The following is a 72,089-nucleotide window of genomic DNA, read 5'->3' as shown; positions in this document are numbered from 1 at the left end:
GCAGCATGAGCTTCAGGCTCTCATGAAAAAACATGAGAGTTTGGAGCTAGAGTCGAAGGCGCAAGCATTCGAGCTTGCAACGGCCCTAGAGGCTGCCAAGTCTGCCAAGGCCGAAGCCCAAAAGGCCCTCCAAGAGTTGGAGGAGATGACGAAGATAGCAGCGGGTAAGGCATTCTTTATGCAAAGCAGAAATATAAAAGTGAACTACCTGTTACTTACCCGAATCCGGAGCTCTCCAGGGGCATTCGCATATCTTCCCCGCAGCGTATCCGACGCCGCCGCATTCTACCGAGCTGAAGAGGGTAGCTCGACGGAGAAGGTGTTCTGGTCTCAGTATTCTAAGGCCGGACACCCTGTGCCCTTGAGCGACCAGCTGAAACAGCTGGTCGAGCTCCACAAGGCGGCCGAGCAAGCCATGAAGGGCTTCATAATTTGGCTGTGGCCCGGAGAGGCCCTTCCTAGGAGCTATTTCGGGCTGGTGCGGCGGCTGGTGGAGGCCTGTCCGAGGCATGAGGTCATCAAGCGCTCCGTCTGCATCGAAGGTGCCCGTCGGGCCCTTGCCCGTGCAAAGGTGCACTGGGGTAAGCTGGACGGTGAGAAGCTTGTGAAGGACGGGCCGCCGTCGGGGAAGGAGCATCGCAAGCCCGAGAACTACTACAAGGATGTTCTTGCAGGTGCCCGCCTTGTGGCAGATGAATGTACCAAGGATGTGATATTTGAATGAACTCGCTCGTGTTTATCCTGTGCGCTGAAAACTTGTTCATATGCGCTAAGCAATGCTTATTGAATTTAAAATATTACTTTCTGTGTGGCCATTTATCAAAAATTGAGAGATGGCCAGTCGTCGGCTTCTGCCCCATGCCACTAGTGCTGGGGTGTTCGGGATAAACCTGAGCGCTCTTTTTCCCATAGTTGGGTCCTTCGAGGGAGGCGCTCAGCACAACGAACCAGGCAATCGGACTATAATGCTTGAACACTCTCACTTAGCCATAGAACTCTATAATTTTAAATTTCGGCAAAGCCCCTAGTTCGGAAGACCGAGTTTGGGGCGCTATCCACGCCTTGGCCGGACAAAGCCAGCTCCTCGCTCGAAGCGGCATAAGCCTTTAAGGACTCGAAAAACCTCTCGAACATCGACGGTCTCTCGCCACATCATGACAGTCAGTTTTAGCTTTCTCCACTGAGGTGCTTAACCCAGCTGAACCGGGGCACAATCGCAGTGGTTCTCCTAGTGCTACCTTAGCCGATAAAGTGGAACGTAAGGCACCAAAACATAGGAGCCGGGCAAACCCAACTATTGACCCAAATCATGACTCGGTGCCAATGCATATAGTGCTATAAGTTCGGGGTGCCGCACTTGTGAAAGTGTACGGACTTCTCACACCATTATGAGGGGTACTGAAGCCCCTGGCGTGTTTGCCGTACCATGGTGTACGGGTGCAATCATGTCATTTAATGAACATAAATGTGAAAAGAAGATAATGCACAAAATAGACAAGAAGCTAAGCATTGTTTATAGAGAGGCTATTTATCAAAGCCGAACGATACAAATAGTGCGGTAAGCAAAAGATATTGGACTATTCAGTATGTCCTGACCAGGGGTAGGCCACGGAATTGTATTTAAAATAGGTATACCGCTCGTAACAGAGACCAGCTGGGAGTTCCATAATGCGGCATGGCTTGTCTGCCTCCCTGGGTCTTGCATCGTTTGTGCGACAGTCGAATTGCCGAACAGGTCGTCCGAAGTATGGAGTCCTGAAAGTAAGAAAAAATTAAAAAAAGAATCCGGCAGCCCCTAGTACGTTTTAGGCCGTATTTTGGGTGTGCCGTTATTGTGCCCCTTCCCCTGTGCCCATGGTATTTCAAGGGCGTAGTTATGTACGCGAGGTACTAGTTTCGCTATGTCGCGAAAGCTGGGGTTGGGGCCGCATTGCTACGCTTGCTCAGAGTGTGCCAGGCGGTCCTGCTGTGGGTTACTCCGGGCGCGCTTGGCAGTGTCTGGCTTTTTAATGGCCGGACTGGAGAATTGCCTGAGAAGGCTACTTTGTACCTCCGCTGCGAGAGCCGCCGTATGCTCCTCCATACGGAGGGAGCGTTCGGTGTTTCCGTTGACCGTAATTACTCCTCGAGGGCCTGACATCTTGAGCTTGAGATATGCGTAGTGCGGCACCGCATTGAACTTTGCGAATGCGGTTCGTCCGAGCAGGGCATGATAGCCACTGCGAAACGGGACTATATCAAAGATTAACTCTTCGCTTCGGAAATTGTCCGGGGATCCAAAGACCACGTCAAGTGTTATTGAGCCTGTACAGTTGGCTTCTACACCTGGTATAACGCCTTTAAAGGTCGTTCTTGTGGGCTTAATCCTTGAGGGATCTATGCCCATTTTCCGCACTATATCCTGATAAAGAAGGTTCAGGCTACTGCCACCGTCCATGAGGACTCTTGTGAGATGAAATTCGTTGATGATTGGGTCGAGAACCAATGCGGCGAAGCAGCCATAACGGATGCTAGTGGGATGGTCCCTTCGATCAAAAGTGATCGGGCAGGAGGACCATGGGTTGAACTTTGGGGCGACTGGCTCCATCGCGTATATGTCCCGTAGCGCACGCTTCTGCTCCCGCTTGGGAATGTGGGTTGCGTATATCATGTTCACCGTCCGCACTTGTGGGGGAAAGCCCTTCTGTCCATTATTGTTCTGCGGCTTGGGCTCCTCGTCGTCGCTGTGCAGCCCCTTGTCTCTGTTTTTGGCCCTTAACTTGCCTGCCTGCTTGAACACCAACAACCCCTGTTAGTGTGATTGGCTGGCCTTCCGGGGGTGCCATGTATCTGGCACAAGCGATCGAGTATTCGGTCCAAACTGGACGGGCCCTGAGTATTCTTTTTGAATGGCTTTTTCCACTGACCGGATTTATAGCCTTTGAATCCGGCATTGACTGCCGTGTCTTCATTGCTGTCGTTGCTAACGCGGCGTTTTTGCTTATTCTGATGTGTCCTGCCACTTTTGTCCTTAGTATCACCAGGGTTCTTTGATAAGTTTCTACTGCGAGCTAGCCAGCTGTCTTCTCCCGCGCAAAAGCGGGTCATGATTGTCGTGAGGGCTGCCATGGATTTCGGCTTTTCCTGTCCCAGGTGCCGGGCAAGCCACTCGTTGCGGATGTTATGCTTGAAGGCTGCTAGGGCCTCTGCGTCCGGACAGTCAACTATCTGGTTTTTCTTTGTTAGGAACCGTGTCCAGAATTGTCTGGCCGATTCCTCTGGCTACTGAATTATGTGTCTTAAGTCGTCGGCATCCGGTGGTCGCACGTAAGTGCCCTGGAAGTTGTCGAGGAATGCGGCTTCCAGGTCCTCCCAAGAACCGATTGAGTCTGCTGGCAAGCTGTTAAGCCAATGCCGGGCCGGTCCTTTAAGTTTGAGCGGGAGGTATTTGATGGCGTGTAGATCATCGCCGCGTGCCATGTGGATGTGAAGGAGATAATCCTCGATCCATACCGCCGGATCTGTTGTGCCATCGTATGATTCGATGTTTACGGGTTTGAAACCCTCTGGGATTTTATGATCCATTACTTCATTCGTGAAGCATAGCGGGTGTGCAGCGCCTCTGTACTGGGCTATATCATGACGCAGCTCGGAAGAGCTATGTTTGTTGTGTTCGGCCCGGCCGGATTTGTTGTATCCGGAGTGAAGATCATTGTCACATCCGTAGGGCGCCTGCGCGATCCGTAGATCGATCTTGTTTGTCTTGCCTTATCCTCCAGTATGTCTCGCAGGTCGGGCGCATTTTCCCGTGCCTTAGTTGAGCGGCGTTGGGGCATGGCTTGGGTGGAGGGCCGAGAGGCCTCTCTGTCGCGGCCGCGAGGTGGCCGGTCTGCCATGTCATGCGCTGGTGATGTAGGTGCTTCCTCCTCTAATCGGGGTAGCGGCCTGTGCTTCAGGTAACTCTTGGCGGGGCCTTCGAGTTCATACTCTTCGGCCGCAAGGACTTCAGTCCATCTGTCAGCTAGCAAATTTTGGGCAGCTCTAAGCTGTTGCTGCTTTTTCTTGAGGCTTCTTGCCGTGGCTAAAAGCCTGCGTTTAAAACGCTCTTGTTCGGCGGGGTCTGATGATATGACGAATTCGTCGTCATCGAGGCTTGCCTCGTCTTCGGAGGGAGGCGTATAGTTATCATCCTCGACCTCTCGGTCTGCCGCTCTCTCATGAGGGCTGGCTTCTCCATCTTCCTGTGGTGAATCTTGCTGAGGTGGGTGTTCTTCGGCGCTATCCGGGGTAGTATTATCTCCCTTGCCGGAATCACCGTTTTTGCTTTGGCGGGATTTAGAGCGGCGCCGCTGACGCCGGCGCTTTGGCTGTTTCTTGGGGGCGTCATCCCCCACTGTTCCATCGCCATCTCCATCTTTTGGAGTATCCACCATATATATGTCATATGACGAGGTGGCCTTCCAGCGCCCTACAGGTGCTGGTTCCTGTTCGTCTCCTACATCGTCGTCCATGCCGTCGATGTCTTCGGAGCTGAAGTTAAGCATGTCGGTTAGATCGTCGATAGTGGCTACAATGTGGGTGGTGGGTGGGCTTTGAATTTCCTTATCGTCCGTATCCCACCCTCACGGACTGTAGTCCGGCCAGGGCTCTCCTGATAAAGAGAGAGACTTAAGAGAATTCAGGATGTCGCCAAAGGGCGAATGCTGAAAGATGTCTGCGGCGGTGAACTCCATTATCGGCGCCCAATCTGATTCGATTGGCAGGGGCGCGGGGGGTTCGGAGTCCGGATCCTCGGAGTCACGGGTCGTGCAGAGTGCGGGGCTAGCGTTCGGATCGATCGCTTTCGGGATCGCAGCCCCTGAGGTGACGTCCAACCGCTCATCCTCGATTGGCGCAATAGGCTCCGAGTTAGGGGTCGGAACCGATGTGTGTGCGGCCTCCAGGACACTGTCCGGGGGCAGAGCTAGATCATGCCCCTCGAGATAGTGCGGCGCGCTTGGCCGTGGCTCGAACCCGTTGAAGATCAAGTCTCCGCGGATGTCAGCCATGTAGTTTAAGCTTCCAAACCTGACTTGATGGCCAGGGGCGTAGCGTTCGATCTGCTCCAGGTGGCCGAGCAAATTGGCCCGCAGAGCGAAGCCGCCGAAGACGAAGATCTGTCCGGGGAGAAAAGTCTCACCCTGGACGGCATCATTGTTGATGATCAAAGGAGCCATCGGGCCTAAAGGCGACGACACAGAGGAACTCTCAATGAAAGCACCAATGTCGGAGTCAAAACCGGCAGATCTCGGGTAGGGGGTCCCGAACTGTGCGTTAAGGCCGGATGGTAACAGGAGACAAGGGACACGATGTTTTTACCCAGGTTCGGGCCCTCTCGATGGAGGTAATACCCTACTCCTGCTTGATTAATATCGATGATATGGGTAGCACAAGAGTAGATCTACCCCGAGATCAAGGAGGCTAAACCCTAGAAGCTAGCCTATGGTATGATTGTTGTATATGGAGTTGATTGCCTACGGACTACAACCCTCCGGTTTATATAGACACCGGACAGGGTTAGGGTTACATAGAGTCGGTTACAATGGTAGGAGATCTTGAATATCCGCATCGCCAATCTTGCCGTCCACGCCAAGGAAAGTCCCATCCGGACACGGGACGAAGTCTTCAATCTTGTATCTTCATAGTCCAGGAGTCCGGCTGAAGGTATAGTCTGGCTACCCGAACACCCCCTAATCCAGGACTCCCTCACCCGCAATAAAAATACGCATAGAAGAAGGGATACGAGTCCGCTGGAACCTTGGATCCCTCAGGAATGACAACTGGTTCACCATGGCCCTTGGTTTTTCTACCCCACATATAGGTGTACCTATGGATCAGAGAGTTGCCATCCAAGTCCGACTATGAGAAAACTACATTCTCTTGCTGCCGCTGAACCAACGCTTGCGCCTCTTTCTTCTTTTCAGCCTTCGGGTCTTCCGGTTTGGCCACCTACTTTCCCTTCATGGCACTCTTCTTGCACCCCATTTTCTTTCAGTGGAGAGAAGGGAGGGATCTGGTATGTCATGGAGAAGGGTGGTGGTGGCAGAAGCAGTTTCCGTCGCAAGGAAGAAGACGAAGCAGGAGGGGCGATGGGTATGAATGAGCAGTGCTCCTTCGTGTTTGCCATGTTTTGTTGGAACCATGCGAGGGGGCTGGCTCTCCATCCCCCCCCCCCCCCCCCGCGCACAACCGCCTTTAATAGGCGCACTACCCAGTAGCCGCTGCAATAGCATGATTCCACAACTCATAGTAACTGCATGGAGTGGACGTGTGGTTGACAAATCAGTAAAGACATCATTGCATGGACAGCGGATTTTTGCCGCGTGTCTGTGCACTGTTTGAGCCTAACCCAACGACGCCCGCGGTGCATATGGCTTAGGCCCAGGGGCTAATGTCAGTGTACACAAATAGGGGTGTTTTTCCTCCTTGACTGGTGCACAGACCGGCATGGCCTCCCAGGGAAACTGGCCTTGCTAGGCGTATTAAGTTCAAGAAGATCAAGTGAGCAAGAAAGCACTTCAAGGAAGCCTCCGTTGCCGGTCAGGAGAGCCCGACCAGGTCGAGGCTGCACCTAAAAGAGCAAGACCAATTCCCCCTGTAAGGCTTGCCGAGGCCGCCAAGATCAGATCCTGCCGGACTCCCTGCTGGCAGGCCTTCGCCAAAATGCCACCGCCTCACATCATTGCACCCAAGTCATTAATCAGTGCGGTGTCAAGGTCTCAAATAACACGGTGGATCCCGTTGAGCACGTGGCAGCATGGCGGGAAGGAGATTAGCTTTATTGACACCCGTCTATATGGTGTGTTGCGCTATTAAGGAAAGGATGCATAAGCGGCACGATAGACTTGACGGGCTTCGACCTCAGCATGACACCTAGAAGTGCATTTAATGCACTTTGTCCTAATTTCCGGAGTTAGGTATGATAGCAATGCTAGCTATCTAATCACATCAAAATGAATGTTTTGCCACTATGGTCACCCCTTAAGCTATAAAAGGAGGCCCATGGCAACGTAGCAAAGGGTTGGATTTTTAGACCCCCTAACACTTGTACGTGCACGTTGCTCCCCCCGAGGCGACCTTGCCGGGCTGGGGCACGTCGTGCCTTCATGTTCCTCCAGATCAATCCACTAGAGGAGAAGTAGGGTTTTACACTACAAAGCGGGCTGCACTTGGGTAAAAGGGAGCTGTCCACCACCGTGCTGCCCCTGCTGTTTTCGCTCTTTGTGCAATGTGACCATCCCCTTGCCGAACCAGAAAGGGGCACCCCTGCCCCATAGGTGATCTTGCTTCCACGCCGACACATACCCGAAGGAATCTCATAATAAATATTTTTAGTAGGTGCAATAGTGAAGTAGTTTGAGGAATCCCATAATATTTGTGCTTCCGGTCTAGGTGAAGATACCCCAAACGAACCCCTCAAAGGATTGTTTTCCATAGTAACAAGTGACAGTAAATTTCAGCACGTAATATAAATGTTTCCTTACCAAATTTCACTCACCAAAGGCGCTTCACTCCCCGACAATGGTGCCAGAAAATAGTATCAATGACTCACAAGGATAGGGGATCAATCGTAGTCCTTTCCATAAGTAAGAGTGACGAACCCAACAAGGAGCATAAGGAAATGACAACCGGTTTTTAGGAAGGTATTATCTGCAAGCACTGAAATTATCGGTAACAGATAGTTTGATAGAAAGGTAATTTGTAAGGAGCAATATGTAGTAACGGTAACAAAGGTGAAGCTAGGTAGCCCAACCCTTTTTGTATCAAAGGACTGGTCGGAATGGTCTCTTATAATCAAAGTGTTCTTGAGGACACACGGGAACTCATCTAGTCACTTTCATCATGTTTGTTTGATTCACGTTTGTTACATTGATAATTTGATATGTGGGTGGATCTATGCTTGGGTGTTGTTCTTACTTGAACAAGCCTCCCACTTATGATTACCCCCTCTTGCAAGCATCCACAACTACGAAAGAAGAATTATGAAAAATCTAACCATAGCATGAAACATATGGATCCAAATCAGCCCCTTACGGAATAGCACATAAACCTGGGTTTAAGCTTCTATCACTCTAGCAACCCATCATCTAATAACTACTCCATAATGCCTTCCCTTAGGCACAAATATGGTGAAGTGTCATGTAGTCGATGTTCACATGACACCACTAAAGGAAGCAACAACATACATATCATCAGAATATCAAACGAATACCAAATTTTCACATGATTACTTATGACAAGACTTCTCCCATGTCCTCAAGAACAAAAGTAACTACTCACAAATCATGTTCATGATCAAGATCAGAGGGGTATTGAATAGCACCAAGGATCTTAACATATAATCTTCCACCAAATAAACCAACTAGCATAAACTACAAGATGTAATCAATACTACTAGCAACCAACAGGTACCAATCTGTGGTTTTGAGACAAAGAATGAATAACAAGAGATGAACTAGGGTTTGAGATGAGATGGTTCTGGTGAATATGTTGATGAAGATTAGTCCTCCCACATGAGAGGTTTGTTGGTGATGACGATGACTTTGATTTCCCTCTCCCGGAGAGATGTTGCCCCCGTAGAATCTCTTTGCCAGAGAGCAAAAGTCCTCCTGCCCAGCTTCTGCCTCAAGACGGCAACGCTTCATCCTGAAACCTTCCTTCTGATTTTTCCAGGTCAAATGGTACCACATAGGAGAAGATGTGGCCCGGAGGCAAGCCAGGGGCACCACAAGCTCGGGGGGGGGGGGCACCCCTTGGCTCGTGACTGCCTGGTGGGTCCCCTTCTGGAATTTCTTTCGCCAATAATTTTAATATATTCAAAAATAAATCTCCGTCAATTTTCAAATCATTTGGAATTGTTTAGAAAAAGTGCCTCCGATATAGTCCTTTCCGGTCCAGAATTCCAGCTGCCGCCAATCTCCCTTTTCATGTGTAACTTGCAATAAAGAGAGAAAATACGTAAGAATTGTATTATAAAGTGAAATAACATTCCATAATGCAATAAATATCAACATAAAACATGATGCAAAATGGAAGTATCATACACCATGGTAGAAACAATTAGTGTAGTCTTGTTCATAAGGATAAACATATTACTTTGCTTCCTATGTCTCACGAACACATTTTGAAAGATGCTCTTACTAGAGCTAGTAAACCAAAACAGGAGCAAGGCAAGAGTGAAAATCAGATTGTGGCAAAAGAATTTGAGCAACAAATGAAGCCTAATAACAAACCGTCATCTTATGTTGCCTCTGAAATTAAATTGAAAAGTGGATTATTACTTGCCACCAAATCTAATATTGATGATCTAGATTTCAGCAAATCTGTTTGCTATGCTTTTGTGTGCAAAGAGGCATTATTTTCATTTGAGGATGTGCCTTCCTCTTTGCCTCTTGATATCACTAACAATTTGTAGGAGTTCACTGGCTTGTTTCCACAAGACGTTCCACTGGGATTACCAACTATTTGAGGGATCGATCATCAGATTGACTTAACTCCCAGTGCATCACTGCCCAATCCAGAGGAAACGAATGAGATTATGTGTCAAGTGCAGGAGCTGCTCAACAAAGGTTATATACGTGAATCCCTTAGTCCTTGTGTTGTTCCTATTATTCTAGTGCCAAAAAGAATGGTACATCGCGTATCTGTGTCGATTGTAGATCCATTAATAATATTACTATTCGCTATTGTCATCCTATTCCTAGGCTATATGATATGCTTGATGAGTTAAGTGGATCTACAATATTGTCCAAAGTTGATTTGCATAGTGGATACCATCAAATTTACATGAAATTGGGAGATGAATGTAAAACAGCATTTAAAACTAAGTTTGGCTTATATTAGTGGTTAGTCATGCCTTTTGGGTTAACTAATGTACCTAGCACTTCCATGAGATTGGGTGAACGAAGTTTTATGTGCTTTCATTGGATGATTTGTGGTAGTCTATTTTGATGATATACTAATTTGTAGCAAATCTTTGGTGGAACATTTTGAACATTTACATGTTGTCTTTATTGCTCCACGTGATGCACGTTTGTTTGCTAACCTTGGGAAGTGCATCTTTAGCACCGCCCGATTATCTTTTCTTGGCTATGTTGTTACTCCACATGTAGTTAATGTTGATAAAGCCAAGATTGAAGTTATTGAGAGTCGGTCGCAACCCAAAATGGTCACACAAGTGAGGAGTTTACTTGGACTTGCTCGTTTTATTGGCGTTTGGTGAGAGATTTCAGCACCATTGCTACACCTCTCAATGAGCTTACAAAGAAAAATGTGCCTTTTGTTTGGGGTACTGCGCAGGAAGAAGCCTTCATGGTATTGAAAGATAAGTTAACACATGCTCCATTACTCCAACATCCTAAATTTAATAAGACTTTTGAGCTTGAATGTGATGCTAGTGGAATTTGTTTAGGAGGTGTGTTATTACAAGATGGTAAACCTGTTGCATACAGTACAAAAAACCCACTTCCATGATGATACGTGTTTGTCACGGTAGGTCACATTTTCTTTCATGCATGTACATCCATGATGATTTTATGACAGAATCAAGATAGTTATACCTGTGCTGTCGTAGAAGTGTTCCATGACAATAACAAAATTATCATCATGGAAGTGTCCACTTCCATGACGATAAATCGCGCATCATGGAAGTGTTTTCTTCAAGGGTAACTGACACATGGCATCCACCATAACGGGTCGCCGTTAAGCTATCGGGTTCCGGTTTGGATCCGATAACCGTTAACAACCCCGACCAATGGGGATTTTCCACGTGTAAAATTCTCATTCGCTAGAGGATCCGCATGTTGGCTCAGTGTTGGGACAGATGTCATCCACTCATTGTACAGGAGGCGCCTTTGATATGTTGGCACGTGGCAACGCCCAAGAGTGGCCCATTTAGGGCTACTTGTGTCTGGTCCATTTAAGCCCACGGTCCATATGAGATGTGCCAATTCGGCCTGTCAATGGCCATTAACTATTTGACACCATTGCAGCCCATCGCCAGTTCGAGCCCGTTAATAGCTCGCTATATATTTGGGATCAATATTGGCCCGATGTAGTTTCGACCTGTTAACGGCCCATTCAAGGGATGGGCCAATTTTTAGGATGTACGTCTTTCGGCCTTTTAGCGACCCATTTAAGTGTTGGGCCAATTTCCAGCCCAGTGTGTCTTTCAGCCTGTTAACTGCCCATAAATGAGTTGGGCCATTTGCAGTCCAACCTGAGTTTTGGCCTCTTAATGGCACATGCTCTTCATGGTCCAATACCAGCCCGATTTCTCTTTCGGCCTGCTAAAGGCCCACAACACAGTTGGGCCATATACAGTCCAACCTAACTTTCGGCCTCTTAGTAGCCCATGCTCTTCATGGTCCAGTACGAGCCCGCTGTATCTTTCGGCTTGCTAAAGTCCCACAGTATAGTTGGGCCATATATAGCCCGACCTCAGTATCACCTGTGAAATCGAATGGGCCCACTTATTGCTCGCATCGATGTCGGCCTATTAACGACCCGGGAGGTAACATGGTCGAGCATTAACTATTAGCTCATTTCAATTATAGCGGCCCAATAGAGCTTTCGGCCTGGTTATGACCCATTAACTTAATGGGCCCGCTAAAGTTCGAACATGTCTGTAGGCCCAATTAGATAACGTCGATTCCGGCCTAGCTATAATTTGAGCCCATTACGACGAGCAATTATGGGCATGACAAAAACCGATCAATCAAAGGCCTATGAGAATTTGGGCCCATGCGAGCCTGTTAGGGAAGCCCTTTAAAGGGAATGGGCCCGCTTCCTTCATATAGGGCCCACGACTATTCATGCTAACTAATAATTTCACTACTTTTTTGCTTCGTGACGACCAGTTAGCTGGAATGCGAGGCACACTAAGCAAACATACGGCATACAAGGAAAAACGTTGCACATCCAACATATATTATAGGAAATTACATCTGGGCAATCAAAGATTGATGCCAGTGCAAATAAATGAATAGAACTTAATGATCTTCAACCTCAAAATCTGCAACCTCAGCGCGGATGACACCCATAAGCATTCTTTGCTACTGTCTCTAAAAACATTGATCAGTTGTTGTTACACAAGAATGTTGTAATGCCCCGAGACCGACGTGCCAGGTGTCTTCAAGTTATTCGCTATCGTTGCCATGTCATTTGCTTGCGTGTTGCATCTTCCCATGTCATCATCCACATTGCATCATCATGTTTTATAAAAACTTGCATCCGTCCCGGTCTCCTCGTTCCGTCTGTTGTCCGTTCTGAGCCCATACACACTTGCACGCGCCCACGGCATGTCCGAAATATTATTTTATAAGTGGCCAGAAAATGTTCTTGGATTGGGTTGAAAGTTGGCGTCTGGTCTTATTATAGTGTAGATAGACCTCCTGTCAAGTTTCATCACATTCGGAGTTCGTTTGATGGCCCAACCGTTAAACTATAGCGGCATTATAGCCGGGCACACGTCGGACGTTTTCGGTCTCCGAAAATAGTTGTTGGGTCTCTCTCTTCTCTTCTCTCAGCCCAAGGCTTTCTGCACAGCCCACTGCCTACCGCCAGGCCCAAGCTAACCTCTCTCGTCAGCCCGCGGACCTCCCCTCGCGCGCGTACGAAAGTTGTCCCGAACCCCACTCGGACTGTCGCTACCGTTGTGTCCGGATCGTCCCCGAACATCTACAAAACATCTCCGTTTTCCCTTTTGGACTCCATAGCCTATTTTTTCTAACCGTCCAATTTTTATCGGAGGGTCCTAATAGCCCCTAACCAAATCCAGTGCTATATATAGACCAATCCCCTAGGAAGCAACCCTAAAATCTAGGTCTTTTGTCCCCCCCCTTAGCCGCCGCCACACTCCACCGAATCCACATCGGGATCCTCCCATTCATCCTCCCACCAACCAGAGCTCGAGCCCGAGCTCTTCGATTCGAAATCCAGCCAGATCGATCCATCCGCCATCCTACCACCTCGCCTCCTTGTTCCTGTGCCCGCAACAGTCGAGCCCCATTGACCCCGCCCGAGCCCTGCCTCGTCCTCAACCGTCGTCGCGTCACCGGCGTCCAAACCACCGGAGTGCAGCCGCCCTTCCGACGCCATCGCCGCTCTTCCCCTGTTTTCTTCCTTGTGCCTTTTCCCTCCCTCCTGTGCTCATCTACCTTCATGTCTCTCTCCTCTCACAACATTCAACAGGAACCCTGGCCGCCAAGCTTCGTAGCGCCGCCCTCAACTAGGAGCTCCGCCTGACTCCATGGCCGTCGTCCGGAACCTCTCCATCGCCCCACTACATCTCCGCCTCTAACCCGGCCGGATTGACGTAGTCCTGTAGTCCCGCCATGTCCTTGGAGCCGCTGCGCCTGCTCGTTCCTGCAGCGCCCGAGCTGCTCTTCCTCCCACTGGCCTCCTCTGTGCGCCAAGTCCCTCGCCGTCAGCCTCTGCCTACCCTGCTGCGAGCAGCAGTTCGAGATCGAGCCCGCTCACTCGCTCGTTGACCATGCCCATAGACCGCGCCACCACTGGAAGGCTTCGGCCTCACCTGGCAGCCCAGATCCGGCCCAGCCGCCTGCCTCATCTAGCCCAGCACCAACCGGGCCAAGCCCAATGTGAGAAGCCCCCCTCCAGCCCCTGTGCATTGTTGGGCTTGTCCCAGATTTCAGCCCAGTAGTGTTTTTTTCAGTGTGTGTGAATTTAGCTTTTATCCGCAGGATTGCAATTTTGCAGAAACCCCCCCAGCATCATGCATTTAATAACTGTTGAACCGTGCATCCAAATTAAACAAACTATATATGTAAAATGCTTAGAATTTTGTGTAGATTAATAATATGCCACTTTCAGACATGTTAAAAATGTTAAAAATGTTGTTTGTTTAATTTTGCTCATATTGCCATGTTAAAATGATTTAATTCATAACAAAATAACCATAGTTCCGCACCTAACAAACTTTATATGTAAATGGGGAAGAAAAATTCCTAGTTTAACATGGTGCATTCATCTTGCATGTTTAACAACTCTAAAGTATGCTTTAGGACAGAACAATACCAAATCCCTAATTTGCATATGAGGATTTTCCGGAATTGTTGTTTGTTTATTTCGGCTTAATTTAAACTTGACTAGATAGTTATTTTAACTATGCTTCACCTCTTGCCATGTTAATCAACATTTAATATTGTTGGGTACATAAACGAGATCGAACTAAATAACTTGAATGTGGTGTTCCGTCAATATGCAACTCGTTGCATATTGAGCTCCACTTAACTTGTAGTATTGTTTGTGCACTTTGCCATGCCATGCCTCATTAAGCCGGACATGCATCATGCTTGGTTGTGCATCATGCCTTGTTCTTGTGTTGGTTGTTTACTATGTTGCTTGCTTCTTTCCAGGTTGCTACTCCCGTTAGCTTCAGTTTCGTTTCGGAGTTATGAGGATCCGTCCGACTTCGTCCGTTTGTCTTCTTCATGGACTCGTTCTTCTTCCTTGCGGGATCTCAGGCAAGATGACCATACCCACGAAATCACTTCTATCTTAGCTTGCTAGATGCTCGCTCTTTTGCTATGCCTATGCTATGATACCTACCACTTGCTATATCATGCCTCCCATATTGCCATGAGCCTCTAACCCACCTTGTCATAGCAAACCGTTGTTTGGCTATGTTCCCGCTTTGCTCAGCCCCTCTTATAGCGTTGTTAGTTGCAGGTGAAGATTGGAGTTTGTTACTTGTTGGAACATGACTATTGTTGGGATATTACAATATCTCTTATTTAATTAACGCATCTATATACTTGGTAAAGGGTGGAAGGCTCGGCCTTATGCCTGGTGTTTTGTTCCACTCTTGCCGCCCTAGTTTCCGTCATACCGGTGTTATGTTCCTTGATTTTGCGTTCCTTACACGGTTGGGTTATAATGGGAACCCCTTGATAGTTCGCCTTGAATAAAACTCCTCCAGCAAGGCCAAACCTTGGTTTTACCATTCGCCACCTAGCCTCTTTTTCCCTTGGGTCGGCCAGCCCAAGGGTCATCTTTATTTAAACCCCCGGGCTAGTGCTTCTCTAAGTGTTGGTCCAACCCAGAGCACCGTGCGGGGCCGTCCCTTGGCAACTTGGGTTACGTTGGCTCCCGTACGCTTAGCTTATCTGGTGTGCCTTGAGAACGAGATATGTGAAGCTCCTATTGGGATTTGTCGGCACAGCGGGTGGTCTTGCTGGACTTGTTCTACCATTGTCAAGATGTCTTGTAACCGGGATTCCGAGTCTGATCGGATTGTCTTGGGAGAAGGAATTTCCTTCGTTGACCATGAGAGCTTGTGATGGGCTAAGTTGGGACACCCCTGCAGGGTTTTGAACTTTCGAAAGCCGTGCCCGCGGTTATGGGCTGATGGGAATTTGTTAATGTCCGGTTGTAGAAAACCTGAAACCTTAACTTAATTATAATGGATCAACCCCGTGTGTAGCCGTGATGGTCTCTTTCCGGCGGAGTCCGGGAAGTGAACACGGTGTTGGAGTTATGCTTGAACGTAAGTAGTCTAGGATCACTTCTTGATCATAGATTCTTGAACGTGCTTTGGCTTCTCTTCTCACTCTCTTTTGCGTATGTTAGCCACCATATATGCAAGTGCTTGCTGTAGCTCCACCTCATACCTTTTACCCCTACCTATAAGCTTAAATAGTCTTGATCGCGAGGGTGTGAGATTGCTGAGTCCCCGTGACTCACAGATTACTTCCAAAACCAGTTGCAGGTGCCGATGTTACCCGTGCAGGTGATGCAACCGAGCTCAAGGAGGAGCTCGATGAAGGTCGTGCTCGTTATATTTGTTCCGTTTCCAGTCGATCAGTAGTGGAGCCCAGTTGGGGCGATTAGGGAATTTGTTGCTTTTGGGGTTGTCTTTATTTTGGTTCCGTAGTCGGACCTTGATTGTCTCTGGATGATTGTAATGTTATATTTATGCATTCTGTGACGTGGCGATTGTAAGCCAACTATGTACCTCTTTTCTTATTCATTACATGGGTTGTGTGAAGATTACCCCACTTGCGACATTGCTTATAATGCGGTTATGCCTCTAAGTCGTGCTTCGACACGTGGGAGATATAGCCGCATCGTGGGCATTACAAGTTGGTAATCAGAGCCTTCCCCGACTTTAGGAGCCCCCTGCTTGATCGAATCGCTGGCGTTGTTGTGTCTAGAAAAATATTTTGAGTCCTTTAGGATTATATATCGGAGAGTAGGATTCTTTTTACTCCTCAGTCCCTTCATCGCTCTGGTGAGGCATCGTGACGTAGAGTTTTGAATCTTCTCTCCTTAAATTTCAGTAAAAAAAATTTAGGATCACGCGGGTATCTTGGACTCGTTCCGATGGTTTTGTGACGAGAACATTGTTCTAGGTGCCTCCTGACATTTAGGGGTTGTGGCAGTGTCCCGGGGAGTTGAGCTCCGAGGTGTTGTCGTCACAATTTTATCGTTGCAGTTCTGGAATACCTGAGTTTCGCCGACATCGAATATCTCTTTTATGCAGTAGTTGGTGAGATAACCTCGACGCCACCCAGTACTGGGGCGGGAGTTCGGGAGTATTTCCATAACTCGTATAACAGATGCTTTTCGAAGGTCGAGGTAAATGATTTCCGAAGGTTTCTTGGTTATGTGTTGAAGGATGGATACAACTGGATGTAGGATTTGTTAGTTTTGGGTGAGATATTATGCTTCGCCTGTATCCCCAACACCTGATTGCATAACCAGAAAGTTTTGGGAGTTTATAAGTGGGAATTCAAGTAGCTCTTAGGATATCTTTCTGACAGATGTATGATATGAAATTGGGGTTCGACGTCTGGTGGTCCTCCTATCCACGGTTGGTTTTACAGTGGTCTCGTTGTGTCTTAAAGAGCCCTTGGCTATGCTGACTCGGGGGTGCTTCGTATGTCATGTGCACTGCCTCGTACATGATGGTGCTGTACGATCGATCCCGTGTAGGCCCCACCATGAAAACTTCGGACGAAATCTCTATCATATGTTTGTTCCGGCTTATTCTGCAAGCCAATCCTTTGTTTTGTTTTCAGTTGTGGTATTCGAGTTGCTTCGAAGTTAAATGTTGATTCCATACCTTTCCTAAGTGGTGTTCTCATATTTCTATGTGAATACTAATCCTTCTTGGTCATCAAGATTGTGTTGTCAATCCTTTTCAACCGGTGTGTTTCTCTTCAAGTGGATCCGATCATTTCAACATCAGCAAGATCAATTATCATTTCTTCTCAGCGGTGTTTGTTTCATCCGTCCCAAGTTGCCTTTGTTTTTCCCACCCTCCCAACCCTTTTTCTTCAAGGACTCGGATTTGTTAATTCGTTATCCATTTTATGGATGTGAAGTCTCTCCATTCTTTTCAATCAACGTTCTTCCCCGGTGGTTCTCTTGAAGATGTTCTACTAGTTCATGATTCTTCGTTCTTTTTCTTCTCCAGTGGTTTTAATTCAAGCTTTTGGTGTTAATCATATCCCTTTTTCCTCGTTTCAAATGCTTTCTCATGCCGGTGCACCTCTCAACTATCCTCTTCTCGCTATTCATTTGTTCCGGAGTGCTGAAGACATCTCGAAGAGTGTTTCCACTTGTATTCGTTCAAGCTCTTTCGAGATTGTTATCTTATTCAAGCCATTTAATTCAACCGGCACACTCTTTCTTTTAAATCATTTCAACAGTGTATCTTTTGAGTGGGCCCTAACCCACAGATCTTTTCCCAGGATCTTACCTGACTCTTCTAATTTTCCCGGAGTTACTCTCAAATTCTTTTCGAAGTTTGACGTAAGAATGAGTTATCATCAGTCAAACGTCTTTCACCAAGGTCTTCCAAATTCTTCACCGTTGGCTCAACCTTTAAATTTGTCATCCTGAAGTATCTCAACAATTCATGGTGGTGTTTCTCATCGTCATTCTCAACATTTGAAGACCGAAGAAGAGTTTTTCCTCCATATCTTGCTCCATTCTCTTCAAGATTCATGGTGCTAGACTTATGACATCCTCTCATAATTGTTTTGATTGTGAGAATTCTTTTCACCCATCCGGAGCATTTCATGATTTGTTTTCCTTTTCTTTCCTCTGAAGGCCATCTTTTCAAATATTATTCATTCCAGCTTTCATCCCTCGTTCTTCAATCTTACCGGTGCATCATTCAAATATTCTCTAATAAGTTCGCGATCTATTCGTCCTCATGTATCAAATCCCCTCAAGTATCGTCATTCGTTTTTCCAATTCTTTCCGGTGATTTGTGTCTTTGCCACTTTCATTTCTAATTCTTACGGTGGTTCGTTCAAGATTTCTCTTCCTTCTTTATCATATCAATTCATTCATTGTTTCGATTCTACCGGTGGATCGTTGAAGACCTTCTCAAGTTGGCGCTATATCTATCTTAATCCTTTTTCAATGAGAATAAGTAGTATGCCAAATCTGTTGTTTGTCATCAATCTAATTGGTGAAGGATAACCATAATGTAATTCTTATTCTTGTTTCATCGAGTAAATTCAACTCCTTACTCCGGAGGCTCATCAAATTCTCAGTTTCGCTTGATTCATCTTTCTTTTCCAAGAGTTCCAAGCTTTCGTAATTATATCACCACGGAGATTCATCTAAATCATTACAAGGATTCACCTTGTGTTTTCAACTTCTCCTTCCTTTCATTTGATCATTCCTTTATTACCGGCGTTTTTCATGGAGGTTCTACATGATGGTTCATAAAGGATTTAATTCCTTCTCGAAGTGTTCATCAAGATTCTTTTCAGAGGAGCTCAAGGAGGTGGTGTTATGTCATTATTGATATTTTCCATTCGTGTTTCATGGATCACAAGGTTTTCAAGAGTGACATATCTAAATCCATCATTTTCTCTTTGCTCAAGACATCCTTTCCAATCCATTAACCTCTTCGTTGTGGTTATGTTGTGTCATTTATCACCTAAAGTCTTCCCTGTCGGCGTTCTGGGAACGGGGGTCCCCAGACTTGCCTGCCTGCGGCCTGCGGTGTGGCTCAAAGGGGGGCCCAGCATGGCCCGTCTTCATCAACACAGACCCAAGACCCTCGCGAGGGGCCAAGCCTCGCGGGGCGGACGACATGGAGCTTCCTCAGGCATGGCCTCATCAGGCTGGCTCGCGAGGAGGCGGAGAGATCAAGGCGGGGTACCTCACGACGTGCCCGTGACGCAAGCCATGACGACCAAAGGCGCCAGGCGGGCGCCATCCGTGCAGTGTCCTCCTTTCCTCTTTGGTGCAAAGGGAGCAAGCGCAGGCGAGAGCATGAAGCAAAGGCACCCGTTTTGGTGCAACGAGACCAAGACCAGTCCAACGGCAGGGAGGAAGTCATTGTGGAGCCCCAGCCAGCGTCACCACCAGAGCCTTTGGCAGGCGAGGACCAACTTTAGTAAGGATAAGTATACCAGATGTTTCCCTTCAAAGTGGCCAATTGTTGGCACCCTTCTCGCTCAATATTTGGGAAGAGGCCCAGGGCCATTGCCTATAAATAGGACTAGCCACCCACAGGGTAAAAAAGATCGGATCGCAATCGAGAAGAGAGAGAGAGAAGGGTGACTGAACTCCTCCTAGCAGTTCGTCGCTCCAGCCAAGAACAGACCCTCGCGAGGCTGTTCTTCCTTGTATTGCTCATCATCATCAGCCCAAGAGGCAATCCACCACACCACACACTGGAGTAGGGTATTACACCACAACGGTGGCCCGAACCAGTATAAACCCTGTGTCTCTTGTGCTGTTCTTTCCATAGCTTAGATCTTAGCGAGGCGGAGGGGTGCAGGTAGGTAGAAGGCGAAATCTCCGCGCGCACCCCAGTGTTCGAACCTCAAGGGTCTGCCGGAACCCGAAATCCGACATTTGGCGCGCCAGGTAGGGGTGCGCCGGAATTCGTCTTCCACCACCCCATTCTCCTCCGACCATCGCGTCCATGTCTGACGCTCGTCGGGCCTGCGCCGAGCGCCGGGCCACTCTCGCCTCCCGCGTCGCCCAGACGGCTCCTGTCGGCAGGCGTCCTCGCCGTTCCCCGTCACCTGCCGTCAACGCCGCCATCGGCCCGGCGGGGGATGAGCAGCAAGCATCGTCTCAGCATCCGTCCGTGTGGCAAGACGGCCGCACCGCTACTCCCTCGCTCACCCTAGTTGGTTCTTCGTCCCGCGCGCTCCACGCACCCATGGAGGCTCGAGCTGCGCTCATCGCGGCAAACGAGCTCCTGTGTTACCGTCCCGTCGATGACGTCTACGAAGAATGGCTCGACCGCGTCGCCGAGCTCGTCCGCGCCGCAGGGGGCTCTCCTGCGCCGTCCGTTCCGCTGCACCACACCCCGCCCCGCGCGGGTGATGAAGCTCCGGGGGCGCCCCAGCCGCCTCCTCATCAAGAAGGCGCCATGGCTCCAAGGTGCGTGGCCCCTGGGTGGAACCCGCTCTGTCAGGTGCCGGCGCGGCAAGAGCAGAGCTGCCAAGAAGTCCCTCGCCCGCAAGAAGCTGCCCGGGCGCTCCCTGCTCCAGCACGCCGCGACCATGCTCCTGCTCCCGCACGTCAAGACCCTGCGCTGCTCCCCAGCGCGGCGCGTGGGGACATGCAAGACCAAGCTCTCCGTCACCCAAGGCCTCCCGTGGCCACAGCAGGCTACCGTGCCTTCACCACCGAGCTACGCAGCGTCGCGTGGCCCGGCAAGTTCAAGCCAGACCTGCCTCCTCGTTACGACGGCACGGCCGACCCTGCGGAGTTCCTCCAGCTCTATGAGCTGGGCATCGAAGCTGCCAACGGAGACGAGAAGGTCATGGCGAACTGGTTTCCCATGGTGCTCAAGGACGGGGCCCGCACCTGGCTCCTGAACCTGGCTCCAGGCACGATCTCCTCCTGGGACGAGATGCGCACCCGCTTCATCGCCAACTTCCAAGGTACTCGCGACCGGCCACCCGCCGTGAGCGACATACGCCGCATCAAGCAACAACCCGGAGAGACCCTGCAGAAGTACATCCAGTGCTTCAACAACGCACGCCTCAAGATTCCCAAGGTGACCGAGGAGGCCATCATCTCAGCCTTCTCCGACAGCGTGCGCGATGTCAAGATGAAGGAGGAGCTGGCGATGCATGAAGACCTGTGCACTTCCTTGGAGTTGTTCAACTTGGCAACCAAGTGCGCCAGGGCTGAAGAAGGGCGTCTCTCCCTCCTCCAGCTGCCTGCCGCAGACCCAGAAGAGAAGAAGCCCAAGGACAAGGATGTGAAGCGCAAGGGGGCTGCCGTGCTCGCGGCAGAACCAGACACCAAGCGGGGCAGAGATAAGCCCGAATCTTCCAAGGGCAGTCGGTACTGTGTGTACCACGACCTCCACACCCACAACACCAACGAATGTCAAGAGCTCCGAGCCGTGCGAGAAGGAAGGATCGGCCGTCGCCCCGACCGCGGTGACCGGGGCTATGGTCGAGGAGGAGGAAGGAACGCAGGACGCTGGGAAGACCGCTGCCCGCGCCAAGGGTGGCGCGATCGACCTCGCGAGGATCGCTGGCAAGACCCGCCTCGCGAGGGAGACTGGAGGGATCAGCCTCGCGAGGATCACCCGCAAGGCAATGCAGGCCTCCCTCCGCTGCCAACGCAGCCAAGGATAAACGAGGACCGCCATCAGGACGAGGGGGCTGGGGGCTTCCAGGAGCCGCGCGCGATCGCCTCCATCCTGGGCGGGGCTCAAGCCCCAGCCTCTCAACGCATCTTCAAGCAGTTCACCCGCAAAGTGAATGCAGTCCTCCCCAAGCTCGAAGCCACGCGCCCTCTCAGGTGGTCGGCGTGCGCCATCATGTTTAGCTCAGCAGATCAGCTCAAGTGTGCGGCCACAGCCGGAGTCCTCCCGATGCTTTGTTCCCCAATCATCAGGAACGTGGTGGTCACCAGGACCCTCATCGATGGCATAGCAGGGCTCAACGTCCTGTCCGTGGAAACATTCAACAATCTCCAAGTGCCCTACAACCAGCTTCAGCCAACCAAGTGTTTCTCCAGAGTCACCGACGGCTCCACGGTCCTGATTGGGCAGGTCCGCCTCCCTGTCACCTTCAGGGCACGCGACAACTACCGCACCGAGCTCATCGACTTCGACATCGCCCACATTCTCCTACCGTACAATGCCATCCTTGGGTACCCAGCGATGGCCAAGTTCATGGCCGTAACTCACCACGGCTACAACGTCCTCAAGATGCCAGGAAGTGGCGGAGTCATCACGGTGCCCTGTGAAGAGAAGGACGCGGTGTGTTCCCTGGAACGAGTCTTTCAGGCCACATCACTGGAAGACCTGGGTCGCGGAAGCAGGAGGCTTCCCGAGACCGCCCCCAAGAAGAAGAAGACATCGTCCGGCCCGGCCCCTCAAGAGGCAGGCCCCTCAGGGCCTGCGCCTGCCCAGGGGGAACCTCCTTCCATCGCATAGGAAAGCGCGCTCGGCGCCCTCCTCAGGCAGGGCTCGGGGGCTCTCCCCTGGAGGGCCACCGACCTGGCTAAGGTCACGAGGGAGGCGCTTGGGCACCACATGGAGGCATGTTTCGAAGCATGTTTCCCTCAAGAAGGAGTAAGGCAAGGAGAGCCAGACCCTCAGGAGTTCGTCAGCAAGGCCATTCAGGAGCTACAGGAGTCAAGAGTCATGAAAGGCGGCCGCCGCCTACCAGTTGTGGCTCCCCATCCAGGCGAGGATGGTGGGCTGTGCGTCTGCATCGACATACCAGGGCTCAATCGAGTCGCCTCTCTGGAGTGCCTCTGGCCCTCACGAGTGGGGCGCTGCGAAGGTCCACCCCACAGCTACGTTCACATGCCTTACGGCTTGCCGAACGCGGCTGCCACGTACCAGCGCCTCACGAGGGGTATCATGGAGGCTCAAGAGGCCAGGCATTCCGCAGCCCTGGCGGAGATGGAGATGGTCCGCGAGGAGCCACCAGCCCCTCTGGAGCCTCCCGAGGCCCCTGGGCCTGGGGGCTTGTGAGGAGTGGCTTCCGCAGCCCACCGAGTCTGCTACACCAACACTCCTTCGTCCTCAACATCATCAGGTGACATCTTTCAAGTCTCATTTCCAGCTGGGCGCGCCCCCCCCCTAGGGCTGCATTATTCCCAGGCCGCGTGGGTCCGTCCCTGGGGCATGTATCCCTTTTATTTCATGTTGTTAGCTTACCTTGTTGGGGGCTCCCCTCAGGCTGCATCATCCCCCAAGTCACTCGGGCCAGACCCAGCGGCATGTATCCCTTTTGCGTTTATTTCCGGCTATGCATTCGACCCACCATGCTTGATTATTTGATGCCTGTCCACGGCACCTCTTCTTCTCCATGCCGACCACTTGCACGTTAAAGGGGGGGGTACCTGAGCATCGCGACTCAGGGCTCTTACTGGCTCTCCAGCCCTCACCCTCTGGCCTTGTCCACGGCATCGCGACCTGGCATACCAGCAACGGCTGAGACCAGCTCGAGGGCCGGGACCCGAGGACGTAGAGTGCCGGCATCTAACCAAATTTGCAGGGACACATCACAAGATAAGGCCTAGTGCCAGGTGCAACCCGCCTAGAGGTAGGGCCCCGTGAGTCCCGCGCTGGCTCACGGGTGCCCAGACACACCTCGCCACGCCCTACCGTGCCAGCCACGTGTCAGGGCGGGGCTGTACATGCCCCGGGGGCTCCTCCCGGAGGGGAGCCCCCTCCCACGTACCAGTGGAAGCACCATCCTCCGTGCTGGCTGACGACACTGCCGAGGAACGGCTATGGCCGTACACATACGGAAGCGCTATGCTCCGCGCTGGTGATAAACAACTGAGGGCGGCCCCCGGGCCGCATCAACCTCAGGGAGCCCGGAGCTCAGTGTCTATCCTCATCGTAACACCTCCCCTCGGGAGTGCCGCGCGAGGGGGCTGGGCACGGGGGCTGCGCCTGGGTCACGCCCAGACGCACGCAACCCAGCCAGGACCCCCCGGGCCTGGTTCATCGCGCGTCTCTCCCCGAGCGGAGCCAAGGTACGAAGGCCATTTGAGCATCAAGGGGGACTCCTGAGCATCATGACTCAGGAGCCTAACTGGTCACGTAGCCCCTCACTCCTTAGTTCCGAAAGGCTAACGACAGTTGAGGTATGCGCGCGGCAGGGCTCTACAGACGTAGAACGGTAGATCCACCCACATCACACCTCCCTACTTGCTGTTCGTGCGCCAAGGGGGACTCCTGAGCATCGTGACTCAGGAGCCTAACTTGTCACGTAGCCCCTCACTCCTTGGTCCCATCCTGGTTTCCGGTCGGGGCTAATGGTGGCTGAGGTATGCGCGGGGCCGGGCTCTGCCGGCGTAGAACATAAGCAAGTAGGAAGGAAAAGCGTAAATTTAAAGGAATTCAAAAGCAAATATTACAGTCCACACTGTTATCTCAATGCCAAACGCAAGTTTAAACGCCTCCCCGAGGCATGATACATGTGCAGGAATTAAAGGTAGGACAAGAGCCACAACGGAGTCACTTGTCGGCGGTGGAGCAGCACGGAGTGGGTTCGCTTCATGGAGCAGCAGGGTCGGCAACACCTTGCTTCGGCTTGGTGCTGAAGGCCCGGAACTTCCCCGGCAGAGCCTTCGCGCGACTCTTCACAGCCTCGGCAGCGGCAGCGGCACGCTCGCCGCTTACTGGCTCCAGCAGGCTGTCGAGGTCTACGCCGGGATCGCAAAGGTAGATGTGGGTGAGGACCCGCGTCAGCGCTGCAGAAGACAGGACACGCGCCACGGCCTCGGCCGTGGAGCCAAGGCCAAGGGCGACATCTTCAAGAGCGCGAACCAGGAAGGGAAGCAGCTTGGCGGGGCCGTCCTCGGCGCCAGCCAGCGGGCTCTCTAGGCCGCTCTCGTAAAGCGTCATCAGCGAGGAGCGAGCCTTCGCCTCCATCTCCGCGAAGGCCACGCGGTCCTCGGCAAGAACCTGGGCCTTGTCATCTAGCTCGACCTTCCTCGCCCCCAACTCCTTCTCTAGCGTGCCTAGGCGGTCACGGCGCCTCCTGAGCTTGACCTCCCTCTCCTTGACGGACGCCTCGCGAGCCTTCACGCCTTCTTCCTGCTCTTGGCGAAGGCGGGCCTCTTTCGCGAGATGGTCCCGCAGGCCTTGCAGCTCGTCCTCCAGCACCTTGCAGCGACCACGGATGTCGACCACCTCCCCCAGGGCTGCGTCACGAGCAGCCATTGCCTCAAGGACGGCCTGCCTCTCCTCATCGCAAGCCGTCGAGGCCTGGACTAGCGCCGCCCGAATCGAAGCATCGGAGCGAATCCATCCTGAAGCCAGCTCCAAGCGCCCGGCTACCAAGTGAGGGTCGGCGCCAAGAAGATCCTGCCGCAGCCGGTCCAGCTCAGCAGCAGCACAATCCAAGACGGCATGAGGAGTCGGAGAGATAGCAGTCGGTGGAGTAGGAGGAGAAGGCGGTAGCGCGACCACTGCATCCTGAGGCGGAACTTGCTGCGCCCCAACGGCTGAAGTGGCGGCAGCAGGCAAAGGCACCTCGGGAGTCACTTGGGCCATGGGAGCTGAGCTCGCCCCAGCCGGCTCAGCCAGGCCTCGCGAGGACGACCGGGAAGGAGAAGCCCGTGCGTCGCGGTCACCTTCCTTCGCGGGCAGAGGCGCTGCCATGGATGGAACCTCAGGAGCTTCCTTCAGCTTCTTTGCTGCGGGCACCAGCCTATCCAAGAGATGCGGACATCAAGCCTCAGAAGCAGAACAAGAAATAAAGACAAGAATCAAGCGCTTACGGGTCGTCGCCAGTGAGCTCAAGCGGCCTTCGGCCAAATTTGAAGCCCGAAAGCTGGCTGGAAGGGTCAACCTCGGGAAGCTTGGAAGCGGAAGGCGCGTCAGCGGTCCGCCTCGGGGCCGGGACAGACCCGCGGGAGATCAGCCCGGTCCTGTACTTCTTCAGGATCGGGGGAAAGCTCCCGCCGTCCTGCTCGTCATCATCCTCGTCGTCATCGCTCGGAGAGAGGCGGAGAACACGGGACTTGCACCGGGGGAGGGGAGCCCTCGACTCTCCGTCAGTCGCCTCGGAGTCAGGCCCTTTTTCCCGCTCCCCTCCTTCCTCCTCTTCGCTGGAGTCGTCGGAGGACACGTCCACCGATTCCCCGGGAGTTTCCATGGGCACGGGCCCGTCCCCGTTGAAGACGGGCATGGACTCCACTACCTGCTCCCAGTCGTCGCGGAGGAACAAGGGCGTAGGAGCGCCCTCCAACCTCGCCACATCGCCCCCGACTAGAGATTGGAGGACCGCAGCCAGATCTTTGTCGGCCAAGGCCGCGGGGCTCGAATGGGGCCTCCACATCGGAAGTGAGTACTGCCGAAGCGGAGCCAGCTGGTGCTCCAGGAATTCCCTCAGCAGCGACGCGCCGGTCAGCTTCGCTGCCGCCATGTTGGCCGGCCTCAGGTCCGCGTCCATCTTCTCCAACACCAGCTTCGCGCGGGGATCCGCGATCTCCGCTCGACCCCAATCGCTGGAGCTCGTGGGTTGCTCCGTGGACAAGATCAGCCGAGGGTGGATGCGCCCAGCATCTGCCAAGACCCACTTGCTCCTGAAGCCCTCAATCCTTTTCCCGGGGTTCGAAATGGCAATGGCGCCACCGTACGCGATGAAGCTCACGCACGCGGAAGCAGGACCACGAGAGGTCCGGAGGTAGAAGTAGTGGCGCAGCAAGGCCACTGAGGGCTGCACCACTACGTGAGCCTCGCAGTAATAGGCGAAGATTTCCAGGAGAAGGACGGAGTTGGGGTGGAGATGCAGAGCCTGTAGCTTATAATGGTGGAGGACAGAGAAGAAAAACTCAGAGAAGGGAGGCACCAGGCCAGCAGCAATGGCGCCTACAAAGAACGGATATAAGGTGCTCCCTTGGCCCTCAGGGGTGGCGGAGCCGGCCTTGAACACCTTCCCCCCGTCAATGCCCTGCGCCGCCGCCATCCGGTGCAACCGGGCGAGGCTCGCCTCCGACACGTTCCGCGAGTCCAGGGCAGACGAGTACCAAGCTCCGACCGGGGACTGACAAGGCGCCATGGCTTCCTAGGTCATGCGGTCAGAGTAGATCTGGAAATTTTGTAGGAAGGAAGGAGAGGCGCAAGAAAGGGGATCTAAGCAGCAACCGGAGAAAGCAAAAAGCAAAGGCTAGGAAGATGCCGCTCCTTTATAACTCGCGCGGTTGCTGAGGCACTCACGTCCAATCAACCGCCACGCGGCGCCCAAGGCCGCAGGCTGTTAGGGCCTACGGCGCTTCGCTCTTGCCCTTTCGCCTCCCTGCACGGCCAAGTCCGGGCGCGCCTTGGGCCCGGGGGCTCCTGTCGGCGTTCTGGGAACGGGGGTCCCCAGACTTGCCTACCTGCGGCCTGCGGCGTGGATCAAAGGGGGGCCCAGCACGGCCCGTCTTCATCAACACAGACCCAAGACCCTCGCGAGGGGCCAAGCCTCGCGGGGAGGATGACACGGAGCTTCCTTAGGCACGCCCTCATCAGGCTGGCTTGCGAGGAGGCGGAGAGATCAAGGCGGGGTACCTCACGAGGTGCCCGTGACGCAAGCCATGACGACCAAAGGCGCCAGGCGGGCGCCATCCGTGCAGTGTCCTCCTTTCCTCTTTGGTGCAAAGGGAGCAAGCGCAGGCGAGAGCATCAAGCAAAGGCACCCGTTTTGGTGCAACGAGACCAAGACCAGTCCAACGGCAGGGAGGAAGTCATTGTGGAGCCCCAGCCAGCGTCACCACCAGAGCCTTTGGCAGGCGAGGACCTTTAGTCAGGATAAGTGTACCAGATGTTCCCCTTCAAAGTGGCGAATAGTTGGCGCCCTTCCCGCTCAATATTTGGGAAGAGGCCCAGGGCCTTTGCCTGTAAATAGGATTAGCCACCCACAGGGTAAGAAAGATCGGATCACAATCGAGAAGAGAGAGATAGAGAAGGGTGACTGAACTCCTCCTAGCAGTTCGTCGCCCCAGCCAAGAACAGACCCTCGCGAGGCTGTTCTTCCTTGTATTATTCATCATCATCAGCCCAAGAGGCAATCCACCACACCACACACTGGAGTAGGGTATTACACCACAATGGTGGCCCGAACCAGTATAAACCCTGTGTCTCTTGTGCTGTTCTTTCCATAGCTTAGATCTTAGCGAGGCGGAGTGGTGCAGGTAGGTAGAAGGCGAAATCTCCGCGCGCACCCCAGTGTTCGAACCTCAAGGGTCTGCCGGAACCCGAAATCTGACATTCCCTAAGGATTGTTGCTAATTATGGTGCTTATAAATGATCCAAGTTCTTCATTCATCCTCCCGGTGAAACAAGTTTCTCGTATTGTTCATATCAATGCAATCTATTGTTTTTCATTAGTGCCAGAATTTCATCTCATAGTTTTGAGATGTTTTCTATAAGTCCACTACAACCTTGTTCTTTCGTTGTTGGTTTTCCAACAACTCCGTTCGAACCTTCTCCTAAAGATGCTTTTGAAAGCTCATTTAAGGTAGAAGATGTTGTTTTCTCCTCCGTTCATTCCATCCCATTTCTCTCTTTTCTTCCGGAGGCATTGTGTTGTTGCTCTCGTCAACCCTTCTTCTTGTTCTTGTCAGGTCCTTGTTCTTTTCATGCTTATCCATTTAACAGGAGTGTCACGTCCTCTTTTCAAGTATCCTCTCATCTTGTCAAGATCATGTTCAATTCCTTCCATTTCCAACCGGAGTGTTGTCCTATTTGATCTCTATCGTTCTGTGTGCTTCTTCTTTCAACCGGAGTGCTTGCATGTGCTTCTTGTTCATTGCAACCTTTATTCTTGTGTCTTTCAACTTACAAGGTTCTAGTATTGATCCTTGTTCCTCTTTTCTAACGGAGTGTTTTCTACTTTGTGCATCTTCATTGTTTTCTGTTCTCAAATGGCTAAACCTTTTCAAGGTTCTTTGGTCTCCCTCGTTTGTCAAAGAAGCAACTTATATTTACCTCTACTCTTTCTCTTCCGTTTTCCCTCGGGTGCCATTCTAGATCTCGGGACGAGATCCTCTCGTAGTGGTGGAGTGTTGTAACGCCCCGAGACAGATGTGCCAGGGGTCTTCCAGTTATTCGCTGTCGTTGCCATGTCATTTGCTTGCGTGTTGCATCTTTCCATGTCATCATCCGCATTGCATCATCATGTTTTCAAAAACTTGCATCCGTCCCGGTCTCCTCGTTCCGTCCGTTGTCCGTTCTAAGCCCAGACACACTTGCACGCGCCCGCGGCATGTCCGAAATATTATTTTATAAGTGGCTGGAAAATGTTCTCAGATTGGGTTGAAAGTTGGCGTGTGGTCTTATTATAGTGTAGATAGATCGCCTGTCAAGTTTCATCGCATTCGGAGTTCGTTTGATAGCCCAACCGTTAAACTATAGAGGCATTATAGCCGGTACACGTCGGACGTTTTCGGTCTCCGGAAATAGTCACCGGGTCTCTCTCTTCTATTCTCTCAGGCCAAGGCTTTCTGCACAGCCCACTGCCTATCGCCAAGCCCAAGCTAACCTCTCTTATCAGCCCGCAGACCTCCCCTTGTGCGCGTCCGAAAGTTGTCCCAAACCCGACTCGGACTGTCGCTACCGTTGTGTCCGGATCGTCCCCGAACATCTACAAAACATCTTCGTTTTCCCTTTTGGAATCCATAGCCTATTTTTTCTAACCGTCCGATTTTGATCGGAGGGTCCTAATAGCCCCTAACCAAATCCAGTGCTATATATATAGACCAATCCCCTAGGCAGGTGTAACGCCCCGAGACCGTTGCGCCAGGTGTCTTCCGGTGTTTCGCTGTTGTTGCCTTGTCTTTTGCTAGCGTGTCGCATCTTGTCATGTCATCATGTGCATTGCATCATCATGTTTTCGAAACTTGCATTAGTCCGGGTTCCCTCAGTTCCATCCGTTGTCCATTCTAAGCCCAGACACACTTGCACGCGCCCACGGCATGTCTGAAATAGTATTTTATAAGTGGCCGGAAAATGTTCTCGGAATGGGTTGAAAGTTGGCATGTGGTGTAGTTATGTTGTAGGTAGGCCGCCTGCCAAGTTTCATCGCATTCAGAGTTCATTTGATAGCCCAATGAATAACTATAGCGACATTATAGTCGGTCTAACGTCGGATGTTTTCAGTCTCCGGAAACAGATGCCGGGCCCTCTCTCTCTCTTCTCCCCCTCGCAGTCTCGCCACAGCCCACCTAGTCCATCCTCCTTCCCCTCTTCACTTCTGGAGTTGTCCGAGGCGACCGGACGGTCCGAAACCCTCTCTGCACAGTGCATCGAACCCCTCACGTGCGCGTCCGAAATTGTCCCGGACCCGACCCGGGAAGTCGTTACCGTTGTGTCCGGATCATCCCCAAACGTCTACAAAACATCTCCGTTTTGATTATTAGACTTCCTAACCTATTTTTCTCAACCGCTCGATTTCGATCGAAGGATCCAGATTAGCCCCTAGCCAAACACCCACACGCTATAAATATATAGTCCAACCCTAAATTTGAGGAGAGATGTCCCATCCTCCCACCCGCCGCTGCCATTCCACCAAATCCCCCTCGGGATCTCCCCTGCTCTTTCCTTCTCTTCCCTGCTCCCTCCTTCCTTCTCTAATCTCCCTCCCTTTTCTGTTCATTTTCTTATCTGTCAGGAAACGGACGAAGCTCGCCCTCTGCTTCCATGGCCGCGAGCGACCGGAGCCAACATGGGTGTCCTTCCCGTCCTTGCCGCCGGATCAGGCCACTCCTCTGCGCCCGAACTGCACCAAGCCGCCGCCTTCTCTGCACAGCTACTCGTCGGAGTGATCCTCGCCGCCGCCCGTTCCGCACCCCGGCGTCCGTCCCGTTCCCGGATCTGTCTCCCCGCGCCCAGTTCAGCGTCCCCGCGCCCGTCGTCGCCGGATCCGGTGGGCACAGGCCGGAGTTAGTCCCTGCTCGCGTTGCTGCGCATCTACTTCCCCTCGCCCTCTACTTCAATGACCGAACGAGCGCACCAGCGAGGAGTTTCCCCTCGGCCCCGGTGCCTGCAGCTCCTCCGGGCCTCCCGTCTGCTGTAGTCATGCTCCGACGACCGGAGCCCATGACCAGGCCGGCCCCGTCGCGCCACCTCTCCCTTCCCTTCCTTCATATGGTTCCGTCCTACTCCTCTCACGTTTCGCCCCTCTCTGTGTTTTCCTTGCAGAAGCACCACGCCATGGCTGCACCCTTCGAAGCTTGGCGTCCCCGTCGCCGCTGCCTGCCTCGCCTCCTGCTGAGCGCCTCCCTCACCCGCGGCCTCCTCCTCGTCGCCCCACGCCATCCCGGTCCCTTCCACCGCCGTCCTGCACTTGGAGCCGTGCCCCTCAGTTCCCTGCGCCTCTGTTTCACGCCGCGTCGCCCCTCTGTTTCTTTCGAGCAGAGAGAGATCGCCACAACCGCGCCGCGTTGACTTCTTGTCGTGAGATCCAGCTGCCAAGTCCCAGCGCGCTTTCAGCCCAGCGCTGAGGCCGAGTGCATCCCCAGCCCATCACCTCCGATGGCCCAAGGCCCAGGGTGAGCAGTCCCTGGCCTTTTCCCTCTGTTGGGTTTCCTATACAGATTTGGCCCAGAGTCTATTTTTTTTGGGCTCTGCGATTTTGTCTTTTATCCTGAGATAACAGTTTTGCAATATAGCCCCTAAACTTCATGCATATAATAACTCTCAAACCGTGCATCGGTTTAAAATAATTTATATATGATACTTGCTTAAAATTATGTGTAGATTAATAATATGCCACTTTCTTGCCATGTTAAAATGTTTTAAATGATGTTTGCATTATTTTGCTCCTATGCCATGTTAAAATGTTTTAATTCATAACTATTTAACCGTAGCTCGGTTTTAATTAATCTTTATATGTAAATGGGGTAGAATTGTGCCTAGTTTAATATGGTGGCATCACTTTTCATGTTTAAAAACTATAAAATATGGTTTAGGTCAGAACAGTACCAAAACCTAAAACATGCACATGAGGAGTTTCCGGACTTGTTGTTTGTTGTTCCGGCCTCACTTAAATTTGCCTAGATAGGTAGTTTTCATTTGCTTCACCCCTTGCCATGTTAATCAACATTTAATATTGTTGGGTACAAAACGAGATCGAACTAAGTAACTCGAATGTGGTGTTTCGTCAATATGCAACGGAGTTGCATATTGAGCTCCACTTAATTTGTAGGATTGTTTGTGCACTTTGCCATCCCATGCCTCATTAAACCGGACATGCATCATACTTGGTTGTGCATCATGCCATGTTTATGTGGTGGTTGTTTACTATGTTGTTTGCTTTCTTTCCGGTGTTGCTTCTTCGGGTTGGTTCCGATAACGTCGTGTTTGTGAGGAACCGTTTGACTACGTCCGTTTGTCTTCTTCATGGACTCGTTCTTCTTCCTTGCGGGATTTCAGGCAAGATGATCATACCCTCGAAATCACTTCTATCTTTGCTTGCTAGATGCTTGCTCCTTTGCTATGCCTATGCTGCGATACCTACCACTTGCTTATCATGCCTCCCATATTGTTGAACCAAGCCTCACCATTGTTTGGCTATGTTACCGCTTTGCTCAGCCCCTCTTATAGCGTTGTTAGTTGCAGGTGAAGATTGAAGTTTGTTCCTTGTTGGAACATGGAGATATTGTTCCTTGTTGTAACAGGTTTACTTGTTGGGATATCACAATATCGCTTATTTAATTAATGCATCTATATACTTGGTAAAGGGTGGAAGGATCGGCCTTATGCCTGGTGTTTTGTTCCACTCTTGCCGCCCTAGTTTCCGTCATATCGGTGTTATGTTCCCGGATTTTGCGTTCCTTGCGCGGTTGGGTTATAATGGGAACCCCTTGACAGTTCGCCTTGAATAAAACTCCTCCAGCAATGCCCAACCTTGGTTTTACCATTTGCCACCTAGCCTTTTCTTTCCCTTGGGTTCTGAAGGCTCAAGGGTCATCATTATTTTAACCCCCCCGGGCCAGTGCTCCTCTGAGTGTTGGTCCAAACTGTCAGCCGCCGGTGGCCACCAGGGGCAACTCTGGGCTGGCCTACCGGAAGTTTGGACAATCTGAGTGTGCCCTGAGAACGAGATATGTGCAGCTCCTATTGGGATTTGTCGGCACATTCGGGCGGTGTTGCTGGACTTGTTTGACCATTGTCGAGGATGTCTTATAACCTGGATGCCGAGTCTGATCGGATTATCTTGGGAGAAGGAATATCCTTCGTTGACCGTGAGAGCTTGTGATGGGCTAAGTTGGGACACCCCTGCAGGGATTTGAACTTTCGAAAGCCGTGCCCGCGGTTATGGGCAGATGGGAATTTGTTAATGTCCGATTGTAGAAAGCCTGAAGTTCACCTTAATTAAAATACATCAACTGCGTGTGTACCCGTGATGGTCTCTTCTCGGCGGAGTCCGGGAAGTGAACACGGCGTTGGAGTTATGCTTGACGTAGGTTGTTCTAGGATCACTTCTTGATCATAGTTTCATGATCGAGCTTTGCCTTCACTTCTCGCTCTCATTTGCGTATGTTTGGCCACCATATATTCTAGTCGCTTGCTGCGGCTCCACCTCATACCTTTACCTTACCCATGAGCTTAAATAGTCTTGATCGGGAGGGTGCGAGATTGCTGAGTCCCCGTGACTCACAGATACTTCCAAAACCAGCTTGCAGGTGCCGATGAGTTCGTGCAGATGACGCAACCAAGCTCAAGGAGGAGCTCGATGAAGATCTTGTCCTTTGTGTTGTTTCGTTCTAGTTGATCAGTAGTGGAGCCCAGTTGGGGTCGATCGGGGACCTTGTCGCTTTTGGGGTTCTTCTTTTATTTTGGTTCCATAGTCGGACCTTGATTGTATTTGGATGATGTAATGCTTTATTGTTGTAATTGTGTGAAGTGGCGATTGTAAGCCAACTATGTATCTCTTTCCCTTATGTATTACATGGGTTGTGTGAAGATTACCTCACTTGCGACATTGCTTTCAATGCGGTTATGCCTCTAAGTCGTGCTTCGACACGTGGGAGATATAGCCGCATCGAGGGCGTTACAAGTTGGTAATCAGAGCCTTCCCCGACCTTAGGAGCCCACCTGCTTGATCGAATTAGCGGACGTTGTTGAGTCTAGAAAAAATGTTTTGAGTCATTTAAGAATTATATATATCGGAGAGTTAGGAATTCTTTTTACTCCCTAGTCCCTTCGTCGCTCTGGTGGGGCATCCTGACGTAGAGTTTTGACTCTTCTATTCTCAAATTCCACTAAATTTTTTTAGGATCACGTGGGTATCTTGGAATCATTCCGATGGTTTTGTGACGAGAACATTGTTCTTGGTGCCTCCTGTCATTTAGGGGTTGTGGCAGTGTCCCGGGGAGTTGAGGTCCGAGGTGCTGTCATCACAATTTTATCGTTGCAGTTCGGGAATACCTGAGTTTAGTTTCGCCGACATCAAAAATCTCTTTTAATGCAGTTGTTGGTGAGATAACCTCGACGCCACCCAGTACTGGGGCGGGAGTTCGGGAGTATTGCCATAACTTGTATAACGGATGCTTTTCGAAGGTTGAGGTAGACGATTTCCGAAGGTTTCTTGGTTATGTGTTGAAGGATGGATATAGCTGGATGTAGGATTTGCTAGTTTTGGGTGAGATATTATGCTTCCCCTGTATCCCCAACACCTGATTGCATAACCGGAAAGTTTCAGGAGTTTATAAGTGGGAATTCAAGTTTCTCTTAGGATATCTTTTCGACAGATGTATGATATGAAATTGGGGTTCGACGTCTAGTGGTCCGCCTATCCACGGTTGGTTTTACAGTGGTCTCGTTGTGTCTTAAAGAGCCCTTGGCTATGCCGACTCGGGGATGGTTCGTATGTCATGTGCACTGCCTTGTACATGATGGTGCTGTACGATCGAGCCCGTGTAGGCCCCACCACGAAAACTTCGGACGAAATCTCTATCATATGTTTGTTCCGGCTTATTCTGCAAGCCAATCCTTTGTTTTTGTTTTGAGTTGTGGTATTCGAGTTGCTTCAAAGTCAAATGTTGATTCCATACCTTCTCTAAACGGTGTTCTCATACTCCTATGTGAATACTAATCCTTCATGATAATCGAGACTGTCTCGTCAATCCTTTTCATCTGGAGTGTTTCTCTTCAAGTGGATCCGATCATTTAAATATCAGCAAGATCAATTATCAGTTCTTCTCAACGGTGTTCGTTTCATCCATCCCAAGTTGTCTTTGTTTTTCCCGCCCTCCCTCCCTTGTTTTCTTCAAGGAATCATATATCTTAATCAAATATCCATTTTATTAATGTGAATTTTTTCTCCATTCCTTTCTTTCAGTGTTCTTATCCGGTGTTTCTCATGAAGATTCTAACGGAGCCTCAAGTTCATCTTTCTTCATTCTTTTCATCTCCGGTGGTTTCAAGTCAAGCTTTGTTGATCATATCCTTTTTCCTCGTTTCAAATACCTTCTCATGCCGATGCACCTCATATTCATTCACTTCTCGCTATTTAATTGTTCCGGAGTGCTCAAGATATCTCGAAGATTCATGTTTCTACTCTGCTCTCATTCAAGATCTTTCGAGGATGTTATCTCATACAAGTCTTTTAATTCAACCGGTGCAATCTCTCTCTTTAAATCATCTCAACGGTGTTTTCTCTTGAGTGGGCCCTAACCCACAGGTCTTTTTCCAAGATCTTACCTGACTCTTCTTATTTTCCCGGAGCTATCCTCAAATTCCTTATCGAAGTTTGATGTAAGAATGATTTATCATCAGTCAAATGTCCTTCTCCAATATCTTTCAAATTCTTCTCATCGTTGGCTAAATCTCTTCGCTTTTGATTCTTCCGGAGTGCCTCTTCAATTATTGGTGGTGTTTCTTGTCGTCATTCTCAGATATTTTGAAGACCAAAGAAGAGTTTTACCTCCATATTTTATCCGTTCTCTCAGAGATTCGTCATTCTAGCTTGTTGACACCCTCTCATAATTGGTTTTGATTGTGAGAATTCTTTTCACCCACCCGGAGTAATGCAAGAGTCTTCTCAGTCTGTTATCCGGAGTCCATCAGTTCATGATTATTCATTCTCAGCTTTTAGCTCTCTTTCTCTAAATCTTACCGATGCATCGTTGAAGTGATCTATAATCAATTCGTAATCCCTTCGTTTTCATGTATCTAGTTTGTCTCAAGTACCTTCGTTCATTTGCTAATCCTACTTTCGTTGAAGACCTTCTCAAGTTTGCGCTATATCTCTCTTAATCCTTGCTATGAGAATAAGTTGTGTGCCAAATCCATTTGCTCGTCATCAATCAAATTGGTGAAGGATACGCATAACATAATTCTTATTCTTGTTTCATCCAAGTGATTAATTCCTTTTTCCGGAGTGGTTCATTATATCATATTCTCAGTTCGAGATGCTTTATCTTTTCTTTCCCGGAGTTCCAAGCTCTAATTATCACAGAGATCCATCTAAATCATTGCAAGGATTCACCTTGTGTTTTCAATTTCTCTTTCTTTTCATTCCTTTTGTTTACCGGAGTTCTTCATCAAGGTGCTACATGATGGTTCATCTATGATTTAATTCATTCTCGAAGTGTTCATCGAGATTCTTTTCTTAGGAGATCAAGCATTTTTCATCTTGTAATCCGGAGTGCAATTCTTCCTTCCGTACCATTGGAGGTGATATTACGTCATTCTTGATAATTTGAGTTCATGTTCCATGATTCACATGTTGTTAACAATGAGATATATTAAATCCATCAATCTCTTCATTCGAGTTAACTTGGGTTATTTTTCACCTAAAGCTTTCCCTAAGGATTTTGTTAATTATGGTGCTTATAAACGACCCTAGTCTTCATTTATCCTCCCGGTGAGATAAGTTTCTCGTCTTCTTGTTCATATCAATCCAATCTTGTTTTTCGTGAGTGGTAGGTTGTCACCTCATAATTTGAGATGTATTCCATAAGACCATATCAAGATTATTCTTTTCGTTGTTGGTTTTCCAACAACTCCGTTCTAGCATTTGTTGTTATCGTGCTCTCTCAAGATCTTGTTTCACTTCGTTCATTCCATTCCATTCTTACTTTTCTTCCGGAGGCATTGTGATGTTGCTCTTTTCAGTCATCATCTCGAATCATGAAGATCATGATCTTTTCATGCCTATCCTATTTAACCGGAGTGTTGTGACCTTTTGCTCAAGTTCTTTTCGCCTTACCAAGCCTTGCACCTCTTTTCAACCGGTGTGCTGTCTGAGATCTTTCTTACCCCTTGTTCCATTCATTCAATAGTTCCGGAGGCAGTGTGTCGTGTTTTCATTCAAGTATCTTCTCATCTTATCAAGTTCTTATTCAATTCTTTTTCTTCTCAACCGGAGTGCTGCCTGAAGTTGTTTCTTCCTTGTTCCCCTTTCTAGCGGAGTGTTTTCAACTTCGTTCATCTCCATTGTATTCTTTTCTCGAAATGGCTTAACCTTTTCAAGGTTCTTTGGTTTCACTCGTTTGTCAAAGAAGCAACTTAGTTTTACCTCTTCTCTCTCTCTTTCGTTTTTCCCTCCGGTGCCATTCTAGATCTCGGGACGAGATCCTCTCGTAGTGGTGGAGTGTTGTAACACCCCGAGACCGTTGCGCCAGGTGTTTTCCGGTGTTTCGCTGTTGTTGCCTTGTCTTTTGCTAACGTGTCGCATCTTGTCATGTCATCATGTGCATTGCATCATCATGTTTTCGAAACATGCATTAGTCCGGGTTCCCTCAGTTCCGTCCGTTGTCCGTTCTAAGCCCAGACACACTTGCACGCGCCCACGGCATGTCCGAAATAGTATTTTATAAGTGGTCGGAAAATGTTCTCGGAATGGGTTGAAAGTTGGCATGTGGTGTTGTTATGTTGTAGGTAGGCCGCCTGTCAAGTTTCATCGCATTCGGAGTTCGTTTGATAGCCCAATGGATAACTATAGCGACATTATAGTCGGTCTAACGTCGGATGTTTTCGGTCTCCGGAAACAGATGCCGGGCCCTCTCTCTCTCTTCTCCCCCTCGCAGTCTCGCCACAGCCCACCTAGTCCATCCTCCTTCCCCTCTTCGCTTCCGGAGTTGTCCGAGGCGACCGCACGGTCCGAAACCCTCTCTGCACAGTGCATCGAACCCCTCACGTGCGCGTCCAAAATTGTCCCGGACCCGACCCGGGCAGTCGTTACCGTTGTGTCCGGATCATCCCCAAACGTCTACAAAACATCTCCGTTTTGATTATTAGACTTCCTAACCTATTTTTCTCAACCGCTCGATTTCGATCGAAGGATCCAGATTAGCCCCTAGCCAAACACACATACGCTATAAATATATAGTCCAACCCTAAATTTGAGGCGAGATGTCCCATCCTCCCAGCCGCCGCCGCCATTCCACCAAATCCCCCTCGGGATCTCCCCTGCTCTTTCCTTCTCTTCCCTGCTCCCAGCTTCCTTCTCTAATCTCCCTCCCTTTTATGTTCATTTTCTTATATGTCAGGAAATGGACGAAGCTCGCCCTCTGCTTCCATGGCCGCGAGCGACCGGAGCCAACATGGGTGTCCTTCCCGTCCCTGCCGCCGGATCAGGCCGCTCCTCTGCGCCCGAACTGCACCAAGCCGCCGCCTTTTCTGCACAGCTACTCGTCGGAGTGATCCTCGCCGCCGCCCGTTCCGCACCCCAGCATCCGTCCCGTTCCTGGATCTGTCTCCCCGCGCCCAGTTCAGCGTCCCCGCGCCCGTCGTCGCCGGATCCGGTGGGCACAGGCCGGAGTTAGTCCCTGCTCGCGTTGCTGCGCATCTGCTTCCCCGCGCACTCTGCTTCAATGACCGAACGAGCACACCAGCGAGGAGTTTCCCCTCGGCCCCGGTGCCTGCGGCTCCTCCGGGCCTCCCGTCTACTGTAGCCGTGCTCCGACGACCGGAGCCCATGACCAGGCCGGCCCCGTCGCGCCACCTCTCCCTTCCCTTCCTTCATATGGTTCCTTCCTACTCCTCTCACGTTTCGCCCCTCTCTGTGTTTTCCTCGCAGAAGCACCACGCCATGGCCGCGCCCTTCGAAGCTTGGCGTCCCCGTTGCCGCTGCCTGCCTCGCCTCCTGCCGAGCGCCTCCGTCACCCGCGGCCTCCTCCTCGTCGCCCCACGCCGTCCCGGCCTCTTCCACCGCCGTCCTGCGCTTGGAGCCGCGCCCCTTAGTTCCCTACGCCTCTGTTTCACGCCGCGCCGCCCCTCTGTTTCTTTCGAGCAGAGAGAGATCGCCACAACCGCGCCGCATTGACTTCTTGTCCTGAGATCGAGCTGCCAAGTCCCAGCGCGCTTTCAGCCCAGCGCTGAGGTCGAGTGCATCCCCAGCCCATCACCTCCGATGGCCCAAGGCCCAGGGTGAGCGGTCCCTGGCCTTTTCCCTCTGTTGGATTTCCTATACAGATTCGGCCCAGAGTCTATTTTTTTTGGGCTCTGCGATTTTGTCTTTTATCCTGAGATAACAGTTTTGCAGTATAGCCCCTAAACTTCATGCATATAATAACTCTCAAACCGTGCATCGGTTTAAAATAATTTATATATGAAACTTGCTTAAAATTATGTGTAGATTAATAATATGCCACTTTCTTGCCATGTTAAAATGTTTTAAATGATGTTTGCATTATTTTGCTCCTATGCCATGTTAAAATGTTTTAGTTCATAACTATTTAACCGTAGCTCGGTTTTAATTAATCTTTATATGTAAATGGTGTAGAATTGTGCCTAGTTTAACATGGTGGCATCACTTTTCATGTTCAACAGCTATAAAATATGGTTTAGGGCAGAATAGTACCAAAACCTAAAACATGCACATGAGGAGTTTCCAGACTTGTTGTTTGTTGTTCCGGCCTCATTTAAATTTGCCTAGATAGGTAGTTTTCATTTGCTTCACCCCTTGCCATGTTAATCAACATTTAATATTGTTGGGTACAAAATGAGATCGAACTAAGTAACTCGAATGTGGTGTTTCATCAATATGCAACGGAGTTGCATATTGAGCTCCACTTAATTTGTAGGATTGTTTGTGCACTTTGCCATGCCATGCCTCATTAAACCGGACATGCATCATACTTGGTTGTGCATCATGCCATGTTTATGTGGTGGTTGTTTACTATGTTTTTGCTTTCTTTCCGGTGTTGCTTCTTCGGGTTGGTTCCGATAACGTCGTGTTTGTGAGGAACCGTTCGACTACGTCCGTTTGTCTTCTTCATGGACTCGTTCTTCTTCCTCGCGGGATTTCAGGCAAGATGATCATACCCTCGAAATCACTTCTATCTTTGCTTGCTAGATGCTTGCTCCTTTGCTATGCCTATGCTGCGATACCTACCACTTGCTTATCATGCCTCCTATATTGTTGAACCAAGCCTCTAACCCACCTTGTCCTAGCAAACCGTTGTTTGGCTATGCTACCGCTTTGCTCAGCCCCTCTTATAGCGTTGTTAGTTGCAGGTGAAGATTGAAGTTTGTTCCTTGTTGGAACATGGAGATATTGTTCCTTGTTGGAACAGGTTTACTTGTTGGGATATCACAATATCGCTTATTTAATTAATGCATCTATATACTTGGTAAAGGGTGGAAGGCTCGGCCTTATGCCTGGTGTTTTGCTCTACTCTTGCCGCCCTAGTTTCCGTCATATCGGTGTTATGTTCCCGGATTTTGCGTTCCTTACGCGGTTGGGTTATAATGGGAACCCCTTGACAGTTTGCCTTGAATAAAACTCCTCCAGCAATGCCCAAACATGGTTTTACCATTTTCCACCTAGCCTTTTCTTTCCCTTGGGTCATCATTATTTTAACCCCCCCCCCGGGCCAGTGCTCCTCTGAGTGTTGGTCCAAACTGTCAGCCGCCTGTGGCCACCAGGGGCAACTCTGGGATGGCCTACCGGAAGTTTGGACAATCTGAGTGTGCCCTGAGAACGAGATATGTGCAGGTCCTATCGGGATTTGTCGGCACATTCGGGCGGTGTTGCTAGACTTGTTTTACCATTGTCGAGGATGTCTTGTAACCTGGATGCCGCGTCTGATCGGATTGTCTTGGGAGAAGGAATATCCTTCGTTGACCGTGAGAGCTTGTGATGGGCTAAGTTGGGACACCCTTGCAGGGATTTGAACTTCCGAAAGCCGTGCCCGTGGTTATGGGCAGATGGGAATTTGTTAATGTCTGATTGTAGAAAAGCTGAAGTTGACCTTAATTAAAATACATCAACCGCGTGTGTAGCCGTGATGGTCTCTTCTCGGCGGAGTCCGGGAAGTGAACACGTTGTTGGAGTTATGCTTGACGTAGGTTGTTCTAGGATCACTTCTTGATCATAGTTTCACGATCGTGCTTTGCCTTCTCTTCTTGCTCTAATTTGCGTATGTTTAGCCACCATATATGCTAGTCGCTTGCTGAAGCTCCACCTCCTACCTTTACCTTACCCATAAGCTTAAATAGTCTTGATCGCGAGGGTGCGAGATTGCTGAGTCCCCATGACTCACAGATACTTCCAAAACCAGCTTGCAGGTGCCGATGAGTCCGTGCAGATGACGCAACCAAGCTCAAGGAGGAGCTCGATGAAGATCTTGTCCTTTGTGTTGTTTCGTTCTAGTTGATCAGTAGTGGATCCCAGTTGGGGTCGATCGGGGACCTTGTCGCTTTTGGGGTTCTTCTTTTATTTTGGTTCCATAGTCAGACCTTGATTGTATTTGGATGATGTAATGCTTTATTCTTGTAATTGTGTGAAGTGGCAATTGTAAGCCAACTATGTATCTCTTTCCCTTATGTATTACATGGGTTGTGTGAAGATTACCTCACTTGCGACATTGCTTTCAATGCGGTTATGCCTCTAAGTCGTGCTTCGACACGTGGGAGATATAGCCGCATCGAGGGCGTTCAACAGCAACCCTCAAATCTAGGTTTTTTGTCCCCCCTCAGCCGCCGCCACACTCCACCGAATCCACATCGGGATCCTCCCATTCCTCCTCCCACCAACCAGAGCTCGAGCCCGAGCTCTTCGATTCGAAATCCAGCCAGATCGATCCATTCACCGTCCTACCACCTCGCCTCCTCGTTCCTGTGCCCGCAGCAGTCGAGCCCCGTTGACCGCGCCCGAGCCCTGCCTCGTCCTCAACCGTCATCACATCACCGGCGTCCAAACCACCGGAGTGCAGCCGCCCTTCCGACCCCGTCGCCGCTCTTCCCCTGTTTTCTTCTGTCTGCCTTTTCCCTCCCTCCTGTGCTGATCTACCTTCACGTCTCTCGCCTCTCACAGCATTCAGCAGGAACCATGGCCGCCAAGCTTCGGAGCTCCGCCCTCGACCAGGAGCTCCACCTGACTCCATGGCCGTCATCCGAAACCTCTCCTTCGCCCCGCTACATCTCCGCCTCTAACCCGGCCGGATCGACGCAGTCCTGTAGCCCCGCCAATTCCCTGGAGCCGCCGCGCCTGCTGGTTCCTGCAGCGCCCGAGCTGCTCTTCCTCCCACTGGCCTCCTCTGCGCGCCAAGTCCCTCGCCGTCAGCCTCTGCATACCCTACTGCGAGCAGCAGTTCGAGATCGAGCCTGCTCGCCCGCTCGTTGACCTTGCCCATCAACCGCGCCACCACTGGAAGGCTTCGGCCTCACCTGGCGGCCCAGATCCGGCCCAGCCGCCTGCCTCATCCAGCCCAGCACCAACCCGGCCAAGCCGAATGTGAGAAGCCCCCCTCCAGCCCCTGTGCATTGTTGGGCTTGTCCCAGATTTCAGCCCAGTAGTGTTTTTTTTTTCAGTTTGTGCGAATTTAGCTTTTATCCGCAGGATTGCAGTTTTGCAGAACCCCCCCAGCATCATGCATTTAATAACTGTTGAACCGTGCATCCAAATTAAACAAACTATATATGTAAAATGCTTAGAATTTTGTGTAGATTAATAATATGCCACTTTCATACATGTTAAAAATGTTAAAAATGTTGTTTCTTTAATTTTGCTCATATTGCCATGTTAAAATGATTTAATTCATAACTAAATAACCATAGCTCCGAACCTAACAAACTTTATATGTAAATGGGGTAGAAAAATTCCTATTTTAACATGGTGCATTCATCTTGCATGTTTAACAACTCTAAAGTATGCTTTAGGACAGAACAGTACCAAATCCATGATTTGCATATGAGGATTTTCTGGAATTGTTGTTTGTTTATTTCCGGCCTCATTTAAACTTGATTAGATAGTTATTTTAACTATGCTTCACCTCTTGCCATGTTAATCAACATTTAATATTGTTGGGTACATAAATGAGATCGAACTAAATAACTTGAATGTGGTGTTCCGTCAATATGCAACTCGTTGAGCTCCACTTAACTTGTAGTATTGTTTGTGCACTTTGCCATGCCATGCCTCATTAAACCGGACATGCATCATACTTGGTTGTGCATCATGCCTTGTTCTTGTGTTGGTTGTTTACTATGTTGCTTGCTTATTTCCGGGTTGCTACTCCCGTTAGCTTCGGTTTCGTTCCGGAGTTGTGAGGATCCATTCGACTTCGTCCGTTTGTCTTCTTCATGGACTCGTTCTTCTTCCTTGCGGGATCTCAGGCAAGATGACCATACCCTCGAAATCACTTCTATCTTGGCTTGCTAGATGATCCCTCTTTTTCTATGCCTATGCTATGATACCTACCACTTGCTATATCATGCCTCCCATATTGCCATGAGCCTCTAACCCACCTTGTCCTAGCAAACCGTTGTTTGGCTATGTTACCGCTTTGCTCAGCCCCTCTTATAGCGTTGTTAGTTGCAGGTGAACATTGGAGTTTGTTCCTTGTTGGAACATGATTATTGTTGGGATATCACAATATCTCTTATTTAATTAACGCATCTATATACTTGGTAAAGGGTGGAAGGCTCAGCCTTATGCCTGGTGTTTTGTTCCACTCTTGCCACCCTAGTTTCCGTCATACCGGTGTTATGTTCCTTGATTTTGTGTTCCTTACACGGTTGGGTTATAATGGGAACCCCTTGACAGTTCGCCTTGAATAAAACTCCTCCAGCAAGGCCCAACCTTGGTTTTACCATTCGCCACCTAGCCTCTTTTTCCCTTGGGTTGGCCAGCCCAAGAGTCATCTTTATTTAAACCCCCGGGCCAGTGCTTCTCTAAGTGTTGGTCCAACCCAGAGCACCGTGCAGGTCCGTCCCTTGGCAACTTGGGTTACATTGGCTACCGTACGCTTAGCTTATCCGGTGTGTCCTGAGAACGAGATATGTGCAGCTCCTATTGGGATTTGTCAGCACAGCGGGTGGTCGTGCTGGACTTGTTTTACCATTGTCGAGATGTCTTGTAACCAGGATTCCGAGTCTGATCGGATTGTCTTGGGAGAAGGAATATCCTTCGTTGACCGTGAGAGCTTATGATGGGTTAAGTTGGGACACCCCTGCAGGGTTTTGAACTTTCGAAAGCCGTGCACGTGGTTAAGATGGGAATTTGTTAATGTCTGGTTGTAGAAAACCTGAAACTTTAACTTAATTAAAATGCATCAACCGTGTGTGTAGGTGTGATGGTCTCTTTCCGGCGGAGTTCGGGAAGTGAACACGGTGTTGGAGTTATGCTTGAACGTAAGTAGTCTAGGTTCTTTTCTTGATCATAGATTCACGAACGTGTTTTGCCTTCTCTTCTCGCTCTCTTTTGCATATGTTAGCCACCATATATGCAAGTTCTTGCTGCAGCTCCACCTCATACCTTTTACCCCTACCTATAAGCTTAAATAGTCTTGATCGCGAGGGTGTGAGATTGTTGAGTCCCCGTGACTCACAGATTACTTCCAAAACCAGTTGTAGGTGCTGATGTTACCCGTGCAGGTGACGCAACCGAGCTCAAGGAGGAGCTCGATGAAGGTCGTGTTCGTTATATTTGTAGGTGCTGATGTTACCCGTGCAGGTGACGCAACCGAGCTCAAGGAGGAGCTCGATGAAGGTCGAGCTCGATGAAGGCCAGGTTAGATAATTGGAAAGCAACATTGACACAACGAACATTTGGGTAACCAGACCACACCAGCCTACACCAAATTAACACAATATGGCACAACTATCATCAGCTAGCTAAGGTAATAGGAAAGCAACATTGACACAATCAATGATTGGGCAACCAGAACATCACTACAATTTAGTGATGTGAATGATATGAGGTAGTACACTCATGCAGCTCAGTATGCAAAACTATCAGGCATTTTTCCTTACAAAAATCAACATTGTCGCCTTTAATTATACATTTTTCTACAAGTAAATTTAGATTAGATAAAGGTTGGATTCACGCCAATTAACAAAATACATGCTTATGTAAAAATTTAGTGATATACAACAGGTACTTACATCAGCATTGGAGCACAGAGAATTCCCGCAAGATACTTTCATCGAACACGATCCCAGTTTAGAAAGTCTTCTATCCTTTAAGTTTATTTTCTAAAAGACATATTGGTAAGGAATATGTAGAAAATATGATCTGAATGCTATAAAATTTCATGATGTGAGATGCGCACACGCTTTTGAGAATGGAGTTGACATATTTTTGCTGGACTGGAGCGGACTAGTTCTTTAGCCACTTGAATCTGCTTATTATTATTAGTAGGAGTTGGGTTTCTGTGTGCTAGAGAAGTATCTATGAACACTGGAGTTGGTTTACTATCTCCTAGCGTTTGGATCTTTTGGAAAGATCTTGTTTGTAACACTTCAGATTCTAACATAGCCATCTTCCCCTTGCATGCCTTATATAGAAGAATGGTGCTTTACTTATAAAACATGCTATGACATAGAGATGGTATAGGTACTAAAGAATAGAAAGGCATGAAATATTGACATGTATTCCCTCCATCCGGAAATAAATGGATGTGTCCATGCGTATTTCAGTTCTAGATACACCCATTTTTATCCATTTCTGCGACATGTAATCCGGACGGAGGGAGTATGATGTAAGAGCTAGGGATACGACAGGACAACAGAGTAAAAAACACTAGTTGAATGTAAAACTATATGATAGTGGAATACATACAAAAAACACTAAGGCAACATATGCATGTATGATTGGGAAACTAAGATGACATTGCAACAGACCACTAGAACACCACTTCAATGTAAAAAACATGGTATGGTAGACAGATGAAGTACATACTGATGAACAACAATGCATAAGATATTCAGAAGCATAATGTACAAACTAAGCAGATGGCATTGAGACGGAGTAGAATGACAGTACTTGAATTTGAAAACATGTTATCATGAATGGAATAGGTACTGAAAAACAGGAAGGCATGCCATATTTACATTCATGATCAACTGGCTAAGCACATGGCATTGCAAAAGAGTAGATGCACTCCAGGACATTATATGCATGTTGTACCCATATCACGGGACAAGTTAGAGCAAGGACCTTGTGGGGTGAATAGGATTCATCATCTTTTTGTAAGTCTTCTGAAGAACTGCCTTTACATGTTCCATCATATTGGGTATCATTGACGTCAAGTTTGTTGGCTGTTACATTGCTCCGTGAGGTTCTTGTGGATATATCATTGTGTCCAATTATATCTGACATGCATGGAAGACAACTAGTAGTTAGATTTATGTAATGAGTGCCTACAGGAGATGGCATAAATAGTAGGACTGGGCTTAACTAGCAGCACAGGTCTCAAAAACTAAAGGGAGAACACAGATGAAAGCTATAGAATATGTATCGTTTGTACTCAAGATTAACTAGATTGCACACAAAATTATTAAAGAACAACATAGGTAATACTAGAAGTGGTATAATCACCAGCCTATGGGATAGTATTGGTTGATGGATGATAACTATGTAACAAAGTTACCTAAAGAATAAGTCTCTTATCTGAACTATGGAACCGCGTTAACTCCTGAACAAGACTCTTAAGAGATCAACATGAGTATACAGTGAAATGTGATAATCTATTTTCCATGCTTTGATGAATAACAAAGCCATAAATGCTGCACACAAGTAAGATGAGGGTACAACCTATCTGGCCGCCATCCATAGGAGTGAGCATCATGTGCTGACTTGTTGATGGCCCTGCAGTTGTAGTGGTTGTCCATGTCGGGCACACACATTCGATGCAGGGAACTATTGAGTAGGTACTATAGCTCCCTTCTGATTTATGCTTCCCTTGTTGGAGCAGCTGCGGTGAGAAGGAAGACAGTGTGGCTGAAGAAGCAGAAAACACATAGTGTTGAGAATGGTACGTATCTATGATCTGAAGAAATACCCTAAGAGATCAATAGTAAGGTACGAGAGTGGTCACACGTCTGTTGATTGAAAACTAAACTGGGGTCACATGATTTTATTTTATTTTGGTACTGTCCGATCTACGCTGGATGGCTTGATGGCCGTCTTGTGGCTCCTGTCTGACACTATTCAGAATCTTCCCCGAAGAGCCAGCGACCACCGGCACAGCAACCTTCCTCCGCTGTCCCTGGCCACGAGAGCTGCAACCAAAACCCCGCTCCCCGCCCCACCACACTATCATGGTTGCGCCGCCCCCGGCTAATCCACAAAGACTCGCCATCATCCAGATCGGGTGGCGGCAGTACCTTCAACCCACTCAACTCTAAGATGGCCACCTAAGCGTTGCTTCCGCGTCGAACTTGCACCCCCGCACCCTTACATTAGTGTAGGATCGAAAGTATGTCTAGAGGGGGGGGGGGGTGATTAGACTACCAGACCAAATAAAAATTTATCCTTTTCCCAATTTCATGTCTTGGCAGATTTTAGCAACTTAGCACAAGTCAAGCAATCAACCTACACATGCACGTCTAAGAGTATATCAGCGGAATGTAAAACATTGCACATGAAGGTAAAGGGAGGAGTTTGGAGGGAGCAAATGCAATGTAGACATGGAGATTTTTGGCGTGGTTCCGATAGGTGGTGCTATCGTACAACCACGTTGATGGAGACTTCAACCCACGAAGGGTAACGGTTGCGCAAGTCCACGGAGGGCTCCACCCACGAAGGGTCCATGAAGAAGAAACCTTGTCTATCCCACCATGGCCATCGCCCACGAAGGACTTGCCTCACTAGGGTAGATCTTCACGAAGTAGGCCATCTCCTTGCCCATACAAACTCCTTGGTTCAACTCCACAATCTTGACGGAGGCTCCCAAGTGACGCCTAACCAATCTAGGAGACACCACTCTCCAAAAGGTATGGTGTGTTGATGATGAACTCCTTGCTCTTGTGCTTCAAATGATAGTCTCCCAACACTCAACTCTCTCTCTCTCACGGATTTGGATTTTGTGGAAAGATGATTTGAGTGGAAGGCAACTTGGGGAAGGCTAGAGATCAAGATTAATTTGGTTGGAATGGAATATCTTGGTCTCAACACATGAGTAGGTGGTTCTCTCTAAGAAAATGAATGCTGGAAGTCTAGGCACGTTCTGTTGGCTTTCCTTACTAATGAAGGAAGGGTGGAGGGGTATATATAGCCTCCACACAAAATCTAACCATTACGCACAAATCACCAAACTCAATGGGACTGAATCATGAAACTCGGTCAGACCGATTTAGTACAAAATGTGAACGTTAGGATTTTCGATGGGACTGACATGTCAACTCGGTGGGATTGATTTCATTAGGGTTAGGGCAAAACATAATCTCGATCAGACCGATTACACAAACTCGATGGAACCGATTTTGGTAATAAGCTAACCAAAGAGTTGGTCCGGCAAACTCGGTGGGACCGGATCGCTCATTTCGTGAGACTAAAGCGTTGTGAAAGGGAAATAAAGAGTTTGCATTGCGAACTCGGTGGGACCAACCGCTCATCTCGGTTGGAACAAAACGTTACAAAGGGAAACAGAGAGTTTCCAATCCCATCTCGATGAGACTGAGATCCCTATCAGTGAGATCGAAGTGACTAGTGTTTCTGGCAGTGGCTATGTCAACTGAACTCGGTGGCGCCGGATAGATCAAATCAGTAGGGCCGAGTTTGACTTTTTGTTTTGGACATATTTGGATATGAGAAAGTGGCTGAGGGCTTTAGAGCATATCACTAAGCACTTTGAGCAAGCAAGCCATTAAGCAACACCTCATCCCCTTTTAATAGTATTGGCTTTTCCTATGGACTCAATGTGATCTTGGATCACTAAAATGAAAATGTAGAGTCTTGAGCTTGAGCCAATATGTGCCGTTAGCATTTTGAGGGGTCCACATTCCTAATCCATGCCCTGCCAATCATTGAACTTTCTGAAATGATCATCTTGAAATAGCATTAGTTCAATGAGCTATATGTTGTTAGTAATTTCCAAAACCACCCAGGGATAGTTGCACTTTCAGTTAGACATCAGCCAACCGGCAGCCTAGGAGCTCCGCCACCTCGAGGGGTGCTGCTTCCCATTGGGAATCGATTGGCTTAGAATAAAAATCCGGACAACTGACACCTAAATAAAGTGATTTAAGATGAGTGTACGACCTATCTTGTGGCCCAGTGAAGTAGGCAGCTCCAACTACCGAGTCGGTGAGGCTGCTGCGATTGCGGCGGCTCCCGGCGGCAGGAAAGCAGAGATGTCGCGATGGTTGATGGCTACGAGGAAGCAAAGCCAGGGCCCTGGACACATCCGAAGTTGGAGCCTCTCCAGACCGTGCACAACGACGCAGGTGAATCGGCTCTGGTACGGTTCACGCGGTCGTCGTCGAGTCAGCTCCGATAGCACGGAGTAAGAGGCACATGGCCCAATGCACGGCGAGAAATGGACATCGTCTCTGCATTTTGTAGGAGGGCGGCGGTGAATTTGGTGCTGTGGGGGCGCCATGGAGGAGGGGCTGAGGTTTCGCGGCTTGGGAGAAGGGAGCTTCCGGGGAGAAGGTGATTTGGCGCCCGCGATGTATGAAGGGGGAATTGGGAGGGGAACCATGTCTTACGGACGCATTTGTCTGAAATGTGTTTGTGAGTGTGTGTGTGTGGGGGGGGGTGGGTTACAGTTCTACCCCTGCCTTTAGGCTTCTGGGCTTGGGTCTGTGTCTTGAGGGTCGGGATAGTAGAGTAACTTTGCTTCTCCCAAATAGTGGGCGCGAGCGATTTCGGGCGAGGAGGGTGTGTTTTGTAATAGTGGGCACGAGCGATTTCGGGCGAGGAGGGCGTGTTTTGAAATAGTCGGTGTGAGCGATTTCGGCCGAGGAGAGGGTGTTTTTCCACCCATAGTTTATGAATTATTCGGCACCTACCATTTTGTCCGAGGAGAATGCACGCTTTGATGAAGTTATGAACCTACCCTCGATGTACAACGGGCCAATTGATGTGTGTCCCACATTGGCTGGTAATTTTGCGTCTCCCATTTATTTGGTCGGGCGAATTCCACCAGGCAGAGGGTGTTTAGCGGTTCATTCAAATTTTGGGAGAACGAGCATCCACATCTACCTTACCAAGTCGATTCGAATGGCCAGCAATTTGGCTGAGCCAGTTTAAGTATGGAATCAGAGTGTTCCATTTCAGAAAAAAGTCAATTCGAATCAAATTTTGAAATGTTAGCTTGCCACTTCTTTTTTAGATGGTGAGATGATGCTCAGGACTAATGTGTTTTTACATGCTCGTTGCTAATGATTTACTATATGACAAATAGTTGACCCACTCAAAAGCGGGAAACAAACCCAAAATGAAATATGTCAGTTCAATGAAGTAGCTCATTCACCATGTCAAAATAGTGAACTTAATCCAAAATTGAACACCTCAATTGAGTAGCATGTTGTATTATAGTTCTCCATGAACATGTTGAAAGTCAAATTAATGAACTTGTTTAATACGCATATATCTGTTCATGTGTGGATTGAAGACAACATGTTCTCCAATTCAAATATTTGAATGCGAATTTATGTCGAAACATGGTTTATATCTATCTTTGATGAATAAACGTGACCTCCCTCCTCTCCCGGACTCCTGTTTTCTCTCTCGCCTACAATCTTCAATTCTACTGCATGCATCCAAACACAAACCTTCTCAGTCCCTCTCTCTCTCTCTCAGTGTGCGGGGGGGGGGGGAGTCTCTCTGGCACACTCCATGTATAGGTGTCTCTGGCACACAGTGTATGATTCTCTAGTCCAAGCTAAATATCTAGGGTGGACTTGAGGGTGTCCTGGATTAGGGGGTCTCCAGCAGCCGGACTATATCCTTTGGCCGGACTGTTGGACTATGAAGATACAAGATTGAAGACTTCGTCTCGTGTCCGGAGGGGACTCTACTTGGCGTGGAAGGCAAGCTAGGCAATACGGATATGTATATCACCTCCTTTGTAACCGACCTTGTGTAACCCTAGTCCCCTCCCGTGTCTATATAAACCGGAGGGTTTTAGTCCGTAGGACAACAGACAATCGTACCATAGGCTAGCTTACTATGGTTTAGCCTCTTTGATCTCGTGGTAGATCAACTCTTGTAATACTCATATCATCAAGAACAATCAAGCAGGATGTAGGGTATTACCTCCATCAAGAGGGCCCGAACCTGGGTAAACATCGTGTCCCCTGCCTCCTGTTACCATCCGCCTCAGACGCATAGTTCAGGACCCCCTACCCGAGATCCGCCGGTTTTGACACCGACATTGGTGCTTTCATTGAGAGTTCCACTGTGTCGTCACCATAAAGCTTGATGGATCCTTCGATCATTGCTAGCGATGCGGTCTAGGGTGAGGCTTTCCTCCTTGGACAGATCTTTGTATTCAACGGCTTCGCACTGCAGGCCAATTCGCTTAGCCATCTGGAGCAGATCGAGAGCTACGCCCCTGGCCATCAGGTCAGATTTGGAAACTTGAACTACACGGCCGACATCCACGGACACTTGATCTTCGACGGATTCGAGCCCAGGCCGGACACGCCGCATAGTCGCGACGAGCAAGAGGTAACTCTACCGTCGGACAGTGTTCGGGAGATCGCATCCGGAGCTACTCCGGCCGTTAATTCGGAGCAAATCGCGCCATCTGAGAGTGGAGGGATAGAACCCGCCATGGAGGCTGCACTCTCAGTGGCGATAGAGCCAGATACTGACTTCACCCCTTTCGAGAGCCGCATCACTGAACCACTGGATTTATCCCCGGCCACGGACTCCAAGCCGCCTACATCTGTGCCTGTCGAATCCGACTGGGCGCCGATCATGGAGTTCACCTTCGCGAATATCTTTCAGCACTCACCTTTCGGAGATGTGCTAAATTCATTAAGGTCTCTCTCCCTGTCAGGAGAACCTTGGCCGAACTATGTCCGGCTAGAATGGGATGCGGACGACGAAGAAATTCGCTGCCCACCCACCACCCACTTAGTAGCCACTATCGACGAATTAACCGACATGCTCGACTTCGACTGCGAAGACATCGACGGTATGGACGACGATGCAGGAGACAAACAGGAACCACCGCCCTCAGGGCGCTGGACCGCCACCTCATCATATGATATATACATGGTGGACATCCCCAAAGAAGGCAATGGCGACGAGACAACAGAGGATGAACCCTCCAAGAAGCAACCCAAGCGCCGACGTCAGCGGCGCCACTCTAAGTCCCGCCACAGCAAGAGCAGTGATACTGGCACAGGAGATAATAACACTCCGGATAGTGCCGAAGACAACTACAATCCCCTCCAGCACGATGTAGAGCTGGAAGACGAACAAGCTAATCCTCCAGAGCAGGCAGCAGATGGAGAACTGGAGGAGGACAATTACATGCCTCTCTCCGAAGATGAGGCGAGCATCAGTGACGACGAGTTTATCGTGCCTAAGGACCCCGTCGAGCAAGAGCGCTTCAAGCCATCGGCTTATGGCCACGGCAAATAGCCTGAAGAAAAAGCAGCAACAGCTTCAAGCTGATCAAGACTTGCTGGTAGACAGGTGGACCAAAGTCCTTGCGGCCAAGGAGCATGAACTTGAGCGACCATCCAAGAATTACCCAAAATGCAGGTTGCTACCTCACCTCGAGGAGGAAGCATTGAAGCCTCATTCACGAGTGTACGATGCGGCTGACCGGCCACTACGCGGTCGAGCCAGAGAGGCGTTTCAGCCTGAAGTTCAGCCCGCACCCCGTCCCCTCTCAATCAAAAATACTAAAACCCGGGGTTACACAGAGGACCTGCGAGACATATTGGACAGTAAGGCAAAAATCGCAAGGTTAATATAGGGACACGGGCACATGCGCCAACATGGGACGATGATGGTCGCGTCGGATACACCAAGAGTAAATCCGGCCAGGCCGAATACAGCAGACAAGACTCATACGAACCGCGTCGGGATGTAGCCCGGCATAGAAGCGCCGCACACGAGGAGGAGCCCCGGCCGCCGAACACAGGACTACAAAAGGGGTTTTACCCCACAAGTGAAGATGGTGAACATGATATACGCAACCCACATTCCAAAGAGGGAGCGGAAGCGTGCACTAATGGACGTCTATGCGATGGAGCCCGTCGCCCCAAAGTTCAACCCATTGTCTACTTGTCCGATCACCTTCGATCGCAGGGACCACCCCACTAGCATCTGTCATGGCGGATCCGCCGCACTGGTCCTAGACCCCATCATTGACGGATTTCACCTCACTCGAGTCCTTATGGATGGCAGTAGTAGCCTGAACCTACTTTATCAGGATACAGTGCGAAAAATGGGTATCGATCCCTCGAGGATCAAACCCAGCAAAACCACCTTTAAAGGCGTCATCCCAGGTGTAGAGGCCTAGCCCATTGCATAGGCTCAATCACACCGGAAGTGGTCTTCGGATCGCCGGATAACTTCCGAAGCAAAGAGTTAATCTTCGACATCGTCCCATTTCGCAGTGGCTATCATGCACTACTCGGACGGACAACGTTTGCAAAATTCAATGCAGTGCCGCATTACGCATACCTCAGACTCAAGATGACAGGACCTCGCGGGGTCATAACAGTAAATGGAAACACAGAACGCTCACTCCATACGGAAGAGCACACTGCGGCCCTTGTAGTAGAAGCACAAAGCAGCCTGTTCGGGCAGACCACTCATTCAGCGTCATGGCCCTCGGACACCTTCAAGCGAGTCCGGAACAAGCTGCAACAGGATCGCCTGGCACGATCTGAGCTCGCCTAGCAATTCGGCCCCCATCCCAGTCCCAATGAAGCAATGAAATCTGTGCCGCGCCTACATAACTACGCATTGAAAATACCATGGACATAGGCGAGGGCACGATCAGGACACGCCCCGCATTATGGCTTAACCACACTAGGGGATGTATATCTTTGACATTCCTTTTCTCTTTCAGGGCCTAATTCTCTAGAAGCCCTTTCCGGCAGTACGATTGCCGGACACATTCCGGAAGCAACAACCAAGGCGTCAAGAAGCTAAGATGAACATGGGAACCGCCAGGTGGTCTCTACTAATAATTGATATACCCGCTTTTCACTATCTATGCGTAGCTTGCCCTGGGATAGGACATTTCGAATTGTCCTACTTTATGCTTATTGCACTACTTGTACCAAGTACGCTTCAACGTATCATTTAAATAACAATGCATATCATTAATCTGTCATTGCATTATTTAAGTTTTTCTCTTTCTCTTATATGTCCATTTACGACAATCCACACCCGCACGCGCGGGTACGGTCAGTTCGCTAGGGGTCCTCGTTTACCCCATAATACGGCGCAAGAAGTCCGAACACTTTCGACAGTGCGGCACCCCAAACTTATAGCATTATATGCATCAGCTCTGAATCATGTCTTTGGTCAAATGTTGGGTTGCCCGGCTCCCATGCTTTGGTACCTTACGTTCCGCTATATCGGCTAAGGTAGCAGTGGGAGAACTACTGTGATTGTGTCCCAGTTCTTCCGAATGAGCACCTCAGTAGAGAAAGCCAAAAACTGACTGTCATGATAAGGCGAGAGACTGGTCGCTGTTCGAGAGGTCTCAAGTCCTTAAAGACTTTTTCCGCTTTGGGCGAGGAGTCGGCCTTGTCCGGCTTAGGCGTGTATAGCGCCTCAAGTTCGGCCCTCTAAATACCAGGGGCTTCGCCAAAAAATTAAAATCATAGACTTCTATGGCTAAGTGAGAGTGATAAAGCATTATAGTCCGATTGCCTGGTTCGTTGCGCTAAACACCTCCCTTGAAGGACCCAAAATTGGGGTAAAGAGTGTTCAGGTTTATCCTGAACACCCCAGTACTAGTTACATGGGGATAGAAGCCGACGACTGGCCAACTCTCAGATTTTATAAACGGCCGCACAGAAGGTAATATTTTAAATTAAGAAAGTGTCGCATGGCGCAAACGAACTCGTTTCATATTACAGGATCACATGAGCATGTTCAGTCACAAATTACATCCTTGGCACACTCATCTGCCACTAAGCGGGAACCCTTCAGGACACTCATAGTAATTCTCTGGGCAGCGATGCTCCTTGCCCTCCGGCGGCCATTCCTTCACCAGCTTCACGGTGTCCAGCTTCGCCCAGTGCACCTTCGCCCGGGAAAAAGCCTGGCGTGCACCCTCGATGCAGACGGACCGCTTGATGACTTCAAGCCATGGGAAGGCTTCCACAAGCCGCCTCAACAGACCGAAGTAGCCGCCGGACAGGGGCTCGCTAGGCAACATCCAGACTATAAGGCCCCGCATGGCCTGTTCGGCCGCCTTGTGAAGTTCGACCAACTGCTTCAGCTGGACGCTCAAGGGCACGGGGTGTTCGGTCCCAGTATACTAAGACCAGAACAACTTCTCTGTTGACCACCCCTCCTCAGCCCGGTAAAACTCCGTGGCATCTAGTACACTGTGGGGAAGATCTGCAAACGCTCCTGGAGAGCTCCGAACTCGGGTAGAAAAAGGAAAGTCTCCTTCATGTGCTTGCTTTGCATAATGAATGCCTTACCTGCTGCTATCTTCTTCACCGCGTCAATCTCCTGGAGGGCCTTGTGGGCTTCGGCCTTGGCGCTCCAAATGCTTTCAAGCTCCTGCGCGAGCTCGGACTCTCGCGTCTTGGAGTCAAGCTCCAAGGACTCGTGCTTTTTGGCGAGAGCCTCGAGCTCTTGCTGCACCTCGCCTACTCGGGCTTCTTGTTTCTCCCGTTCAATGCGTTCTTTGGCCGCTTTGTCTTCGGCCTCGGACAACGCCTTCCTCAGGGTCACCCCCTCGGTCGTGGCCCCTGACAAATCCATGATGATCCTATTACTTTACACCCGAACTTCTTTTTAACTATATAGACAGGGGGTATTTCTTACCTTTGCTCTCTTCGAGGTGCCTCTTGGTAAGGCCGAGCTCGTCCTCGGACCGCTTCAGGTCCTGCTTCAGCGCAGAGACCTCCACAGTACGTGCAGCAGTGGCCAGCAGTGAAGCCTGTACATACACATAGACATACTCTAATTAGACTCCTGAGTTATCATTTGATCCTCTATTCGGCTTTTCCTCGGTAATGCCGAACAGAGCATCAGGGGATACTATCTATGTGGTAATATTTTCTTATATTTGGACTGCTTACCTCAAAGCCTGTTAGGAGGCTGGCGCAAGCTTGGGTTAGTCCGTTTTTGGCGGACTGAACCTTCTCGACCACCGCACTCATAATAGTGCGGTGCTCTTCATCGATGGAAGCGCTGCGAAGCACTTCCAGCAAGTTGTCCGGTGCCTCTGGTTGGACAGAGGACACCGGCACAGATGGTTGGCCCCCCTTAAAGGGGGACCGCCTGCTGGAGTCCGGAACCATCGAAGGTTCCGGCGCAGTGTGCGGCTGGGGGCCGAACTCGGAGCCCGTAGGGGCCTCGCTCCCTTGGTACCCAGGGTCCGGGAAGTCACCTCCAGGCGCCCCCAGAACCACCTCCCCTTGGCTCGGTGCCTTTTGAGACAACACCTCGGTGTTGTCCGTAGGGCGAGGGGTGGTAGCGGTAGGGAGAGAACCACCGTTCATATCCGACGAGTCCAGAGAGCCGCTCGACGAGACGTCGAGATGAGCTCGGGACGGACTGCGTAATCATGTTCGGCATGAGGAGAGGCAGTGTAATAAAACATACCACGAACTGCTATGGTGCCCGGACACTTATGATTTTGCCAGGGGCTTGACCCTGGGCAGCCACTCATCGCCGCAGTCGGCAACCGTTGTGGCGCAGTCCGGAGGGATGGTCCTTCCCTTCTTGGACCCTTCGGCCTCCCCGGTTGGGACAGCCTTCCTTTTCTTGTCTCCCCCGGCTGAGGGGGGGGGACTTTCCTCTTCCTCCTCCTCGTCTTCATGGGAGGAGTGCGCATCGGAGTCATCGGAAGATGAGTCCGATACAACCTTGCGTCGGAGACCCTTTCGGATCCCCGCGGCTTTCTTCTTGGTCTTCTTCACTGGCACCTTGTAAGGTGCCGGAGTCAGCATCTCCGTTAGGAGAGCTCCTGCAGGATCTTCGGGCAGGGGGGCTGGGCAATCAAGCTGCTCCGCTGTCTCTATCCAGTCCTGTTAATGGCATAGAAGCTTAGATCCTGCATATAACTAAACCGGGGCAAATAAATACCCTGAGAGATATAAAAACTTACCGGATTGGCGCGGCATTTTGCTCTGAGTCTGCGGTCCTCGGTGAGGGAAGGAGGAATCTCGGTGCCCTTGAACAACACCCTCCAGACGTCCTCGTGCGTCATGTCATAGAGCTCCTGCAGTGTCTGGAGCTTGGCTGAGTCGAACTCCCACAAATCGAATGCCTGTCATTGACATGGGAGGATCCGGCGGAAGAGCATGACCTGGACCACGCTGACGAGCTTGATTTTCTTGCATGTCATGTTCCGGATATAGGTCTGGAGTTCGGTCAACTCTACCGAGGAACCCCAGGACAGGCCCTTCTCTTTCCGGGAGGTGAGCCGCGTGGGGATTCCGGATCGAAATTTGGTGGCCGCCGCCCAGTTGGATTCGCGCGGCTCGGTGACGTAGAACCACCCAGATTGCCACCCCTTTATGGTATCCACATAGGTGCCCTCGAGCCAGGTGACATTAGGCATCTTGCCCACCATGGCGCCTCTGCACTCTGCTTGCTGTCCACCCACCACCTTCAGTTTAACATTGAAGGTTTTTTGCCATAGGCCGAAGTGGGGCTTGATGCGAGGAAGGCCTTGCACACGACGATGAACGCTGAGATGTTGAGGATGAAATTGGGGGCCAGATCATGAAAATCCAGCCCATAGTAGAACATGAGCCCGTAGACAAACGGGTGGAGGGGAAATCCCAGTCCGCGGACAAAATGGGTAAGAAAAACTATCCTCTCATGGGGTTCGGGCGTTGGGAGGATCTGCCCTGCATTTGGCAGCCGGTGTGCGATATACGCGGCCAGGTATCTAGCTTCCCGTAACTTTTTGGCGTTCTCCTCCGTGACAGAGGAGACCATCCACTTGCCTCCTGCTCCGGACATGCTTGGAGTGGTTTGAGAAGAATAACGCGAGCTTGGGCGCTAGAGCTCGAGTGTGCGGGAATGGGTAAGTGAGGAGGAAGAAGGCGTGGGTGAAAAAAGTAAATCCTTGTCCCTTTATAAGGGTGGAAGAGGCGATGTGTCTCCCCACTTGCCTGGCAAAACTGCTTATTCCCCAGGCGCCGTAATTGATGGCGCGGTTGGGTTACCCTCGTCCGTATTGATGAGAATCCCGTGATAAGGGGAACACGATCTCTGCTTTGACAAGACGTGTCAAGAAAACCGCCTCGCGATATGTGCGGGGCAGGTTGAGAAAAGCGGTTCAAATAATAACCGGGCCATGGCGTGATGTCATGCTGTCAAAACGTGTCAACTGATTAGATTTTTGGAAATATTATTCTCTCTATGGTGGTATGTGGAACTTATTTTGCAGGGTCGGACACTATCCTTGTATTCAAACTCTTCAATGGTGTATTCGGAGGAGGAACCCGCCTTGCAATGCCGAAGACAATATTGCGCGCCGGACTCATCGTCATTGAAGCCTGGTTCAGGGGCTACTGAGGGAGTCCTGGATTAGGGGGTCTACGGACAGCCGGACTATATCCTTTGGCCGGATTGTTGGACTATGAAGATACAAGATTGAAGACTTTGTCTCGTGTCTGGATGGTACTCTACTTGGCGTGCAAGGCAAGTTAGGCAATACGGATATGTATATCTCCTCCTTTGTAACCGATCTTGTGTAACCCTAGCCCCCTCCGGTGTCTATGGGTGTGTTTGGTTACGATCACCAACTATAATGGCATGGGTCGAACCCGTGACTAGGCCTCGTTCCTGCGTTTGGTACATAGCTGGAGCGGGAATCAAGTTGTTCCCACCGAGGGAATATTCGGCTGATATGCGGAACCCACCGATACCTCCAAATAGGAGGAATCACACGGAACCGGTCCCGCCTCCTCTCTCAAGCCGCCTTCGCCTCGTCTCTCCCCTCCCTCCCGTTGCTCTCTCACAGCCACAATGTTCCCATCTAGGCGGCGGAATGGGTAGCAACCGGTGGTTGCTGGCGTCGGCCACACCCTAGAATCCTAGATGGTGTCCTAACCTGCAGGGAGGCGGCTGCAAATTTGTGGCGTTGACCAGATCTTCCGGGGAGCGGCGGCGGCCTGATCTGCTTGTGGGAGGCGGCAACCTGATGTGCTGGTGGGCGACAGCGGCTTGACTCGCCGGTGAGTAGGCAGCCGATTTGTTGTGGGCGGCAGAGGAGCAGTGGCAGATCGGTAATGGTAGTAACCTGGCCTAATGGTACATCCACACGCAGGGATATGGGAAGAGGAACCTGGTGTGGTATTGTTCGACGAACATCCGATCTGAAGCTTTACTCAGGAGACTAGTGGCGGCAGAGGAGTAGTGGCAGATCGCTAATGGCAACCAGCCAACGAGTTCATTAGCTCTTAATCATAGTTTGACCGTGGGTTTAGGACTTAGAGTTACATCCTTGTCATAATGTGCATTGTTATCTTCTTTTTCTTTTTTCATATATTTTTATTCTTCTTTGTAAATTGATTCTTCTTTTGCTTGTACAAATGTGTTTTTTAGCCATAGGGTCATCTTGAAGAAATGCTTTGGTGCAAGAGGAAATAGTTTCAGATAGCTTTGATGTCATATTTATAATGCTTTGCGAATGTACCTTGCCAAAGTGAACCAAATCCATTACGTTCCATCTCTTCAACCAAACACTGAAATGTAACCATTCCATTCCATGTATTGCCTCCAACTAAACACAGGAATGGAACCAACCCATTCCAGTGGAATGGAACCGTTTCATTCCATTCCACTTCATTCCGCAACCAAACACACCCTATATAAACCGGAGGGTTTTAGTCCGTAGGACAACATAGAATCATACCATAGGCTAGCTTCTAGGGTTTAGCCTCTTTGATCTCGTGGTAGATCAACTATTGTAATACTCATATCATCAAGAACAATCAAGAAGGACGTAGGGTATTACCTCCATCAAGAGGGCCCAAACCTGGGTAAACATCGTGTCCCCTGCCTCCTGTTACCATCCGCCTCAGATGCACAGTTCGGGACCCCCTACCTGAGATTCGTCGGTTTTGACACCGACATCACTCATTGTACATACAAAAATTCGTTGCCTGTAACTCTGTCATGCACCACTCTGTCATCTCGGAGCTCTTCCCTCTCTCTCAAACTCTCCATGTCCCTGGGTCACACATACACATGCATATCTCACTTGCACTCGATAGACCCATCTAAAACTCTCTCTCCCTCTCCCTCATTCTCTCTCCATCTCGCACGCACACACACACACAATCTCACACCTAGCTAAGTATGATTGTCTCTCACTCAATTGTAGGCACACACAGTCCCCCCTATGTATATGACTAATTCTTAGTCTCCATCATAGACATATGCATTGTGTCTTTCCCTCACTTGGTCTATCTCGATTTCTCTCGGGGCATCTTTCTATCACACACACACCTCGTCCCTCGATCTCCCACCTATATAGTCCCCTCATGATCTCAACGGGATCTCTCTATCACAAACACACCCTCTCTCCCTCCCCATGCGTCCATCTTCTCCATGCCCTCCCTCTCGACCTCTGTCCCTTGTTGGCCAGACCTCTATTGGGAATGTGCTATAGGGGTGTCTCTCTTCGTTGCAAGCAATAACACACTAGATATCTTCGTGTATCTCCTCACCTAACTTTTTCTATCTCAGAGATGCATGCGTGATATGTTTGCACAAGAAATGAACACACAGTCTCTCTCTATTTTGTCGTTTGTTGTCCCTTTATCTTTCACACACACACATACTTTTTTTCACACTCACTCATTCTCCTTCACACACACTTGATCTGTCTCGACTTAGGTACTCTCTTCGGCCCATAGCATATAGATTTGTTGAGAAGTCAAACATCACAAAGTTTGACCAGGTATGTGGAGAAAAACATTTACATCTAGAACGACAAACATATATCATTAGATTCATCATGAGATGTAGTTTCATATGATGTATCTTTGGTATTGTAGATATAAATAATATTTGCATAAACCTAGTCAAAGTTTCCAAAGTTTGACTTCTAAAAAAATTATATGCATTGCATTATCAAATGGATGGAGTATCTCTTTCCCCCTCTCAGCTATCTGACGTACTACTCAGCTGTATCGGGGCTCCTCTCTCTCTCAAACTTTATATCTCCCTACTTCACACATACACATATCTCACTCATGCTACATAGACCCATCTAACACTCTCCACCCTTGTTCTCTCTCTATGTGACACGGGACCCCTAAGTACCATAATCCCTCACTCCATCATAGGCACACACACACACTCCCCCCTAAGTATGACTATCTCTCACTAGCCATCAGGAACACACGTATGGTCTCCTTCCATCCATGCCTCTATCTCGATATCTCTCGGGGTATCTTCTATCACGCACACACCTTGTCAGTCGATCGCCCACCCATGTAGTCCCATCACGATCTCCAGGGGATCTCTCTATCACAATCATACACTCTCTCCTCCCCATGCCTGCATTTTCTCCATACGTCTCTCTCGACCTCTCTCCCTAGTTTGTCAGACCTCTCTTGGCCACGTGCTAGGGTTCCTTCTCTCGGTTGCAAATAACCACACACTATCTCCTCACCTCGCTTCCCCTGTCGAAGATGCATGTGTGATATGTTTGCATAAGACACACATGCTTTTTCTCTACTTTATTGTGTGTTGTCCATGTCTCTTTCACACACGCACACACACTTTTTTCACTCATTCTTTCTATTTCACACACACACTCTCTCTCTCTCTCACTAGTTAGGTACTCTCTCACGTCCATAAACATATGGATGTTTTGAAAAGTCAAACCTCAGAAAAGTTTGACTAGGTTAAAGTTTCAAAAGTTTGACTTAAAAAATAGGCACTACATTATCGAACAGAGGGAATAGCTCTTTCTCTCTCCCTACTATCTCTCACGAGCCTCCCGTCTCAGTTGATCTCTCCATACTGAGCGATTATACGGTCACTGTGTCAGCGTATAGCTCCGTATATTGTTTAGTTGACCGGTCAACCGGTCCACATACTGCCTTTTCAGCTTGTGTTTTCTATCTTTGTGTGTTGGCCCACGTGGCAGTGGTTGAAAATAAGTAAACTATAGGCCCATCTGACATGCGGTGAAGTAAATAAAGTTGAAACCACTTGCAGTAGCACCCCGCATGCTAGTAAATTGAGGGCACACTTCTTTCGCATGAAGGACGCACTTGCACACACTTCACCACTGCGTGGTGACATGCACACAAGGACGCACTCGTGCAGACCTAGCACACAATAGACACTAGCACACGTGTACACCGGCGTCGCCGCCGGCTGAGATAGATGGCAACGTAGCCAACAAGCGGAGGCGGCTCGAGCCAAAACCGCATCCGACGAGCATGGACTTCATCAGTAGCCTCCCCGATGACATGTGGCTTGTCATCATCGGCCTCCCCCCACCAAATCTGCTATGCGGACCATCCTCCTCTCTCGACGGTGGGGTCCCCTCTGGCGCCGTGTCCCCCTCTACCTCACCGTCGACGGCTGCCTCCACGATGGGGACTGCAAATGCATGGACATAGTCTCCAAGATCCTTTCATCACACCCTGGGACAGCTAGACGCCTTGACATCCGCATGTTCAGTACCAACTGCAAGGTCCAAGCCAAGTTTGCTGAGTGGTTCTTATTGCCCGCCCTAGATCAGCTCGAGGAGCTCAGGTTTGAAGCTAGACGATGTCGCTCTCTGCCGCTGTCTGCGCTACGCCTCACGCCAATGCTGTGCCGCCCCAGCTTCAGCTCCTGCTATTTTCCCTTGATTAATGTCGTGCCTGCCCTTCTTCTCCCTCAACTCAAGCAGCTCAACCTCTTCGATGTTGGCATCTTGAAGAAGGCTACGGAGCACCTTCTCCGCAGCTGTACTACGCTCGAGTACCTTCGTCTTCGGCAGATCCACTGGTTCATTAGCCTCCAGCCCTCCACATCGCCTCGACGAATCTCTGATGGATTTATGTGTCTTGATGGCCCCGCAACAAGACATCAATTGGGAAGAGATCACTCCAGCTGTTCCACATTATGGTCATTGAGAATGCGCCTTTCCTTGAGAGATTGCTTGTATCTGATCTAGAAGGTCCAACAAAAATCAGGGTCATTGACGCACCGAAATTGACAGCGTTGGTGTACTCGTCTGCCAAATTGTCCGAACTCTTTATTGGATCTGTAATCGTTCAGGTACAACACTCATCTTCTTCTTCTCTGTCCTCTTGAAATTCATATTTTTAAATTTCTTCTTGATGTATTTACGACTGTCATCCAGAACATGATCCCCACAAGCTTGACCCAGTCTGTGCGCACAGTGAAGATCTTGGCAACAAAATGTATAGGCCCGAACCTGGATCAAGTTGTTGGATTCCTTACATGCTTTCCGTGCACAGAGAAGCTAATCCTCAAGGTGAAACTTCTTTCCTATTAGTAAATGGTAATCACAATGTAGCTCAATTTTTTCTTAATTTTCCCAAATTACGATGACATGTGTAGTATTCAAAACTGCATCTACGCACTGCACCGAAAGAAATGTTTTTAGTATTTTTTTCTCACGTGATCACCTACATCGTTTTTTGCTGTACTACCAGTAGCCTAGGCTAGTTATAGTGGCAAGTAACTTAGACTAGTAACTCTACGGTTAACCTAAGAGCAAGTACTACCTCCATCCTGGTTTACTCTTTTTGTAGTATCGAAATTTGACCATAGATTTAACTGACAAAATGTTAATGCATGTCACGAAAAATTATATCGTTGGACTCGTATTTGAACATAATTTCAAATGGTATAATTTTTGGTGACATGCATTGGGATTTTCTTAGGTAAATCTATGGTCAAAATTTTATACTAAATACGAGGTAGTACAAAAGTGGGCTATAACGGCCCTCCACTATGTAGGCCAAAACACGTGCCAAATTCACTTTTGATGCATTTGGCATCGATGCCCTCCATTGCTCACCTGGTGCCCCAATCTGGATCACCTACCTTGCTCCTATGCCAAATTAACTCACACAATGAAAAAACACTTGCGTGGGAGAGGGAGAGGACCGAGGAAATAAAAACACTTGTTTGGGAGAGGGAGAGGCTGGTGTAGTTAGTTTGATTGATTTGTTTATACATGTGGGTCTGTGTGCATAGCATGTCCAACTCTCTCACAACGCTAGAGCGGTGCCAAAATCTTTTGATTTGACATTGATGTGTATTATATGGCATACTTTTGAGAAATATGGCATCGGCCACATAGTGGAAGGCAACAAATTCCCAAGCTCTTCATGTGCTCCTAGGTAAATGAGAGGAAAGAGAAAGAGAGGGAATGAAAAAATGTCACTGGCCTTAGAGCCAATCCTATCATATGAGCGAATGATATTGGTACCTCTTGATGACATGACAAGCTTATACAACCGGCGGCTCTAATACGTTCTCTTCTTTTGTAGATAAAAAAGACCCGAAAGTGAAAAATGTGATCCACTATAACAATCTCATTGAATGCCTTGATCTCCATCTTAGAGAAATTGATTTGGTCGACTACCGAGGCAGTACATATGAGATTAAATTGGCTAAGTTCTTTTTTCTGGAGGCAAGTGTGCTCAAGGTAATGAGGTTTGGCGTTATCTAGCGCAACAATGAACGGCATTCTAATCACCCCAAGCATCTAAGCCTAAATGAAAAATTCTCTACAGAAGCTGAATTTGTTTTTGAAACATCAACTCGCCAGAGACTCAAAAATTTATTTGCCCATTAGTGACTTGTCAGGGCAGTGGATTTTAGTTTGTACGATAATGCTGCATCCACCTAAATTAATGAAAGTTCTTACGTAAACTTCCTAATAATTCCCTCTTCATAGATGCAACATTATTCCTAGCATTTGTAATATCAGTTTGAAACTAGTAATATTACGACTATCCAGCACGAGGTACTATGTTACTATAAATGTTTGCGTGCATAGGTGCCGCAACGATATACCCATTACTCGAGTACAATATTTATTATTACCAGTAAGAGGCCCATGCATTGCATGGAACATCAAGATGCATTTATACGAGTTGTTTATCTTGTGGGAGACGAAGACGAACGAGGGAAGGCCATATCTGCAAATGTGGAGAGGGGTGCGGGTATCTTTTTGCAAATTGCCATAGTCTGCTTTCTATGTGTCAGATATAGATTAGACGATCTATATTGCAGGATGGTAGGCACACCATCATCACCTACTCGATTTTTTCATAAGAAAAGAGTAGAGATACTGGTGGCAACGCACGAGAAATTATGTTTAACACAACTAGTTGTAAGCAGGCTAGCTCTACAGCCATGATAGTGACTGCAAACGGTGAGGCTGACTTTTTTATGCCGAACAAGGCGCCTACACTCAAGTGTCATCTCTGGCGCTGGGTCTTGTCACTTCACCGTGAGGAGCAACACATAATAATTTGACCAATGGGTAATACAGTAGTACTATGTTGGTAGTACTGCTAGTGCTAGCACCACCGTCTTGATTTAGTAGTACTACCACCTCCGTCTGGATTTAGTATTTGACTAGCAATATCTAGTAATGCATGTCACAAAAAATATACTACTGCCTCTGTAAATAAATACAGGGAGTATTGTTTTATTCGGTTTTGAACGTAGTTCCCAATGATATTTTTTGAGGAAAAGTTCTTGATGATATTATACACTCTCCCTTCCGGTAGATGGCTCAAATCTGAAATCTCATCAATCAGACTACTATTGTACTCACCGAGCGGTCAGCTTGGTAAGCTCCCAACAAAAAATTGCAATCAAAGACTACTATTGTACTCCCTCCGTACTGGTGCATTAGTCACGTTATGAAAACCAAATACTCCCCTTCGTCTAGGTGTATAAGTCACCTTAGGAAAACCAAATAATCTCAAAACACTTAGGCGAGGTTCATTAACTACCACCTCGTTTCTTGTTTCTTGACATATCAACTAATAAGAGATGTGGGGCGTACATGCTTTCAATGACTTAAGACTACCAAACATGACATGAAGTTGTTAGTTCATTGCATCCAATGCTATTAAATAGCAAATAAGCATAAAGTTCTCTCATTTTTCCCTTCGCCTTGGTCGTGATGCACAACCTAAGATAACTTATGCACCTAGACAGAGGGAGTAATCCCAAAACTTTTGCATAGCCTGGGCGCGGTGCATTAACTACCCACCTCGTTCCCTGTTTTTCGCCAAGAAAAAATAAATCAGCCAATAGGAGACGTGGGGTGCGTATGCATTCAATGACTTGAGACTACTTTTAGCACAACATGCAATGCTCAATTACCTGCATGCAATGACATTAATTACAAAATAATAAACATCAAAGTTCTCTTGTTTTGCCCCAACTTGGTCTCGATGAGATGACTATACTGCACCGGTACGGAGGGAGGGCCGAGGAGTAGATGGCCAAGACACACGTGAATGCAACGCTGTCTGCACTTCTCATATAAAGGCTCCCCGCCCGTCCAATCTACGAAATCCTACACACCTACGCACCCTAACCAAGGGAAAGAGTGATCACTCGAATCGCAAGATCAGTTGACTAGAAGCTAGACCCATGGAGGTGATGTGTGCGAGCATGAGCCAGCTGTGCTAGATGGTCCACGATGCTGGCCTGCAGCCCGGCACCGAGGAACGTCTCCAAGTCATGCTTGAGGTCACCAAGGCGAGAGGCCTCTTGGACGACAACTTCGTCTCCTTGTTCCATGAGGTCCTCGGCGTCTTCCTCGATAAGTTCACCGTTGTCAAGAAGCTCGCAGACGACCTTGACGTATGCCTCAAGCCCGCGTGCCCACGCTCTGCGATGCCTGCCACCCTAAACGACCTCTATGGTGACAACCTCTTCGACGCACTGGTAGCCCTGCGACTGCCCGCCGTCACATCGGAGAATGTCCACCTTGAGGTCATGCTCGTCGCGCAGTGCCTAGTGCAGCAAGACACCATCGACATAATCACCCACGTCTACGTGCAAATCGTCCACAAGGACTACTATGTTCAAGAGGAGGACGATAGAACGCTGGTCTTCTTGGACCGCAGGACAACCTTGGACGGCATTGTTCAGATGCACGTTGAGCTCAGCGCCAACGTCGCTCCTCCTCACACGTCGGTTGGTGACCCATCGCACTAGGGAGTGTGGATGTCATTGATGGATATGTATGTATCTTTATCTTGCCATCAATTCCATGTACTGGTAGTATATTGTAATTATCTTACCTTTCACATCAACTTCATAATTTTCGTACGTACCATGCATGAACCGCGCCAGAACCGAACCTCTCATTACTCAAGGGAAAATCATTATTTCTATCTATCGGTCGCGCAAAGGAGCAGAAGCAAATTTTACAAGTTACAAGCTCAAAAGGAAAAGCCTCGCCCCTCTATAAATTGCATCTTTTCGCCATCCCTTCTATAAGAAAAAGGCAGTGATCCTACCGGTTCCTCAAAAAAGTAAAAGCCTGCCGCCCTCGCGTCGCACCCCCACACGGTTGGTCCGGCATGCCGCTCAAGGGGGAATCTGTGCCATGTTGCATTTTCACTTTCAAGTGGGACCACAGTTGAGCAAACCGACTATCGGCAAACCCCCATCCCGCCCACCGCACGATGACTGAGCTAGAGAAAATACGAGTAAGAAGAGATAGCTATAGCACGGAGTCCAAGAAAATTGGTGTCAGATGGGACTCGTGTGGGTGGCGTGTGCCATACTGCCAGACGTGAATGCTAGATATGGCCCATGCCACCCCACTATTAATCGAGGTGCTGGTTACGTAGAGCGAACACCACTAGTCCATACGGTACACCACTAGTACTTGTATTCACATTGTCGCGAAATTTCCTGCAGTCCGTTCTCATGAAAATGGAAAAACTGGACCTTTTGGAAAGTTCAACACAAAATGGCCTCAGCCCTCCTCTCTCTCTTCTCAGCGAGCCAGCAGATGCTCGGAGTGTGCCCATCGTCTGTTTGCTCACATTCGGTCCCACATGTCAGTGAAAACGCAGGATGACCCACTGAACTTGTACATCTTTCACCTCAACGTACTGGTGATGAAAAACAAATCCAATAAAGATCTTCGGTGGCCGTTTTTGGAGTTACTCAAGAGTAACATTCTATTTATAGTTTAAACGAAGATGCACAACACATACCTTCAACTAGCGCTCCATTTTCTTGCATGACACGACCAGGATGCTGGATGTCCCAAGTGTCGGCAAAAGAAGGAAGAACTCGACCAAATCTTCTCCACATTTAAACCAGAGGAGTAGGAAACACGACAAGCCATTTGCCTACATCATACGTACAAGCCCACCTCACACTATCACCATATTTCTCGGCCTCCGTGCGACACCTAGCTCTAGTTGATGGTATACTACTACTAGGACTAACTATTGTACTAGCATACTCCACTATTAGGTTGGCTCTATGTGATGGCAACTTCACATAACCGGATGCTTGCTATACTACTACGGTACTCACATTCCAAGTGACTCAAAAACCATTCATAAATTGAGTTTACCACATGCATATGCAAAAGTACCATTCATTACATACAACAAGTCATCAACACACAACGACAACGAGGATACATGTTGGATTATAGATTATTTCCAACAAAACATTCTAGTAAATACTGAAGTTTTTATCACATAACGAATAACAAGTAATGAAATGAACTTCAGCTCAACCAATCCTCGGTGTTGGAAATGCTTGCTTTGAACCATAAGTAAGCCACTGGGAAGGGCCAGCTATTGTTAATACCGAGACCAATGCATGACTCATCATCCAGGCTGAAGCGGCCTATATCTGGACGCATATTGTGATAGCAAGGGTAGGAAACCGTAGTAATGTTCGAGGTATAGATATAGTTGCTTCTCATAAATGGTAGTAAAATTGTGCCAACAACAGCTAGATTGCCTTTCCCCATCATAGGATAGTTTTGTCCAAGGAAGCGTGAGTTTTCTCCAAGACTACCAATACGGAACAAGGCAGAAGGTGCTGGCGCTACCACAGAAGTATCCATCCCAAATACCCTGCAATGGATGTTGGAATAGGTCCGGAGAGTGCGACCATGGGAGACAACACCTGCTTCCTTAGTAACATCAGTAGTGCCCTGTATACATACAAGAAGAGGTGATCCATCAGAATAAGTTGCCAGGCGCCACTAGGTATGTAGGTCCTGCTCGTCCTCGTGCTCGTGATCATCACCATCTTTATCTCCCCTTAGTTATAATTTTTTTCAAGTATAGGTGGTGGAATGTTCACAGGACCTTGGAAACACAAGAAGGTTAATTAGCACGTGGATGAAACAATTCTAATTATGGTGGAAGACAAACGTACCAAAATAATAAGGATTCCATGGAAAAACAGTGCCACAAGTGGTGGCAGCAAACACAAGACTCTCGTATTGAATTGCATCATAGTACTCATCTGTGTACATAAATTGATTTTTGAGAAATATCCATCAAGGCATGGAAGTAAGGACGGCAACAAGCTTGTCGAAGATAGCAACAACATGATAGTTTGTGTAATCCCAAGAGTGGTTGGGAACTCGACAAATTGCTATCTTCTAAAGACGACATTCACCATGATCGTATTTGAACGTACGTAGATCATCTGTGTGCTGAACCTCAGGGCACTCTGAGATTTTTGGAAGTGGAACCTGGTGATGAGTGTACACATTCACAAGCTCCCACTCGCAGTTGTACCCAATATAAACAACCCAATCTCCATTTGCGCCTACCCAGGCCTTACCCTTCAGCGATGGTGTCATGCAAAAACACGGCCACCTATGGGGCCATCGGCCCCTTGTGGTTGGTAGGGGGGAAGCACACATTGCACAAAGAGCAGAGGGCTTAGAGTAGAACGACAGCAATCACACGGGTACTTTTTACCCAGGTTCGGGCCGCCGAGAGGCGTAAAACCCTACTCTTGCTTTGGTGGATTGATAAGAGGACCGTGGTGGAGACGTTTCACTCTAGCCTGGCAAGGTTGCCTCGGGGCGAGAGCAGTCACGCGCGTATGAGTTCACAAGGGTTTGAATCCTTTCTAAGGTTGCCACTGCCCTCCTTTTATAGATCAAGGGGTCACCACAATGGCAAATCAGTCATTGTGTACTGGTTAGATATCAAACAGTGTTATCATACCGAACTCTACAGACAGGACAAGGTGCATTAAATGCACCACTTAGTGTCACATCATGGAGGAGCCCGACAAAGCCTTGTCATGCCGTTTCGCCACCTTCTCACCTGCCTGCATGACACTTCTCCGGACGGGTGCCATTTGGAGTTAATTTCCTCAGGAAATAGTTGCCACGTGCCAAGAAACAACCACTTAGTCACTTGGGGGCTCGACACCGCAGCGATCGGTGACTTGCGTTGCTATGAAGTGGGGAGGTGGAGCCTCGACGGGGTAATCCGCCCTCGGCGACCCCCGGAAAGCCTGTCAGGGTGGTCTTGAGACTTGTCTTCGGGGCAACCTCGACCTGGCCGGGCTCGCTTGCCTGGCAAGGGAGGTTTTTCCTTAGCTGTATCTTGCTCCTTCAGTTGGTCTTGGTCTTGTTGATCCGCCCTTTGATTTCTCAGAGAGCTTATCTCTTCTTCTTGGCCTTGTCGTGGGCGCTGCAACCTTGCTCTTGTGCATGTGTATAGTGTTGGCAACACACCTAGGGTTTGTTGCACCGACAGGAGCCCCCGGGCCTGGACTGAACACACTGCCGAGCATCGTCGGGGTAGGCCTTGTCAAGTACACAGGTGAGGAGGCTGCGATAGTTCGTCCTTTGAGATCTTCTTTGATTCTTCATTAACCCGTGCTCAGGTCAGTTTCCGGTTTTCCATTGCATCGTGCAAGACGTTACCAAGGGAATTCAAGCCACGATCTATGGGCTACCCACATCCCACGTTCACGGGGCGGTAACTGCCATTCCACAAGCTTCTCTGCCCTTGGCGCCTTCACCACATGTGTTGCATGCATTGCGTAGGGCCGGTGGCGGATGTGGAGAGCGTGGAAATGAGCGTCGTTGCAGAAAAATAGGCATCGCAGATTGGCGCAGGGGGTCGGCTTAAATTTCCCATGCCCTTGATGGCACGGGGAGGAGCCGGATTGGAGGAGCGGGGCAGCGACCCCCAAGGCAAAGAGTCAACCCCCTGCCCCATCCACCTATAAAAAGGAACGCGGGACGGGGCACTTCTTCACGTAGCTCGCTCCTTCCTTCTCCTTAGCAGTTCCCACCCGGCGGTGCGGCGGTGGCGACGAGGGCTTCTACTCGAAAGCGCCTCCCCTCCTGCCGAAAATGCGGGCGTCGGTGTCCTGGGAATGGGGGTACCCAGACTCGCCTGCCTGCGGCCCATGGAGTGTGTCCATCGACGGCCTGGTACGGCCCAATTTCAGCAACAACAACCCAAGACCCTCGCGAGGGGCCAAGCCTCGCGAGGCGGACGGCACCAAGACCTCCTTGAGGGGTGGCCTCACTAGGCTGGCTCCCGAGGAGCGGAGATATCAATGCAAGGTGCACCTCGCGAGGTTCGCATGACGTGAGCCATGACGACCAAGGCCAGGCGGGCACTAGCGGGCGCAGTGTACCAGTTTCCCATTTGGGGCAAAGGAGGAAGCGCAGGCATGGAGTCCCAAGGAATCAAGCAAAGGTTTCCATATTGGTCCAACGAGACCAGGACCGCCTGGATGACAGGATGGAGGTGATCGTGGAGCCCACTGCAGCCTCACCACCAGAGCCTTTGCAGGCGAAGACTACTTTTGTCA

The sequence above is a fragment of the Triticum urartu genome, chromosome 4A (genome assembly GCF_056163025.1).
Source record: "Triticum urartu cultivar PI428250 chromosome 4A, HENAU_Tu73, whole genome shotgun sequence".
Lineage (NCBI taxonomy): Eukaryota > Viridiplantae > Streptophyta > Magnoliopsida > Poales > Poaceae > Triticum > Triticum urartu.
This window is presented reverse-complemented; position numbering follows the sequence as displayed.